At 40.4% G+C, this 72,089-nt stretch overlaps 1 protein-coding gene across 1 annotated transcript; it reads right to left on the bottom strand.

Annotated features, from left to right (window-relative positions):
- Positions 1-22,815: 22,815 nt before the first annotated feature.
- LOC148012607 (GTP binding Elongation factor Tu family protein) lies at positions 22,816-60,880 on the bottom strand. Its single transcript, XM_087669093.1, has 12 exons — positions 60,562-60,880; positions 26,892-26,967; positions 26,409-26,501; positions 26,220-26,294; positions 25,970-26,074; positions 25,699-25,789; positions 25,254-25,459; positions 24,678-24,761; positions 24,529-24,591; positions 23,801-23,863; positions 23,402-23,642; positions 22,816-23,304 (listed from the first exon to the last, which is right to left on the bottom strand). The coding sequence occupies exons 1-12, from the start codon at positions 60,759-60,761 to the stop codon at positions 23,234-23,236; spliced, it is 1,368 nt and encodes a 455-aa protein (XP_087525219.1). The 5' UTR covers positions 60,762-60,880; the 3' UTR covers positions 22,816-23,233.
- Positions 60,881-72,089: the final 11,209 nt, after the last annotated feature.

Here is a 72,089-nt window from a genome sequence, read left to right as displayed (position 1 = left end):
GGGTACAATTGTCTCTCTTCTTGGAGAGTCCAACTCTTCAGCTAATTTCCCTCTGTTTAGCCCCTCATTTGATTGCATTGGTAGTTGCTCCTTGTCGGGCATTTGCTCTAGACTCTTGTCCTTACCCATTGAAACATGCCTCCATTGCTTCTCTTATCAAAGCAGTTGTTGTGGTTAGAGTCATTTTTATCTTGCTCTGGAGATTCGAGTGACTAGTATAGAACCAAGAGACGGTTTAGGGTTTTTATCATGTAGACTTGAACAAAACCAGCTGAAGAAGTCATGGTTGTATTGATGGAAAGCATAGAGTTCTAGGATTGCAGGGTCTTGAGTGAGGCAGAAGACATATGCACTAACATCAAGTACCATGCTCCCTATTCCTAGCTTGCTAATCTGCTAGCCACATATAGATCTTCTTCTAGAAGCAGTTTATCGTACAAGGGATGTTTTTGGACAGTGGTAGAAAGCTGGACCTCATGGACCATTGCCAACACTCTTAATGAGGTCGGGGCAATGTACATGGGATCATGTATTGATGTCCAAAGGGCTTTCCTTTCCTTAGTGAGTGTCATTAGTCAATGGCCAATTTTGGCTACCAAACTTTGGTTGGAGTACCATTTTTGCACAAAGTTACCTTATCCTTTCCCTTTTCATTTGATTGCTCCAAGCTTTTCCTTGTTTTTCTCACAGCAAGTAGTATAGAGTGAGAATATCAAGCGTAATTCTCTAGTTGTGGCTTTTGGGATGTCCTTTATGACTTCTTCAATGACAGTTTCATAGCGGGAGCAAACATGTTGTTGCTCATCCCAAGTCAAGGGTTTGGCTATGAGCTTTGTGTACTCTGGTGTTAGCCTTCCAATGTCCACATGGACGTACGCATGTGTGATGGTGGCTGTCAACTTGTAATCAAGCTTCATCATGCACTTTATCTTTGGTTCATTGGTCAGATACGCTATCTCTTTGGCCAAATCTTTGAGAGGTTTCTCCTCAAGCCTAGGCTTTAGGTGCTTTGGAAGTGCTGGAGGTGTTAGGGATGTTGGTTGTTGCGGCATCTCTTTCGCAGGTGAATTGCTAAAGGACACGTTCCGCAAGGGGCATCATCACGGTCAAAGGCTCTGACTGCTATGATTTTTTATTGGAAGTAATAGTGGATAGTTCAGTGGAATGGCTAATGTTGGTAGACTACAGTGTCAAGTCCTTAGGCAGATCAGAAGTGGATTTGTCTTTTGTTTCTCTTTTCGCATTCACTTGTGTAAATCCATCGATTACCTATGTAATACCCTTGAGCATGTAGCAACACTTTGGATATCCATCGTGGCGTTATGATGGCTCTCCATCAATACCTTTATCTATAAGGCTTGGGCTTCTTTTGTGGTCTTCTACGATATTTGTAAGTCCAAATCCTATCCTTGGCATTGTCTTATGACCTTCTTATTTCAAGCATGGCCTCGCTCTCACTGGTTCTCTCTGTTCGATATGCGCTTGTATCAACTCTTTCAACAAGTCCTTGCTCTCGTTACTAGCCTTGCCTAGTATGTTAGAATATTCCTTGTCTCTTTCCCTCGAGGTCAGATGAAGTCACTCTTACTAAAGGTTGTGATTATCCTCACACTCGGTAGTGTCAAGTGTATCCTTTGTGCTACATAATTGGCCTCACACTTCGTCACCCTTTTGAAGGGTCTTCCTAGGAGGGTTTTCTTTCCACAATTAGCACTATGTAGAGGAACATGGAATAGGATATGCAAGCTTTTAGTTTCAATAGTTACGAGGATTTTACACACACTCTATAAGTGCTTGCGAGTGTCTCTCGTAAGGATTAAGAGTTGCATTAGTTGGTATGAGCTATGGTTGGCATAGTCGAGTCTATGCTTCATAGGTCAAGATATTAAAACTTACTCCTTCATTGATGAGAGCATCAACACTATGCTCTATTTTTTCGGTGAGTTTGACCCTAAGATAAGCATGCGGTACTGTGTCTTCATCTTCCGGGTCTTGGCTTATAAATTCAAGCCTTCTAATGCATGCCTTTGAGTCCCCAATTACATAACCAGATGTTGATTCTCTACTGATATCTTGGGTTGTGTAGTGTCATTCAAGGTGCATCTATTGTCAGGACTATCAGTCTAGTCATCCTCACAGTTATAGCTTGATGTTGTTGCATTCCACCTTGACTAGATGCAGTCCGAATGCAACATATACGCGTTTTTGTGGTGTGGCCTTTTTGCCCTTGTTGGCTAGATTGGCCCATTGAGGTTCTAGGGTCTCTGTTTGTCTTTGTTCAGGTATGGGCTTTTGGTTGTTATTTTGCAAGTGAGAATCTATGCTTATGTAGAGCCATTACTACACTAGATCTAATTTGAAGGACTTGTCTCACGGTGCACGTTTTCTCTCCAGCCTACTTGGGGGAGGTGTGGAGAGGTGCGGGGGTCTACAGGGGAAGTCCCCTCCGGTCTGTAGGGCCGTTACACTAAATACCATGCGTGATTTGAAGGATTGTTTGTAACCAAGTTTTAAACTACTTGCTCTAGATTTCAGCCCAATGATGGATATATGATGTGCTTTCGACTCTATACGGTCTCTGGGTCGATTTCAAGAGTTACATGTGTCAAATTTGTATTATGTTTACCTATCTGATTTTCACAGTTTTCTGTCCGATTCTCAGAGGTTCGATCTCAGAAGTCTGATTATCGAAATTGGACATCCGATGTTGGGTTGATCCGATCACCTGATCGGGCGATCAGAGTCTGAATGGTTCGTGGTCTGATTTAAGTGGTTCGAGTATGTTGATTGCAAAAAGGAAATATACTAGCAAATTGTTTGCTTTTGATGTAAGTCTACTTGAAATGGATGTTGCCATGTTTACACAAGGTTCAGGTATTGTGGTTGATATTGAAATTTGGCATAAGAGAATTGGTCATGTGAATGTGCAGCACGCTGAAAGACATGCAATCAAGATAGATTGTGGATGGTTGCCTAAGTTTAGAGTTTATGGGATGCAAAAAGTATGTGAAGCATGTCAACTTGGAAAGTAAGCAAGGCACGCATATCCACATGAAAATCGTGTATGCAAGAATCCATTTGAATTGATATATTCTAATGTGTGGGGTCCTACAAAGGCTGCAACTTTGAGTGGTTGCAAATATTATATTTCTTTCATTGATGATCGTATTTGCTTAGGTTTACTTTATGCGTGAGAAAAGTAAGGTGTTCACTCACTTTAAAAGCTTTAAGGCTTTGGTTGAGAAGGAGAAAAGTTATACAGAGACAGTACACATGTAGAAGTTATAGTCTATAGCAAAATGAAGTTGTTAAGCAAGAAAACAAATATATTGCAGAGATGGCTTGTATATTAATGTCAAAAAGAAACTTGCCTCATGACTATTAGACTGAAGCACTTGTGATTGTTATATACATTATAAAGAGGATGCCCTATGTTGTGTTATACATGGTATGAAACCTAAATAGAAGTTTATAGATGGAAAGCCAACTCTGTCCCATTTGAAAGTATTTGGATGTATTGCTTGTCTACATATTCCTAATGAGTCGCACAATAAATTGGATCCCAAAGAAAAAAATGCATATTTATTGGATATTCTCTTAAGCAAAAGAAATATAGATATTATAACCATGTTACGTTAGCAGGGATGTTTTTTATGAAATGAGTAGCTAGTATAGTATTGTGCAAAATGTAGTTGGGATCAATGAGCATGAGAGTGTGGCTATGCAGAAAACATGTCAACAGTCACAAACATTGAGTGGACCATAAGAGTCTTCTAGTCATGGTTCTATTGATAAACCTTGGAGTGACAGATTGAGATCATAGGTTACTCCACCAAGTGCATCACACATGTCAAGAAAAGGTAAAGAGAAAGTTAGGGACTTACCTATTTTGATAGATGTATCATTAGGTTTCTCTCATATTGATGTTGATCCAAATGGCTCTGAGCAAAGCTTGCATGAGGAGTTTGGGATTATATCTATTAAAACTCGTGCTATGGTGAAGTCACAAGAGGATGCTCAAGCACATGGTAGTGATCCAAGTCCACGTAGGTGAAGTAAAGTGAGAAAGCCAATGCAACAATTGATATATGGTAGCTATGTAGCCCATTATTATGCATACATGGCTAAGGTTGTGTAGGATGTGGAACCCACCTGTTTTGAGGATGCATTAGGTAATGAGTATTGGGATCGTGCTATGGATGAAGAAATGGCTACACTTATAGATAATAACACATAGGAGTTGGTATCCTTACCTAAAGGTAAGAAAGTGATTAGCTGCAAATGGGTTTACAAGGTTAAGCATAAGTCGTCAAATGGATCTATTAAGTGTTATAAGGCACTGATGGTTGCCAAAGGATATGCGCAAACTCATGGTATTGATTATGAGGAGACCTTTGCTCCAATGGCTAAAACGGCCACTATAAGGGTTGTCATAGCAGTGTTGCATCAAAAGGTTAAATCATACATCAAATGAATGTTAAGAATGCCTTCTTATAGGGGGAGTTGCAAGAGGAAGTTTATATGGAGCAACCACCTAATTATGTGAATGAGAATCATCCAGATTATATACACATGCTGCATAAGGCCTTGTATGGGTTGAAGCGAGCATCTAGGGCATGGCATGATAGGATTGCAAAATACGTTGTCAGCATTGGATTTCGTAGAGCACATGCTGATCATTCACTCTATGTATATGCGAGTGATGCAGGTATTGTGATCATTACTACTATATATGTGGATGATTTTATCATTGTACGTGATACTAAGATAGAGATTGACAATGTCAAGGGTCTTTTCAAGGCTAAATTTGAGATGAAGGATCTAGAAGAGTTACATTATTTTCTCAACATAGAGATAATCAAGACTCTAAAGGGCATTTTTTATCACAAAGACAATATGCACTGGATATGTTAAAGAAGTATGGTATGGTTGATTGCAAGCCTATTCCTACATCTTTGAATGTTAATGCTAAGCTTAGTGTACATGACAGTGACTTGATTGAGAATGTCACTATGTATTGGAAGATTGTGGGAAGCCTTACCTATTTGATTATCACTAGGCCAAACCTAAACTATATAGTTGGTTTGGAGAGTCAATTATATAGCTTCCACATAAGCTACATTTGGATGCAGTGTAGTGTATGCACTATGTATTGAACTATATATTATTCTATAGAGCATGTGTACAATTGGATTTGCATGGTTACATATGTTGAGATGACAAGCTCAACACATGCAGACATTGATGATGGACCGCCTGGTTAGATGGGTCCACACGTCTACACCTAGCACGTCGGTGGTCATTATGCATCTCACATGGCCACTGACTCATTACTTATTATATTCAGGTCGTTACACCTATTTACAGCTGGCATAGTTATAGCGCCAGTCGACTAGTGTAGTCGGTTATGCATTGTTTGACTTAGTAGGCCACTTTCCTTTTATGTTGTATCTTATCTATACTTTGTGTACATTGAAAAGAGTGTGTAAGAAGAAGAAGAAATTAGTAAGAAAACGTTTTGGCCTCCATCTCTCTTCGTGTCTCTTGAGTGAGCTTCTCCTTGTGCATTCTGTGTGTGTTCGGTGCAACATCTTGAGCAACCCCCTCCACCACGTGATTCTTGACATGGTATCAGAGCCGCACCACTGAGAGAGGCTGATTTCGAAGGTTGAAGCAAAGGAGAAGAAGCAAGGTTCGAGCAAGCAAGCCACGGGTAAGAAGCTCTCCCATCCTTCCACTCTTTCTCTTGGATAGTGCCTGTGGAGGCACCGGAAGCAGAGCAGAGCAAAAATCTCAGATTGCAGTGAGATTTGGTGTGCGCGAAGAGCGCTGTATATTCTGCAGGTTAGCCCTTTAGGACTTTCTCGCAGTTATTTTGGGCATTTGAGACCGTTTCAGGGCCCGTTTTAGAGCCGCAAGGTTGCGGACAGCAGTTTCAGGGTACGCTGTGACTTCGGCTATATCGACCGAAAGTGGGTGCGCAGGTTACAGATTTCAGATCTGTAAGATCAAAGGTGTTTACCAGTGAGTAAACACAAGGTTTATCTGCAAACTGGTTGCAGATTGCATATATTGTTGAGCAGACAGTGAAAAAGGTTGTCTGGTGTATTGCTGTGCACTACAGGTCGAGGGTTGCAGAAGATTTGCTTGCTGTTTGGTATTATTCTTGTGATAATGGCAGAGAATAGTGGAAGCCCCATCATTGAGAAGCTCGACAAGAACAACTACCCTTCATGGAAGTTCCGTGTCACGAACTTTCTTATTGGAAAAGGCCTCTACGAGTTCGTTTCAGGTGAAGAAAAGGAGCCGAAGGTGAGTAATCCTCCAACTGCAAAAGAGACAAAGGCACGAAAGGAATGGAATGCAAAAGACAAGAAGGTCATGTATTGGTTGTCTGCAGTAATTGACAATAATATGTTGGGACACATTAGAAATGCAGAGAATGCATATGCAGCTTGGACCATACTTGAAAGTATGTTTTCTGTAAATACAAAGGCACGAAAGATTCAACTCAAGCAAGAGTTGAATACATTGAAGAAAGGGAAGATGTCTATCAATGAGTATGCATTGAAGGTAAGGAGCATTGCAGATGCCTTGGCAGCAATTGGATGTCATCTTTGATGAAATGAGCAGTTGGTATGCATCTAGTGGTGATGCATTGGATGTTGATGATGATCATGATACTCATGTGCAGGCTGAAAAGCAAGAATCATAGACTCTTAGTGGACCAGAGACATCATCTAGTAGACCAAGGTCTAGGAGACTAAGGAGTACCTCTACATCTTCAGGTGCATCTAGTAGCACTACAGGTAAAGACAAAGGAAAGAATAAAGTGTCACAAGGCATTGATGTAGTTCTTGATGGAGACTCTAGTGGCTCAGAGAGCTTAGATGATGAGCTTGGCATTCCTTCAGTGAGGACTCCAGGTGTGCAGAGAGCACGCGTTAATGCAAAGACTCCATTGAGTGATCCAGTGGTACGTAGGTCTAGCAGGGTGAGATACCATGTTAAAAGATTTGGTTTTGAAGGTTATGCAGCTCACCATTATGCTTATATGGTGAAACTAGTTGAGGATGTTGAGCCCACATGTTTTGAGGAGGCTATTGGTCATGCTCATTGGGATGCAGCAATGGATGAGGAGATGGCTGCATTAGAGGCCAATAAGACTTGGGATCTAGTATCATTGCTGAAGGGAAAGAAAGCTATTGGATGTAAGTGGGTTTATAAGATTAAGCACAATGCAGATGGTTCTATTAGCAGGTACAAAGCTAGGCTGGTTGCAAAAGGCTATGCCCAGACATATGGCATAGATTATGATGAAACCTTCAGTCCAGTTGCTAGGATGGCAACTGTCAGATGTGTGATTGCTTTGGCAGCAGCCAAAGGTTGGAGGTTGCAGCAAATGGATGTAAAGAATGCCTTCTTGCATGGTGATTTGCAGGAAGAAGTGTATATGGATCAGCCAGCAGGTTATGAAGATTTAGAGCATCCCACGTATGTGTGCAGGTTGAAGAAGGCACTCTATGGGCTCAAGCAAGCACCTAGAGCATGGTCTGACAAGATCAGAGAGTATCTTGTCAATATTGGCTTTTATGTTTCTGATGCTGATCACTCACTTTATGTGAGAAAGGGAGAAGCAGGTTTGGTCATCATAGTCATCTATGTGGATGACTTGATTATTACAGGTGATAGTGATAGTGGGATTGCTGAAGTCAAGGGCTATTTGAAGATGAAGTTTGAGATGAAGGATTTAGGTGAGCTAAGGTACTTCCTTGGCATTGAGGTGATCAGATGTGATGATGGTATATGGCTGTCCCAAAGACAGTATGGCTTGGATATGTTGTCCAAGTATGGTATGACTGCATGCAAACCACTTTCAGTCCCGTTGGAGCAGAATGTAAAGTTGAGTGCTGATGTTGGGGATGAGATAGAAGACCCTACTATGTTCAGGAGGATAGTGGGGAGTTTGATCTACATGACCATTACAAGGCCAGACTTGAGCTACGCTGTTGGTCTTGTGAGTCAGTTTATGCAAGTACCTAGAAAGCCACATTTGGATGCAGTCAGACGCATATTGAGATATGTGAAGTCCACATTACATTACGGACTTTTCTATGAGGCAGGTATAGATGTACAGGTGTTTGGATACACAGATGCAGATTGGGCTGGTAGTATGTCTGATAGAAGATCTTCCAGCGGATACATGTTCTCTCTTGGTAGTGCAGCAGTTGCATGGAGCAGCAAAAAGCAATCTACAGTTGCTTTGTCGAGTACAGAGGCTGAGTATAGAGGTGCTGCTGTTGCAGCATGTGAGGTAGTATGGCTGCAAAAGCTATTGGCTGATTTGGATGTGCAGGTGGAAGGTCCAGTTGTCATTTATTGTGACAACATGAGCAGTATACAGTTGGCTAGAAACCCTGTGTTCCATGCCAGGACAAAACATATTGAGGTACACTACCATTTTGTGAGAGAGAAGGTACTAGCAGGTGAGATTGACTTGGTGTATGTCAGTACACAGGATCAGATAGCTGCCATCTTCACGAAGGCATTGGGTACAGAGAAGCTTCAAAAGTTTCGAAGCTTACTTGGAGTTGCAGAGATGCAGTTGAGCTTGAGGGGGAGTGTTGAGATGACAAGCTCAACACATGCGGACATTGATGATGGACCGCCTGGTTAGATGGGTCCACACGTCTACACCTAGCACGTCGGTGGTCATTATGCATCTCACATGGCCACTGACTCATTACTTATTATATTCAGGTCGTTACACCTATTTACAGCTGGCATAGTTATAGCGCCAGTCGACTAGTGTAGTCGGTTATGCATTGTTTGACTTAGTAGGCCACTTTCCTTTTATGTTGTATCTTATCTATACTTTGTGTACATTGAAAAGAGTGTGTAAGAAGAAGAAGAAATTAGTAAGAAAACGTTTTGGCCTCCATCTCTCTTCTTGTCTCTTGAGTGAGCTTCTCCTTGTGTATTCTGTGTGTGTTCGGTGCAACATCTTGAGCAACCCCCTCCACCACGCGATTCTTGACAACATAGATGCAAATTATGCCAGTATTATTTCAGACAGGAGATCTACCAATGGTCTTATGTTTTCCTTTGGGAGTATTGTTATTACTTAGAGTAGTAAGAAACAGCTGATAGTTGCCTTATCTAGTACAGAGGTAGAGTACAAAGGTGATACAATTGCAACATGTGAGGTAGCTTGGTTACACAAGCTACTTGGTGACTTTGAGATGCAAGTGGATAAGAAGGTTATCATCTACTAAGGTTATTACAGTAGATGATAAGATGCTATGAACCTTACTACTAAGGTTATATATTGTGACATAAGATGCTAGGAACCTTAGTAGGTGGTATTGACTTGGTTTATGTCAGAATAGAGGATCAAGCTGTTGATATTTTTACCAAGGCTCTAGGAGCTGAGAAGCTTCAATGGCTCAACACTATGCTTAGAGTTCAAAAGTTCATGCTAATCTCAAGGGGAAGTATTGAGATATTGAGCTCTACAAGAGCTAGCATCTACTATGTGCCTTAGTTATGTGGCATGATATTATTCATTGTCATGTTAGGTGATTGACATGAGGATATGCCAATGATTCTATAGCTATACTACATACACGTAATCCATCCTTGATTATGGCACATTTATTATGTCACCTTTTCTTTTTTAGCGGATTTAAACTTAGTGACCACATATACATACATTATGCTAATTTCATATTAGTCTTTTATCATGTTATAGACTTAGTTTCCTTTTTGGGTGAAGAAGAATAAGAAAGAAGGAGAAAAAGATTTCAACCCTACCTCTGTGTTCTCAAGTCTCCATTGTGTGTGTGTGTGTGTTCTTGAGTGCTTCACCTCTCTCCCCTCTTGTATATTTTCAAGGTAGATTATAATAATCGTGGTAGAGACTCACAGCCCAACATAGGCAAGTCTAAGTCTCATGGCCAATTATGCACTAAGTCCCTTGGTGTCCTAAGTCTCGTAGCCAATTATGCAGTAAGTTCCCTGGTCCTAAGTCCTCTCTTATTTGACAATATTGTGGGCAGCAAGATCACATAAGGCCACAATGTCATAAGATGTGTAATGATAGGTGTGAAAAAGGTAAAGAAAAAGTGCAAGATAATGCCAAATCTTTTTATGATCATAGTATTATTCCTAAGTCAAGTGTTAAGATACAAAAAATAAATGCCTTAGAATACAACTCAAATGATTACATGCTTGTTATTTCATCATCTAATGCTACTCTATTAACTAATGATCCATCCCCTTACTCTCAATGTTTCCTTCTTAATTCGAGGGCTTCATTTCATGTTACCATGCATCGTCATTAGCTTTATACCTACCATGTTGTTACATGTTCAATTAGATTGGGAGATAACACTAGATTGGATATTATTGGCATAGATAATATGAGATTGTAGTTTGCTATTGATGCTCTATTTGTGCTTCATATGTACATCATCATCCACTTTTGACTAAAAGCCTTATCTCCACTAAAAAGTTGGATTATTATAGGTGCCATCTCTCTTTTGGTATTTCTGTAGGAAAGATTACTCGTGGTATTCTTGTTTTTTCTAGATGTGCTAAAGTTGGTAGCATATATCCATTACTTATATTTGGATATACTGATCATGTTTTGGTCGTGACTAATCTTCCCCATGTATCTCTTTGGCATCGCTATCTTGGGCATATATTCTTAAAGGCATGAAAGAAGTCACTCATTTATAGTATTTGCTGTCTTTTGACTACCCATATTTTGACTCTTGTGTACATTGTTTATATGGCAAATTTACTCATGACTCAAATAAAAATTTTGATTCTATGCACACAATTGAGCCATTGGCTCTTGTGCATTTAGATATTTGTGGTCCCATGCCCTCCCAGTCATTAGATTGTGCAAAGTATTTTGTCGCATTTATTGATGATTATTCACATAAGGTTTGGTCCTATCCTATTAAGCAAACATCAAAGGTATTAGCTACATTTCAATGCTTTCTTATTATGGTTGAAAACCAATCTAGTCATAGGCTGAAATGCCTACAATCTAACAATAAAAGTGAATATGTCTCTAAGGTATTGGAGCAAGTTTGTGATGAGAGGGATATGAAGTGTCAATTGGCCATCTCATATACACCACCCTACAATGGTATTACAAAGCACATGAATAGGACTATTTGGGTAAAAGTCTGCAATATGCTTAGTCAAGCAGGCTTATCATAATACTTTTGGTCTAAGGTAGTTACTACTACAATTCATCTAATTGATAGATCCCCATGCACTACTCTTGATGGTAGAATTGCACTGAAGTTATGGTCTGGTAGACCTCCCTCATATGGATGCAAGACTTTCTACCATATTCCCAAAGACAAATGCAATAAGCCAGATCCAAAGTCCATCAAATGCATCTTTCTTAGATAGTGATGTAGGTGAAAGAGGCTATCAACTTTGGGATCCACATGCTCAGAAGGTTATCTACAGCCATGAAATCATATTCTATGAGAAAAAGATACATATGAGACCAAAGCAAGTAGTTCAGATATAGCAAGGTGATATTTGAGGAGGAGCCTCTTGTTATAATATAGCCAATCCCATTTAGACAGCCTATTGCAGCAACTAATGATGTAGTGGCCTAGCATCCACGTGTTGTGCACGATCATGATGTTGAAAAAACAAGACATGTCATACAGGGCCCACAATCAATCTTGAGATACTCCACTAGAGGCTCACATCCTCCTAATCATTTTCAGTCATCTATGCATTATGTCATGGTGAAAAATTTTGGTGAGCCCTTTACTTATAAGGAGGCTATATACAAAGATAATAATCACTCTTGGGAGAGGGCCATGCAGTTTGAGTGTGATTCATTGCAAAACAACCATACATGGGATTTGGTTCCTTTGCCCAATGGGAAATATACATTGCCATGCAAGTGGACAAATTAAAGAGAGTACCCTCAGTTTCCCTAAGCCAAGATATAAGATCAAATTGGTTGCTAAGGGTTTTAAGCAAGATAAGAGAGTTGATTTTGACGAGATATTCTCTCTTATGGTCAATATGAATATCTTACACTTGGTATTGGCGTTGGTTGCATACATGGATTTGGACTTGTACTAGATGGATATTTTGATATGTGTGAGAACATTTATGTCCAATAGCCTAAGGGATTTGAGAAAAAGGATAGGGTACACTTAGTGTGCAAGTTCAAGAAGTGTATATATGAACTTCAGCGGGCACCTAGGAAATAGTATCACAAGCTTGATGCCTTTATACATTTAGATGGTTATTTGTACAATGATATGGATCCATCGCTAGCAAAATTTCATGAATATTGGAAATAGAGGGGCAAACATAGCCGACCATGTAGCATCCTGGCATAAGAAAGACAATGCAAACTTTGTTGTCTTTATATAAAAAAGGTCGATGATGGCAGCCTTATCATTCTGTTGTTATATGTTAATGATATATTGATTGCTAGGAGTGCTCATGATGACTTGGATACTTTGAAAACTCATATCAAGAAAAGCTTTGAGAGTAAGGATATGGGGCATGCCTCTCACATACTTAGTATGCACATTACATGAAATCTCTCTAAGGACACCCTCTACCTATCCCAGAAGAAATACACCCATAAAATTATTAAGAAATTTCATATTCAGGGTGGTAAGCCTATTGGCTATGGTGGGCAACATGATATATGCCATGACAACCACTACACTTGACATAACATTTGCAATGGGAGTTGTGACTCGTTATATGGTGACGCCTAGCAAGCAACATTGGGATACCATGAAGGGTATCATGAGATACCTTAATAGCATTCCAAATATATGTATTTGTTATGGGAGCCAAGATACTAAAGTTGTGGGCTACACTGACTCTGATTATGTAGGTTATCCAGATAGTAGGAAGTCCACTGTTGGTTATGTCATCACTTTTGCTAGATGTGTTGTTTTATTGACATTGAAGGTGCAAAAGTACACAGCCTTGTCTACTATTGTGGCTAAGTACATTGCAGCCCCATTGAGACTTGCAAGAAGGCCCTATGGTTAGGCCAACTAGCGGTAGAAAACTTGGTATGACTGTAACTCCTACATTGCATTTGGGCCCTATGAATGCCATTCAATTGGCACATAATTTGGTCTTTCATGTGAAGACCAAGCACATTAAGGTCCATTATCACTTCATCATAGAGATGATTGAGGTAGAGCTTGTTAATATCTTAATTGATAAGAATCATGCAAATCTACTTACTAAAATCCCCCAATGGAATATGATAGCCATAGTATGAGATGGCGTTTATTTCTCATCCTATTGTATTTATATATACACATTGTACTTTGTTACATTTTTTCTTGTTTTCTCCACACTCAAGCACATTTTCCTTTAAGTGAGAGGTTTTTGGGGGTTAAAGGCCACTTGTGCTTTAGCTGTCTACATTTACTTATACTTACTACCCACACACTTGTGTACTACAAGTGGCTATCGCCCACCATCACTATCACTTTATTATTTATTCTTTACATGATTATAGAATAAGGAAAGGTAGGTCACACATTGTGATTATTGGAGTTTCCATATACTATCTTAATCTCTCTTGCTTGAACCTCCATAAGTCTTGATTATCTCTTACTTGTACTTCCACTCATGCTCCACCTTTCATCCTCTTGAGATGGCTTGATGCAGTACATTTGAAGCATGGGAAGAAAAAGTAGTAGTATGGCTCCCATAGTTTCTAGGATAGTAGTGTGATTGAAACTACCTACTACGTCTAGTAGTTGTGATGGAACTCTTCTAATTCCAAGGAGAATACTACCATTCTTAGAGACCATCAAGTTTTGGGCTACCAACTCCATGTAGTGTGAAAAAACTAGGAAACTTTAATTACTTTACATGCCTCACTAGAAAGCCATTTGAAAAATAGAAGCATTGATCCCCTCCATGATTTTGCTACAATAGCTTATTCAACATTATTCATGATGTACCATAAAGAATGATCAAACCACACTATGTTATTTTTACATTCGTTAAGATGCCCATGGAGATTGCAATTGCATTTTAAGAAAGGTCTAAGATAGTTAAAGGTGCCATCTAGAAATTTTGAAATGTGTGTGTGTGTGTGTGTGTGTGTGTGTGTGTGTGTGTGTGTGTGTGTGTGTGTGTGTGTGTGTGTGTGTGTGTGTGTGTGTGTGTGTGATAGGACATTCAAATTGAGGAGTATTATAACTCAATACAGAAGAAAGACAGAGAAAAGAGGAGACAAATAAACCGTGTTAATATTTTTACAATGAAAGAGAAAGAGAGGAGAGGTTTTTTTCATAAAAATATTTTTGGATGAGAGAGAGAGAGAGGAGATAAAAAGCAATGTTTGATGAGAGAGAAGAGAGAAAGGTACCTATTTCACAAAATTATTGGTGAGAGAGAAGAGATGGACATATGAAAATATTAACCTACTAAGTATATGGTGTTTTATGTTCTTAAATATGTATGTGGAGACCTTAATAAAGATAGAAAAGTTTTATGTGATTTTAATAATCAAAAAGTGGATTTTTAATTCAATTGTATTTATTTTTCTAAAATTGTTTTATAGATGAATGTTAATGAAGAGTGTTAAAATGATAGATGTTATAAAGTAGATAAGTTGCCAAAAGATTATAAATGCATATAATAGACTTGTGATGTTTTTGTTTCAATTTGGACCAAATTTTTAAGCTTCTTTTTTTCAAATCACTACTAACTTTGTGTGTGTGTGCATGTGTGTGTGTGTGTGTGTGTGTGTGTGTATGTGTGCATGTGTACGCGCATGCGCACGCACATTATCATATCGCTACACGAACAAAGTGTGAAAAAACATGGAGTGCATCTTCATCCAACTTTCTTATTAATCTAGAGATTCAATGCCATATTAGTCATTAGTGTCAATATCCATAGTGTGGTTAGTTCCAAAATATGGGATTTTTGAACAAGTTTAGTCTATTTTTTATATTTTGGATATTATTTATTGTAAATATCTTAAAAAGCAATAGAAAACTTCTAGAATAGGGGGACATGAAAAAAGCTAGTTGCTTTTTAGCCAGTTTTGGAAAAGCTCATAAAAAAGGAAGGGCTTGCGAAATCGCACGGCGCACGATTATCATTTACAAGCAGCAAACAGCACTCCGAACAGGGAGAAGAAGAATGAGTGATCTGGAAGAATTCTAAGAAGATAAGCTAGAGGGCAACTTGAGGAAAAGCAGGGGGTATGCTTGTCTCTATCATCAAAGTGTTGAGAGTGGAAAAAGACTGAATTTTTGACTAATTTTTGTTGTTTTTGAGGACTGAATGATTGATTTTTGATGGATTTAGAGTGATGTATGATTGTTAAAGGAAGTATTTGAGAGTATTTTCGATTATATTGATTATGTTTTGGAAGTTCATGATGATTCTTAATAGAGATATGAAGCTCTATGATGTTCTAATAGGTTCTGATTGGTCGTGTATACCTTCTGTATAGCTTCTGTTTTGTTCTGATTGTCTTCTGTATGAAGCATGGATTGGTGATTGATGAAGATTGAGATCTTTTGGAAACCTATTGAATAGTTTTTGATAGTTTGGAATAATTTGAGTATGAGTTATGAGGTTTTGATGACCTTCTCTAACCTTCTATAACCCTCTGTAGAGCCTCTGTCTCTGCCATGTCTCCGTACTATAACTGTACTGTAGCTGCTCTGGTACTGTACTATAACTGTTCTGTAGACCTTCTATAAGTGTTCTGTAGAATGTATGTGTGACTTTGAGAAAGTTTTCTAACCTTTGGAAAGGATGAATCTAAGTTCAAAAGAGCTAAAACAAGTGGAAGAAGCAGCTGACTGCTGAAGACTGAAGAGAAGACTAAGTGACAATGATAGTAGTGAGCTGTGAAAAGACACTGTAGTGGCTCTGGTGACTCTTTATATCAGACATACCTCTTGGGAGGTGCATCCACGACCTAAGAAGGATTATTGAGAGTTATTATGAGAGTATTGTAGTGAGGAGATAATGTACTATCGATGGAGAGAGAGAGAGAGAGAGAGAGAGAGAGAGCCAGAGATAGTAAATTCTATCAAAACAGTGTAACTGTATATGAGAGATTGAGAGAGAGAACTATGGAGACATTGAAGATGAATATTATGTGATTGATTTCCATTCAAAGATAGTGTATTCTTTTGTGTTCTTTGTTCTATTGAAGAATTCTATGAAGATGTTGAAGATTATGGTTGATTCTATCAAATCCGTGGGAGATATCTACTATGATGCTACGTGAAGAATTGATGTTTCTCTGTTTTGGTTATCAAAAGAATGAAATAAAAGCTTGTTGATGTTACAAGATAGATTTTCTTGCAAGAGAATTCCCTTTTCCTTGGTGTTCCTCTTGGGGCTCCACAAAGATAGAGAAGGGAAGAAAAAGATAATAGAGAAATATCATTGCTGACATTGAAGCTCAAAATGAAGTCACCTACTAAGTGGAACTCATCATCTTCAGAATGAGTCATCATGCTTAGGAGAATACAAGAATCAAGAAGAGCAAAGACACAATGAAGGTCAATATTAAGCCTATCAAAGAAATTCATAAGAAATCCAAAAGATGAAAAGTGGAGCATCTTATTATTTTCTTGCTCAACCATGTTTTGCAACATCTTCCACTTATGAACTCTATTTACCTATGTATAGTAGAATATAGCCAAGCTAAAATAGATTGTGCATGGCCTAATAGATTATGTGAATTCGCTAATAAGCTTAGACTTGGCCTTTTGTAAGTAAACATATATGCCGAGCCCAAAAAGCAAGGGTCTATGCAATGACTCTTTACATGGTAAGGCCTTTCTTTACTACATTTATTAATCCATTGCCAATGAAGAAGATGCTACACGACAACCATGGGGTTGTTGCATGCACATGGGTTCCAACAACATGATTTCAATTCAATGCACCTCCCAAGCCAACACCATAGGACAAGAACCAAGGATCTCCCTATAGTAGCACTCCACCCAAGCTAATCTAGCAACATTTCAAGCTCTCAACCAACTCAAGAGACTCTTGAATTAAACACATGAGCTAAACCTATCCCATTTCCTATTTAGAGACTTCATTTTGGCAAACCAATTCCTTTACTTAGCTTTTCATACTCATTATTTATGTGCTTTTTTTAAATATTTTAAAGTAGCCTTTTAGTGGTTTTAAACTCTTGTCTGTCTATACTTTGTCCTTCTTAGATCAATGTAGCCTCTCTAGATTGAAGATCCTAGGTGGATGAGTTGTGATATAGTGGGACCCTAAATTGCAATCGACATGGTGGGACCCTAAATTGGTAGTCCACATGGGGGGACCGTACATTGGCTACCAACTTGTAGCTTTTCAAATTAGCACTATCACACACCAATAGGTATATGAGCAGGTCATAGGCCCCATGAGGCCATGCATGCATACATGCATGGAAGCATGCATTGTCAAATTACCTAGAACAATGAGAAGGTCAAAATAGTGCCTCATGAGATATGGGTCCCTTACCACATATGTTCTCCACTAGAACCCATACAAGGAACTATCCTAACCCATGGAACACATTGATCTTGAAGCTCTTTGACCACTTCCTTTGTCTACAACCCAATATGAACTCCTTTTAAATGCATTGATGGCTACATTTGTTGATCATAATATATCATACAATGCAATCTTGTAGTGGATGTCATTTGTGTCATGGAAACCCTCTCCAAGCTAGCACTATTCATACACTACATTCCATGTGGCACAAGTTCACATGTAGGTTTTGGAGACCCTCAAAAACAAAAAGAAAAGCAATATCACTCCACATTGAACTCCAAGAAGCACAATCCAACATCCAATACACACCCCCGACACACACATTACCCTATTGACAAGTAAGAAAGAAAGAACGAGACTAAAAGGTAAAGAGAGAGACAGAGAGACAGAGAGAGAGCATTCATCACCACCCATCTCTCTCTTCATCCACCCACATCAATCTCAACTTCCAACTTTCCTTGAACTAGCCCCTCCATTGGATCTAAGAAAATCATCCCTACCCATTAGTTATTTCCTCTTTTACCCTCTAGTCTTTAATTTTCAAGATTGTTATTGCTCCCTCTTCATCACCATATTCGAATCCCATTTTTCTTCCCTTTTTGATGCAATCACATTGATTTAGTTGCATGCATAGGTCAAAAGAATAGTCTATATACGTAGTTACTCATAGACGCCAAAACACATTGTCACAATTTTTCAAGAGAATGCCAAAGCCCTAAACAAATGTAGTACATAGAAAAGTAGGGAATAAAAAATGCTTTATTAGTAGCATAGGGTCTATCTAGCTAAATAAAACATTAATATAATGGGTCTACTAGTTTTATTTTTGTTTGAGACCCTTTGTGTGTCTTATCTCACTCAAAGTTTCTCAATTTGGGTAGTTCTTTTGTTGGGTAATCAAGAGTATGAGAACAAAGAACATGAATATTATGCAAACTAGGTAAACTCATAACCCTAGCCTTGTACATCATGGTTTCAGATTGCACAATAACACTTGTACGTTGTTTTTGAACATTGCACACATGGACTTCATCTCCTAGATTTAAACTATGTCTATTGCATGGGCAGCATGACAAAATTGTACCTTCATTGAGCACTAGCATGCCAAGAGGCCACTACAAGTATAAGCAATACATGCACCCGCAATAATTTAGGGAGCACCATCAATGAGCACATATGCCTTATTACTTGCATAATTGGGATGCCTTGTTACTCAAACTAGCAACCCAAGGTTAAAAAAGTAAGGAAAACAATGAGTTGAGGGCCATGAAGGGTTGCTTTAGTCATGAGCTAAGGGCTCCCAATCAAAGTCACGACCATATGCAAGAGAGCTAGTAAGCAGGGTGCACAAAAGGGGCCTTTCCTTCCCAATGGGTGGACCATCAATGGAATAATTTTGATTAAGGTTGGTGCACAATGCATATGTACATTTAATCTAGACTAGACATGAATTTATCAATGCATGGATTACCTTTTTGTGTAGAGCATGAAATGACCAGTTACATGCATATTCTCCAAAAAAGTATGTATCATAGCATTGTGTTTTAAGCTCCAAGTACATTTCCAAATTATGCTCTTTTGTAGGGCACTAATGGAATGATACAAAGATAAGGCTGACAATTTTCAAAACCTTCCCCACCAAGGAGGTGTTGAGGTGGTTGTTGTGGTGTGATGACTAGGGCGTGCCTCTCCGAGAGGACTTCACATGTAGTGGGGCAACCTCATTGCCTACTATAGGATACACTTGTTTTCACAGCATGCTATGATATGAAAGCATGGTGCATGAGTGCTCATCCTTTCTATCGAGTCATTATCTTACCCTCAATAGAACATGGTGCTACTTGAGTTTCTCTTCATCTTATTGAGGTACATGGAGCTTCACTATCATGGGTTTACCCCTCCTACACGCGAGAGAGAGAGAGAGAGAGAGAGAGAGAGAGAGAGAGAGAGAGAGATGTACTTTGAGTTGGGCTTATTTATTAAGGGCATGAACACAAAAGAGGGGGGGGCAATCCATGGGAATAATGCACATTGGTCTTCTTTCCTTCTTTTTCCTCCATCGTGTTCCCCCACAAGGATTGCATTTTAACTTGAAGTAACATTGCAATAGTCCTGCATATATGGAAGCACATGAGGCTATGTAACACTACATCATACATAGAAGTATGTGTCATGGGATATTTACTTCTTCGATGCTCATAGGCAATTGGAAACATTTTAGTAGACTTAGGAGATTGCCTAAGTCAAGAGATCACCACTGTGTGGACTATATAAAAGACATGTAGAATCTCTACAACACCTATTTTAGGAGTGCCAAGAAGTAAGAAGCTTGTCACAAAAACTCTATGAGATGCATTGAAGAAGTTGGCTTATATAGCAAATCAACTATAAAACGCTTTTGGGGGATTATGGTGATTTGAACGACTATGTAGAGTTGAACGGTGGAATGTAATTAGAGTGGTCTCAATCTGCCACATTCTAGAGATTTAGGAACTCTAGGCTATTTGCTAAGAAGGGGCTCTATACCATTGACTTTGTAAGGAGTTGGGGAAGAAGAGAGCTAGCTTTTCAAGAAATTTTTTAAAGCTTCAAATTGATCTTCAATTGTCTTGTCGACAGTGTGGCTGAAGTATTTCTTTTATCAATATTAATCAAACACCACTTTTTAAACATATGTCAAAGCCATGTGGTGTTGTACATGTTACAAATGCAAGGTGAGGACACATCCACATTTCCCCAACTAGTGGACAAGATTGAACCACAATGAAAAGACATGGTAGCAAAAGAACATGTCGATCTATGAACACATGAAACCCTCAAGATGAAATTAATCATGTATGGTACTTCATCCTAAAGAGAGAAAAGGGCAAGCAAGAGTGTGCTCAAGTAGTATCCACAAAGATGCACCTGCTTAGAGGAATTCAAGTACTCTATCCACAAGTGCACCTCAACCACTACCATTGCGTGTCCCTCAAAATTGATTGAAGTAACATTGAAGATAGTAAATTCATAAATACGATAGAAAAACCCTCAAACTAAAATCATAGGGTTCTAACCAAGCATCAGCATCCCTCAACCCACCTATTCTACATGGGGTGGCAGCTCAAGTTAGTTAACGTTATTCACAATATAATCCATAAAGAGCTGTTGTTGAGTCCCATAGTGTAGGTACAATAATGAACACACTACCATCAAATCAAGCAAATAGATAACCAAAGTGTACATTTAAACATCACCCCGATCATGTGAAAATAATCCAACATCTTGAATTAACAAAAAAAATTACCATTTCATGAAGCAATTTATACCAAATTCCTCAAAGCATAAAGGCATGTTCACCCCGCCCTCAAGAAAACCAAATGTGACATTCTCAAGACTTTGCACATGGCCATTTCATCTCCCCTATGTTGCTCAGCAAATCAATTCATAAATCACCACCTATATTCCCAGATTTGAGTATGCACTTGACCAACTACCACTGCCTTCATCTCAAATACAACTTCCTATATTGAAAAGCATACCAAGGGCCATGAGCAACTAAACTAGCAAGCAAGCCAAAGCTGCATTTACCAAAAGAATAAGTCAATCTCACAATCATGGAGACATCAACTTATTCCACGAAACTTAGCAAAGCCATGATGGCCATCACAAAGAGATTGTGTGGATACAATAGCACATCAACAAGGCAATGTTACCCTTTTAACCTATCTAGACATATTCCTCAAGGGATATGAGAGAGAAGACGATTGCACAACTCAATCAATTATAATGTTGACATTGATTTTTGCCCCTATGCCGTGGGCTAGGCACTACAAGACTGTTCAAATTTAGAGAAACCAATCATGTAGAGCACAATACAAAGCAAGGCACTAGTGTCTCACCTTAAGTCTAAGCTCATGCACAATCACCACTAAGGCTCAGGTTTGTATATTTAGACACTCCCACAACATCTTACACCAATCTATAATACCCTACCCTACCTTCACCTGCCCTTCACAAAGAATCAGCAAACTATCAACAAACAAGGCATTGCTACCCTTTTAACCTATCTTGACATATTCCTCAAGGGATTGAGTGATAAGACCATTTCACAACTCCATCACTAATAATGTTGATGTTGAGTTTTGCCCCTGTGCCATGGGCTAGGGTAAAACCTAAGCTACAAGACTGTTCAAATTTAGAAAAACCAATCATGTAGAGTACATTAGCAAGGCACTAGTGTCTCACCTTAAAACTCAGCTCATGCATAAGTACCATTAGGGCTCAAGCCCATGTATTTAGACACTCCCACAGCATCTCACACCAATCTACAATACCCTACCTTTACCTGCACCTACCCTTCACAAAGAATCAGTAAACTGTCGACAAGCATGTGAAATTTTCTGTGATAAGTACATTCAGCATAGCCTAAAGATTTCAGTACTGTCTTCTACCTCAATAAACTATCAATAATCACAAACGAATTAACAGGCTTATAAAAGTCTCAGATAGAGCTCACCACGATCTGTGTCAAAGTCTTTATAGCCAATCTAATCAGGCAGTGTGTTACATTCACAACAACAACATGAGTCAAAATCAAACCAATCCAAAAGTCTGGTGCGAGAAGACTACCATGAAAAGCTTTTATTTGTATCCTGATGCCCATGTGTTGGAAGGCTCGCCACCCTTTCTTTTGTAAAAGCTTCTCCTTTGCCAAAATGTTTATGTAGAAGCTTCTCCTTTGCCAAAATGTCTGAACTCCCCTCTAGTCAACACAGTAGTAGCAATGCACATGCACCCTTCAACAGAAAGAACAGCTAAGGGTGCAGAATTTGGAGCATTCAACTATACAATTTCAGTACTGGTTCACGAAATGGATGATTTGAAAATCTAATCCTTCAGAGCTGGTTACACAATGATAACCGCCAACACGTGGAAGCAAGCACTTCAAAAGGCAGAGAACAAAGAAAACGTTTGCCACTGGTGGGGACGTGCCTTAGTTGGCCACTGGTGGTGGTTGACGTAAATATTCACTACTAATATACTTCGTTTTTTTTTTTAAGAAAACGTTTGCAAAGCTTTGTCCAATCAAAGTTTGCAGTGCATAAACCATTTTGATGATGAAGTGCATCTGCTTTAAATATTTTAGCGCATTTCCCCTTCATAGAAACATATTTTTTAGGGTACATGGTGTCAACCTTCAAAGAATGTATGATGTGAAGCATGCAACCAAGGACATGCTTCAATCAAAGTGAATCAACCAAAAAATAAGTGAAGGAGCTCAAATTTCACCTGTAAAGTACTAACACATTAGCAGAAGGGTACAAACCATAGATTGGTGTAACCCCTGCCAGTCTAACTTCCTCACTTTACACCTCCACTAGCTCTATATTTAGAAGGGGAAAATTGTTGCCTGGTATGTGCATTATCTGAAAGATAGCTGGCCAGAATGATCAGATTATCCCACAAAAAGATTGAATTCCCTGGCGATGATAATCACCATCTTTCGGGCTGCTTCACTAATGCAACATGCTCCCTCAGCCTCCTAAAAAATTGGACCTTTTTGGCCAATTACAGTTTGGCTTTGACCAACAAAGTACACCTACGCTATGCGAGACAATTTTCCCACTCTGCTGACCTTATTTCCCAAGCGCTCACTTTGACTCGAAAAAATGTATTCTTACATTCACGCAATCAACTTTGACACAACACCTGCACCAACCGTTCGGCCTCCTTCCCTAAGTGCAAAGCGTTGCCCTGAAATAGTAAAGACACAAGAGAACAATAGATCGACAACCTTTAATGTGCAAAGCATGATATTTTGTCACCATTCTGAAAAAGTGCAGTGTGTTACCTGCATCAATTGGGACAGGCATGATTAACTCAAACGTAGCTGTGACATTGTCACCTGGCATGACCATTTTTACATTTTCTGGTAAATCCACTTTGCCAGTGATATCAGCAGTTCTCATGTAAAACTGTGGCCGATAATTAGAGAAGAATGCAGTATGACGTCCACCCTCTTCCTTTGTAAGCACATATATTTCTGCTTCAAATTTCTTATATGTCTTCACAGTGCCTGGTTTGCTAACAACCTTCCAAAGCCATTGCACATAATCAGAAAAGGGCAGCTGATAACTTTTGTCTTTAAGAAAATGCCAGCATCAAAAGAGAGCAAACACAAATAGAAAAAGTTGGAGAGACAAATCACCAATGGCTAAGACATGATGCTGAGTCAGAATCAAGCCCTTACCTGACCTCTCTCCACATCATCACGCTTCAAGCCACGCATAAGTAACCCAACATTGTCTCCAGCCTGTCCTTGCCAAACCATTAAGACATTTGTCAATGAGCCATATGATCAAGAAGACTTGAGAAAATTCTACAACACACCCTCATAACTAATAAATGCAGTAGAAGGGAGCTGTGAGCATATGAAGAGCCCAAAAAATCATCCATCAAAAGGACACCTGACCTCGATATAGAGCAATTCCAGTACAAAATAGAACACAGTTGCTCAAGACTCAAAAACAATTTGTAAACAATTGAAGTACATGACACTTCAGTCCTGATCTAACAAAATACATAGAAGTGGATCCAAGCTCTAGGACCTAAACAACATCCTTCACAGTTTATAAATATTAATCAAGCAATACAAGTAAACAGTAGGGTCATTTCATCACTTAGTTCCTCGCAGTGTTTTGCAGAACTAAGGCAATAAATAATTCAATCCACTGGCCATCATAAGATTGTTTTAATACTCTCCCTTGTGCAATCAAGCACCTAAACATGGTGTGGTTATGAAAGGAAGCTTAAATGTCACTATAAATAACCCTTATATAAGCTGTTTAATAGTCCTTTAAAACCGCAAAGATGGCATGGAAACCTCTAAATACACAATATATCAAGCGGCAACGTCACATTATATGCTTGAATACTGTCATCTTTTCTGGTATCAGAGATCTTGATGAAGAAATTTACCTGACCCTGATCTAAACTCTTCTTGAACATCTCCACACCAGTTACAGTTGACTTCAAGTTAGCCTGTAGTGTGGTTAAACCAATGTGTCAAGCACGCATATAGTACACACAAACCATCCACAGGAGGGAACCAGAGGACAAGGTGTTACCGGTTTCAATCCAACTATTTCCACTTCATCACCAACTTTTATGACACCTTGCTCAATACGGCCTGTAACAACAGTCCCACGACCCTGACAAATGAAAAATTTGTTAAGTGCTTGGGATTTCAGAGCTAGTGTGTGCCACATAAAAAGCTGTATTCTAGTGCTTTCAACAGTTGGTCTTTCAGTTAATTGAGAAGCCACAAAATCAAAATTCCTTCCCTCACGAACCTTCTTTCATACACAGCAACTAGTCAGAATATGCCTTCAAAATTCAAACAGGTCAACGTCATCTTCACTAGGCGAGAACTCTAAACACAGGTCATTGTTGTTGCACTTCCACAGAACAAGGCCCAACATAGACATTGAGTATAGCAGACCACATGTAGACAATTAGACCGCTCCAAAGCACACTGACCGAATTCCATAGCACATTGTTCATCTTTCTGGTCACTTGTGTTGATGGCAAAACTTGTCACTCAAAAACAACACTAAGAATGTGCTTTCATAAAGATTGAAGAAGCGTTCAAGGCACTGAAGGTTGAGAAGTCTCTTAAGTTCCTTTAAGTGTAAAAGACACACCTGAATGGAAAATATGTCTTCAATCGGCATGAGAAATGTTTTGTCAAGGGCTCGCTTTGGTTCAGGAATGTAGTCATCAACAGCTTGCATCAACTTAAGTATTGCTTTCTTTCCTATTTCATCATTGGTGCCTTGCAAGGCTGACAGAGCAGAACCTCTAACAATAGGAATCTCATCGCCAGGAAACTTGTAGAAAGAAAGCAGCTCTGTAAATAAGAGAAGTACAAGTAATCATTTAAAATACTGCCCAGCCTCTTAAGAAAGAGAATACCCAGGTCAACTATACAAGCCAAAAACTATCTCAAAATTAGCCTACCACCATATGTTCAAGTATTATAACCCAAATAGGAAAAAGAACCAGAAAAAATTGGAAGATTTTGATAGCTTTCCCTACATCTCAAAGTTTGGCATCAGAAACTGGCTAACCAGAGACAGTCAAGCTAACCTCTCAACTCCATTTCCACAATCTCCAGGATTTCTTCATCTTCAACTTGATCAACTTTGTTCAGAAAGCACACAAGTGATGGCACACCAACCTGAAGGCATGCCATCCAGGAATTGGAGGAATGTAAGATCAAATTACCAAATATGTAACAGAAATACTGTCAGCCCACTTAGGACACATAGTTGGAGTGTGAGATAAGCAGCCATGCCATACAATAGTTGCAGATTATATAATTTAGGTGCATTCAGGATGAACTAGAAAAATGAGCTACCTGTCGGGCAAGAAGTATGTGTTCCTTTGTCTGAGGCATGGGCCCATCTGGAGCAGAAACAACTAGAATACCACCATCCATTTGAGCTGCACCTGTTATCATATTCTTTTGAACACATAAACCAGGATCATCTGTAGTAAGAAAGATGATGGAATCATGCCATTAAGAACTAGAGCAACTCAACATTCAATATCAATTAAGCCAGCCATTCAGCTTCGTGATACAACCATTTTACGTTAGGAAAGCTTACTTTGACATAATCTGCATGTCCAGGACAATCCACATGCGCATAGTGCCTCTTTTCAGTTTCATACTCCACATGAGCCTGTCTAACATGACATTTGCCACATTAGCGACACAGGATCTCTGGACTAAAAGTGTTGTATTAAGAAAGTAACGCAACAAGAAAAGCAACTCTTAGTATTGGAAGATCAGTAACTGTAGCTATTGTGATGCCTCGAGCCTTTTCCTCTGGAGCTTTGTCTATCTCATCAAATGCCACAGCTTTCGCTTTGCCTTCATCAGCAAGTACCTAAGAAAAGCTTAAAAGACAGCTACGTTAAGCACAAATAGGATACTCACATAGATGGATTTTTTCTGTATGCTGTGAATGTTTCTGTCTTTTTTTCTCTTTTTTTTTTTTTTTTTGGGGGGGGGGAGGGGGCGGGCGGGGGCGCGGGTGTGGTTTGGGCAGGGAAAACAATGCAAAGCTGCAATCAGACAGCTATAGAGGATATGTTGCATAAAATCATCAAAGTATCGGTTTGCAATCAACAAGAATGCAGGCAAAGATCCTCCAAGGCAACTAGCAGCGATAAGAACACATACACAAGAAAGAATTCCTAACCATAAAAAAGTTAATAGCATTATCCTGAAAAAGCTTTAACATACATGGATGCATGATAATAAAAAAGTTTTCTACCTTTGTAATTGCTGCTGTCAAAGTTGTTTTTCCATGGTCCACATGTCCAATGGTGCCTATGTTCATGTGTGGCTTTCTGTAAGTAATCAAGTAGCAGCTGACTTAGAATTTTAACTCCTTCCATCCCTGTCTCACTTCCTCCCACCTTAAGACATGACCCTGCTTTTGGATAGTGCAGCTTGGCACACCCTTGGAGTATGAATACACTAATCTTTTGGTTAAGTAAACAAACCAGGCTGAGGAAAATCCAACTTGAAGAATAATCAGATTGCAAAAATGCTGATTCTTTTTGAAAAAATAAAATGAAAAGACCATGCTGAGGAAGATTCACTTGATGGTTGGGAGCTAATCTTAAAGGCAGTGTGCTGAGAGAGCATGCTTATGTTTAATGCATTATGATATCTTCTCTCAATCCCCCTTGCATATGTTTATGTATTCATGCATTATACAATCTTCTCTTAATTTCCCTTGCATAGTTCAAAGAGATAATGAAACAGAACCAGAAACCAAAACAGAAGACCTGGAAATGGACAATTCTGAGGGAGGGACTTTCCAGATGCCCCTTCATCAAGAAAGGAGAGACAGAGGGAAGGTCGTTTTAACTGGCAACAGTTGGTAGAAACTTGATCTTTCAAAGCCTTTCACCAATCAATGACATTTTACAAACGGTAACAAAGCCAAGCTGACGCATAGACTTCAAGCAAGATATACAAGTAACAAAACCAGATTGTTTACTAAGTATAGTAGATGCAACAAATAAATATAAGAGAGAGAGAGAGAGAGAGAGAGAGAGAGATTCTCTTTTTAAAAAACTAATGAAAACTGCACATAAGACAAAGAGAACTTGGATGCATACAAGCAGTAATCTAAGGGCTCGGACATCAATCAAATCATAAACTTTTTTGTTGAATTGTTGCTAATACTATAAGACATGCCATATTGTGAAACCCTACAATTCATTACGCGACATCTTTATATGCCAACAAAAGGCCAATCAATCAAAGACCTCTCTCCCATCAAACATCCTTTGGCAGCTCCCTGAAACAGCAATCTAAGATCCAACACACCAAACCCGACATGCTACATCCACGAATATGAAGGGACAAGGCATCAGCCTCATCTCCAAGCCATAGAGCTAGACAGGCTCACCCACCCCCCCCCCCCCCCCAAAAAAAAAACAAGAATTGGAAGTAGCAGCACTCCAGGTCACAACCACATCCGAAGGACTAGTGTCGCATACCACTAGTCCACACCATCCCTATGTACGGACATGTCCACCTGTGGGCCAAGAGTCCAAGAGTGGTGATCACACAATGATGTGCACAATAGGGCCTTGAGTCCTATGAATGGGACTTGGCTGCCCTAGCCCCAAAGTGCCCTTAGTGCATTCGCACTAAGTCACTTCATGACCTTAGTGCATTCGCTACTAGTGCACATCCGGATGTCCAAGGATGTAACACTTCTCCCCTTATGAATGATTTCTGTTTTCAACAATATCCTCACGAACAAAGTGGGAAAAGCGACTCTCAAATGAATGTACCAACCCCCAAGTAACCTCTACCTCTAGTCGACTCTTCCAGTTGACTAGATACTCAAGATAAACAGTCCAATGGGACCATTCAATCCTATGGTCAAGAACGTATTTGGGCTCGAGTGAAATATATCAAGTAGTGCCCTTGAGTCACAAGACTTCCTCAATCAAAACTATCAATTCACCTTTTAAACAACTCACGTTTTACGTGGTTATGTGTGTACTAGGGATGACACGCAATATGACATTCAGCACACATGAATTGTTCTGTTGTTGATGCTTGATGGCAAGAAAAAGAGCATACATGATGTACTACATGTACCTACAATAACCAAGAATCTTTTGTCAATTGGACAGATGGCAAAACAGAATCTATAGGTGAGATTTAATAGAGATGGATGCTTTGTTGAAGAATATGGTAATGGCTACAAATTGATTGCTAGAGGCCGAAGAGATGGCAGAATTTTTACTCTTGATGCGTCAATTCCAAAATTGAAAGTAGCCATGTTTGCACATGAGGATGGTGCTATACGGGATGTTGAGATATGGCATAAGCAGATTGGCCATGTGAATGTACAAAAGCTGAAATCTATGCAGCAGAAGGAGATTGTGCTTGGACTGGAACACAAGATAAACTAGGATTTCCAAAGGTAAACCAAGCTCGTAGGAGACTCTACTTATCTTATTAGTAATCTAGAAAGAGCCACAAGAAGGATAACTTATAACACTTGCCAATAGTCATTGAATTACAATCCTAGGACTTTAAGATAAACCCACATGCCCTCCTAGAGCTCTCAAGGAGTGCGATGTTGGTTAACATAAACGTGGCACAATCTTGGGCTGTCTTAATGTGTTCCCTCACAATCATTACGATCTTCTCCATTTCGAGTAAAAATTCAACCACACATTGCATTTTCACCCCCTTGAGCTATGATAAATATAAAACATCCACCTAGGATCCACTTGCACACAAGACAACACACAAGTTATATCCACATATCTGGAGGAATAAGACATCAAACTCACCTCCCAACCATAGAGTCAAAATGGGCACACCCCAAGCTTAGAAGCTAGTAGTGCTTCAAGTCAAGACCACGTCCCAATGACCGACATCCCATACCATCGGTCCACACCATCTCACTGTACAAACATGTCAACCTACCAGCCAATAGTCCAAGAGTGGTGATCACACAATGATGTGTACAATAGAGCCTTAAGTGCTATAAACAAAACTTGGCTGCCCTAACCCCAACGTGCCCTCAATACATTCACACTAAGCCACTTCATGACCACTATGACCAATGCTACTAGTGCTCATCCGGATGTCCAAGGAGGTGGCATACCCTATTCAACAATAGTAAATCAATCAACCCCGGTCCTAGAGAGTAGAATGAACAGCACATTCAAAGCTATCCCTCCACTAGCTAATTTCATGAAAATCTCAATTGTTCATACTATAATGATAAACAACCCCAAATATTTAGAGTGAAAGCTAGAGAGAGAGAAAACTCAAAATTCTGTCACCAAAACTGCTTGAAATTGATTGCTGCCCTACTTTGAATGCTAATATCAACCCTCACAGGCACCCTGTTAGAATTTGCCAATTCTATGGGCAATGCCCAATGTTTTAGTCTTTAGTTCTTTTCTAGTTCTCAGTGTGAACACAACTCAAGTTATAAGTTATGTCACCGAGTTAGAGTTAAGAGTCAGTTAACTCTAGTTGACTTAGAGCTAGGTCTATCTTAGACCCATCTTGTACCTTTCATTCTCATTCTTTCAGTTCAACAAGTACACTCTACTCTTTTGCTTCAACATACTTATTGTCTCTCTTTTCTCTCCTCCATAGCTGGCGATCATTTTCTGACATTTGGTATCAAAGCAAGTTCTACGTGCAAATTCAGTTCACCCACCGTCAACCAATGCTGCCCCACCTAAGGTCCTGTTGCTGTCAACCAGCTCTCTACCTAAGGAAAAGAAGGACAAGTTGCTACTATTTAGCCCTACGTGCAGCCCGAGGAGCTAATGTTATGGAGTTGCTGCTATTTTCAAATAAACCCCTTATTTTCTCACCTCTGCCCACCATATTCTCAACCCTGCCTACGATTTTCTACAAACCCTACAAGTGCAAAAACTCTAATTTTCAGATTTAGGGTTTTTTCAAAAGTTTTGCAATTTCCTGTCCATTTTGGCCATCTCTTTCTGAATCTCAACTTGTGCCATCCAAAATTAGAGGCTTATGTCAATTTTTGCTCCTAAAGTTCAAATTGACAACCAATTTGAGGAAATTTCACAATTTCTTTGACATTCCCAACAAATATTCCAAGGCTTTTGCCCGATTTGCAGTCCCACGTGCAAATCTTCATTGGAAACACCGAGATTGCACAATTTCATCGACATTTGTGTAAGGAATTTGGGATTTTTTATCCTAGAGGCTCCAACATACATCACGAGGCAGATTCCAACAACTATTTGCTGTTGGCATGCACCCCAAGGTGACATTACTACAAAAATTCAAGTTGTAAGGTACAAATTTCTTTCATTTCTTTAAAATTTTAGGAAGAAATTTGGGGCATTTGCCCAACATGCATTTTAAGGCAACAAACAAGTGGTACAACAACATTTAATTGTTATTAAAATCAAATTCAGCAAAAAATTTTGAAAAAATGCAATAATTTTGGAAAGAATCAACATGAAGTTGCTATAATTTATACTTTTGAGGGCACGCATTACAAGGCAAGTGTATTACAATAGTGCATTACTGTTATTTCTTGGCTGAGTGTTGATTTGGATCAAATTGGGCACACTTTGGCATTTGTGTGACAATTTGGTACTTGTTGCATAATCCCAACGAGATTTTTGGTACTCTGAGGAGTACAATCTATACTTCAACAGAGAAGTACTTGGTCGCAAATTCTTGTCCATTACTAACAGCATGGCATGTCAAGGGACCAATGATCAAAGCAACATCATTGGTGTCGTCACAAGACCATGACAACTATTACCTTTTTCTTGATTTCTTTATTACATATTTTATTTGGTTTTTCTTTTTGGAAGAATCCCTCTTGAAATCTTAACGCCCGAGTTACATGGCCAGTATGTGAAACCGACAGGAATGTCTAGTAAGTCAAGACTGGACAGTTAAGGTCCAGTACAAGTCTGGAAGAGACTGATGGCACTGTAGTTTGACAAGTCTGGAAGAGACTTGTGAAAGTGTATATGGACAACTGTGTTGAAGAACTAGCCTGGAAGAGACTAGTTCAAAGTGAAGATGGACAAATCTTCAAGAGATTAGTCCATGTGGGATCATCAGTGGAAATTCACTTTCAGTTGAACTACATTGCAAATCTGAATGTAGCCATAGTCTGCACAGATGGTCAGAAGACTAGTGGGGATGCAATGAAAGCAACTCCTAAAATTTAGGGAGTTACTATTTTTGGACCCCAGAATTTGTTCGCGTCATTATCTTCGTTTTTGTACGAGGATCAATTCTCTGGTCTGTACCGAGGTCAAATTCTGCACCGAGCATGGAGAATTTTAGACCGAAAGGTTTAAACAGGAAAATTGTTACATGTATGCCATGTGTCACAATTTGGGCACAAATTCCCAAAAGAGAGAGAGAGGCAGCACAAAAACGAGTTTCAATGCATGGGGGGCTCATTTGGTGAAAGGGAGATGGATTGCAGCAGATGGAGAGCTCTTGAGAGCTGGTCTACCTTGTCTATGATGCACAGAGGGCTGAGCTTGCTTCCTACTCTCTCTCTCTTTCTCTCCCTGACAGTATGGTTATGCTGCAGAATCAAGGGCCTTTCTTCTGATTCAGGTACAGCTGTGTGGAATATGCTGTTTTTGCATAAGGCAAGAGCCTCTTTTCTCCAAGAACAGTAGTTGTTTGCTGTCCCAGCAGGGACATGTGAGGGTGGTAACCTCACCAAGCAGGTATCTGAAACAGCACTAAACCAGAACTAATTCTGGACTGTTCAGAGGGTATTTCAGAGCCCAATTGATGTCAGAATCAAGGGGCACTTGGCCCATATGATGCAGGACAATGCAAGGAACAATATGAGCTGAGAACAGGTGTCAGAACAGGTCTGAACCAGTAATTACAGTGGGCTGAATAGTACAGGGAACAGTATGAGTTGTAAACAGGTTTCAGAACAGGTCTGAACCAGTAATTACAGCAGGCTGAAATGGTCAATTCTGCACTCCAACTAGAAGATTCAGACTTGGGCAGAGTTTCCCCTCTTGGTCGGCTTGTTTTGGGTCAGTAATTGTACTGTTATGCTGCCAAATTTCACCCAGAATAGGTGAAAGACAGCCCATTGTACTCCCTCTCTTTTTAAAAATAAAGAAATACCGCAAGGGGCGCCTAACTTAGGGCCAACAAGGTGTCTGTGTGGCAACAAGAGCATTTTAGCTTCCTGTTTTTCTTCTTGATTCTGTGTCTTTAAGTTCAGGTAAAGTGGGCAACTGTTAATTGGGTGAAAGCATTTATATATTTTGGTTGTACACTACCGCCCTTCCCAGTGAACAGGCCAGTTACATGTTTCCACTGCCGGGATCGAATCACTTTTTCCTTAAAGAGTGAGCCAGGGTTTGTTTGGGTGTAAGACACAGAATTGTGCATTATGGCTGATAGAAAGGAAGACACCAGAGAGGAAGCGTATTCATCACAGGAGATCCCTGTTGTTCATGAGGTAGGAGAGTCTTCTAGACCTCCACAGTTTGTTACTCCTCCTGTTATGGTTGAGCCACAAGTTCTTACGGCTTCTTCTATGGATGAAGACATTTTCAAGACTCAGTTAGTTGCTGCTGTGAGTATGTTTACTCAAGTGATGCAGAATCCAAGGTTTTTGGCATTTATGCAGCCCTCTCTTTCTTTACAGCAAGTTGGGCAATCTACAAAGATTTTGGATCCAGTAGAGGTCCAGGATAAGGGTAAGCATGCTGCAAATTCAGTGGAAATACCAAGGCAGCTTGTGGAGTCAATGGAGACTCCAAGATTGGTTCCGACTGTCCAGGAACAGGTGGCGGAAACGCTAGTTACACAGGCATTGCCAATTCAGTTTGCCACTTTACAGCAGCCAAATGTTGGTTTAAATGGACAAGGAAACAGTTTTTAGGCTTTACCACAGGTTTTCCCACCGACCTTTGTACATCCTGGGTATTTTGGAGGTGGATCTGTATTTCAGAGTATGGCTGGTTATGCACCTAGAAACCAGATGTATGTACCAGGAACAGTGTTTGGGGGTACGCAAGGTTTTATGCCAAACCCCATGTATGGCAATATAGGCATGCAGCCTGGCTTTCAGGGAGTTCAGGGCAGTTTTGGCATGCCACAGGGCACTTTTGGTATGGCTGGTTTATCAAAATCAGCAAGCAAGTATTGTGTCTACAAGCCCTGTAGTCAGTGGTCCGGCAACTTCCATGCCACCTGTTAGTGTTCCTATGTTACAGGCATATCCTACGGACCCTTTTATGGTTCACGAGAAGCCAATGCCATACAAGGAAGATGGTGCAACCGTGCAGTTAGACATTTTTCGAGGATTTGAAGATAGAACTAAGGCTCTCTCTTTCTTATAGCAGTTTGATGACGCATTTGCAGGAGGGAACGTTACAGAGCCTTCTAAGGTTCGGAAAGCTGCTACCTTTCTTAAGGAAAATGCTAGTCAGTGGTGGAGTACACTGTTGATGCAAGGACAAGCTCCTGCCACTTGGACTTACTTCAAGCAAGTATTTGCTTCTGCTTGGTTGACCAATGAATTTGAGATTGATGTTATGTCAGCTTGGCACAATTTGGATGCATCTAAATGCAAGGATCTGGAAGACTATAACAAGAAGTTTTGGGAGGCTTTGCTTCCACTCACCTCTTACAGGGTTGTGCCATTGACGGAGCAGATAGAGAAATATTGCTGCGGGCTGCCCAAGGAACTCCGGAATTACTGTACAAAGACAAAGGTCACCACTTTGACTTGGTTAATTGAGAATGCTACCACAAGAAATGCATTATTGTTGGGACAGTCAAGTGGTTTTTGGGGCAGCATTAAACAAGAGAAATCTGAAATTTTTTCAGCAAAGAAGGCATTTGGTAAACAAGTTTCTCAGATTTCTCAAAGCACAAGTAAATCTTGGCAGTTCAAGAAGAAGCCAGCCAAGTTCTTTGGACAGCAGCCAAAGGACCAGAAGAAACCTTTTGTGCACAAGTCTCTTGAAGAGAGAAAGGCTTTAATGGCTGAGAGGAATGCTTTATCTATGAGCAGACTGGTCATATTGCGTCTAACTGTCCGAACAAGAATAAGAGATCAGTTGATGATGATAAAGAGGACAGGAAAGGAAAGAAGCCCAAACCTTCAGCAGGTTTAGTGCCAAATATGCTGGGAGACAAGCCACACTCAGATGCTAATGAGCTCTGCAGAGCCTGGGGTAAAGTTAGGGATCAACATGTACTCATTTTCTTTGATCTTGGAGCTAAGGCAAACTTTATCTCACCAGAGTTGGCTTCTACTTTGGGCATCAGCTGATGATGATATTGCGTCTAACTGTCCGAACTTTATCTCACCAGAGTTGGCTTCTACTTTGGGCATCAGCTGATGATGATATTGCGTCTAACTGTCCGAACTTTATCTGTGAGCAGACTAGTCATATTGCGTCTAACTGTCCGAACAAGAATAAGAGATCAACTGATGATGATAAAGAGGACAGGAAAGGAAAGAAGCCCAAGCCTTTAGCAGGTTTAGTGCCAGATATGCTGGGAGACAAGCCACACTCGGATGCTAATGAGCTCTGCAGAGCTTGGGATAAAGTTCGGGATCAACATGTACTCATTTTCTTTGATCCTGGAGCTAAGGCAAACTTTATCTCACCAAAGTTGGTTTCTACTTTGGGCATCAGAGCAGATGAGATGGACTACACATCAGAGGCAGGGTTAGCATGTCCTGGCCACTCAGAGTCTATGATACCCATTCTTGGAAAGCTGCGTCTTCATATACAGTCTTATGTTGATGCAGAAGAATTTTATATCATGCCACTTGAAGGTTGTGATGTCTTGTTGGGAATGCCATGGATGTTCAGAAAGCATGGTGTGTTGGATGCCTTTAACAAGACACTGACTTTGAAACATAGAGGAAAGACTCATGTGCTTGATGTGAAGCTTAAAGGAGAGTCTATACCTATTGTATCGGCTTCTGCCATTACATCTGTAATAAAGAATCATCTTTTTGCGTACTTGATTGTTGCACGTGATGTCAAGGATAATGATGAGTCACATTTATCTATGTTAGATAGAGACAGGTCTGCTTTCTTGTCTCAGTTCAGTGATTGCTTTTCTAACTCATTACCATCACAGTTGCCACCAGAGAGGTCTGAGGATCATGCAATAGATTTGGTGCCAGGCAGTAGCCCACCAAATAGACCTCCGTATAGGGTTAGTGCAGCCCAACAGAAAGAGATATTGAGCCAAGTGAATGAGCTGCTAGGAAAAGGGCTGATTCAGCCAAGTTCATCTCCTTTTTGCTCACCAGTGCTCTTAGTGCAAAAGAAGGATGGCTCTTGGCGCATGTGCATAGATTATCGTGCGTTGAACAAGAGTACCATCAAGAATAGGTTCCCCATTCCAAGAATTGACGACATCCTTGACCGTTTGGAAGGAGCGTCAATTTTCAGCACGATAGATTTGAAAAGTGGATACCATCAGATCAGGATTAAGCAAGAGGATGTGCATAAGACTGCATTTAGGACCACGTTTGGTCTCTATGAGTTCTCGATAATGCCATTTGGACTTACTAATGCTCTTGCTACGTTTAATCGAATGATGGACAGGATTCTTCGTCCATACAGGCAGTCTGTTGGTACATTCTTTGATGACATGATTGTCTTTTCAAAGAATGAACAGGAACATAGAGAACACTTGAAAGTAGTCTTTGATGAGCTTTGCAGTAATAGGTTGCTTATCAATGGTAAGAAGAGTGAGTTCTTCTTGGAAGAAGTCCAGTTTCTGGGGCACATAGTGTCAAAGGATGGTGTCCGAATGGATCCTGCTAAGGTTGAAGCAATTAGAACATGGCCAGATTTGAAGACTGTCCATGATGTTAGAAGCTTCCTGGGTTTGTGTTCTTACTACAGGAGGTTCATTCGCAATTTTGCAGAGATAGCTTCACCTTTACATGCTTTACAGAAGAAAGAAGTCTCTTTCCAATGGACACAGAAAGAGATTTCAGCTTTTAATCTTCTTAAAGAAAATATGACTTCTAGTCCAATGATCATCCTGCCAGATCTTAGGAAGTCATTTGTTGTCCAATGTGATGCCTGTGGCAATAGCATTGGTGCAATGCTAATGCAAGATGGCCGGGTAGTGGCTTTTGAAAGCAGAATCTTGCGAGGGCCAGAAAAGACTATGCAGGTCTATGAGAAAGAATTAATGGCTGTGATTCATGCGCTTTCTAGTTGGAAACACTACCTACTTGGGGCAGATTTTGTTGTCCAAACAAATCATCAAACATTGCGTTATTTCTTAACTCAGACTAAGCTATCAAAAAAGCATATGCGTTGGGCAAACTTTTTGTCAATGTTCCATTTTTAGATTGTGCATGTGGAAGGCAAAAATAATGTTGTGGCTGATGCTTTGTCAAGGAAGCCACAAATTTCAGCTGTGTCAATTCCTTATCATCATGAGCTTGATGATATGAAGGAACAGTATGCTGATGATGAAGATTTTGCAAGGATCTTTGATCAGCTTGTCAATGGACAACATCATGAGTATTATCTTCTCAAGGATGATTTCATGTTGATGCATGGTAAACTATGTGTGACTATGCCACTGAGACGGAAAGTTATCACAGAGAGTCATTCTCCACCATATGCAAGGCATCGTGGTATTGATGCAACAGTCAAAGCAGTAGAGACATTCTTTTATTGGCCTACTTTGAGAAGAGACGTGGATGCTTTTGTGCGGCAGTGCTTGATTTGCCAAAAGGTCAAGTTTGACAGGCAAAAAGCACCAGGGCTTTTACAGCCATTGCCTATTCTAGATAAACCATGGGAAAGCATAGCTATGGATTTTATCTTTGATCTTCCAAGGACACAGACAGAAAATGATGGGATATGGACTATTATTTGCAAGTTTAGCAAACAGGCTCATTTCATTCCTATCAGGAAGAAGATAAAACCAGATCAGATGGCACGTTTGTTTATGTGCAATGTCTTCAAGTATCATGGTATGTCACAGTCTATTGTCAGTGACAGTGATCCACGGATGACAAGTCTATTCTAGAGAGGCATATTTGAGAACATGGGCACAACGCTTAAGTTCTCATCGTCATTTCATCCATAGACTAATGGACGGTCAGAAGAGGCAAATTCTACTGTCTTGGATCTGCTTAAGTGCTATGTGGCAGAGCACAAGTCAAAGTGGGAGCAGTATTTGCCTTTGGCCAAGTATGCATACAATAATATTGTGTATTCGTCAACAGGCAAAGCCCCTTTTGAAATTGTTGAAGATGGTAAAAAGGTTCCTCCCATTTTACATACAAAGGATAAGATCTTTCAGGCAAATCAGTATGTGCAGAGTATGGGTGAAATGTATCAGAAAGTTAAGCATGCCCTTGAAAGGATTCAGGCAAAGCAAAAGAAAGCTATTGATCATCACCGTCGTGAATTGATATTTTCACTTGAAGATTGGGTATTGTTGCGGTTTAAAAAGGCACGCTTAAAGAAGCGGAAAGGCAAGGAAAGTCTTTTCACTAAGCTTAGTATGCGATACTATGGGCCTTTTCAAGTAACAGAGAAGATTAGTGATGTCTGCTATAGGCTGAAATTGCCTAACAATTGGAAGATTCATAATGCTTTCCATGTAAGTCTTCTTAGACCTTATGTGGGTGATGTGCTAGAAGATATGCCACTTGAGGAACAGCCCGAAGTTGAGGAACTCGATGCAATTCTTGTTCTAGAACAGGTACTGGCACACAAGGAAAGGAAAGTGAAAGGCAAAGTTGTTAGAAGGTATTTGGTTAAGTTCAAGAACTATCCAGCTATAGATGCTAAGTGGATGGACGAAGGTGAACTTGCAGAGTCACCTAATGTGTTGGAACTTTATCTTGAAGCATTTCGCTTGCAATCTACCTTGACCCCTTGTATCTCTAAGCTGAAATAGATTGTCAAAGTGACAATTGCTTAAGAAAGAAAATATGTACAGAAACAAATTTTGTACAGGTTAACACTTATTGTGTTCATATGGTTTTCTCAGTGCTAAAGAAGTAAGTATTGCTTGCAAGAATACAGGTTTTACTTCTATTGAATTGAATACATGTTGTAACACTGGTTACTCGATCGAGTATGTATTTTGTGAATTGACTCAGTGGGATATCATTTTGATGTACCGGCCACTAGATCTCTAGTCAGGGTGATGTGGAGTCATCAAATGAGAAACTACCACTATGGGGATATCATTGTGGTATACCGGCCACTATATCTGGATTCACATGATGATAGTCTGCCATGTTTCTGTGAGAGTGCGCAGCGAAAGAAGAACACGAACACAGAGGAGAGGAGAGAGGAAGCAGAGAATGAAGGAAGAAAGTCTGCACTGACTGAGATGAATGCTGAATACACTGGAATGGACAGAACAGTCCCTGCACGCAGCCCGGAGCGTCAGTGAGGGAACCAGGACAGACTGGAGGCAGAGGCAGCACCAATGCCGGAGACGGAGACGGAGACGGAGGGAGCAGTGCTGTACCTGCAGAGAGTGAATACTGGACTGACTGGGGGGGCTGCTATAAATAGCCCCCAGCCAGAAAACTGGCCGACCTGGCCAGATCTGGCCGACTATGGCCAGATCTGGTCCGACTGCCCAAAATAATGGGCAGTCAGCCCAGAAACAGCCCAGATTGGACTGTAAAATGCCCAAGGCTGAATGCTGACTAAAGCAGCCTAAAAACACACTGACAGAGCTCCTCTGTCTCCTGTCAGACTCTGACAGGAGCTCACAACCAGGAGATGACAGACTGAGACTGAATAAGAGCAGGCTAACACCCCCTCTCAACGCCTGGGAGAGTCTGAAGACCCAAGAACCGCATGTGATGAAGCAAAGAAGCCTGAGGCAACGGCTTCGTAAAGAGATCAGCTGAATTGGCCGCAGTAGGACAATAGACCACCACCAGCTCCGAATCCACGATCCGCTCTCGAACATAGTGATACTGAACCTCAATGTGCTTCGTACGAGCATGAAACACCGGGTTCTTGGCCAGAGCAAGAGCACTCTGGTTATCCACGCGCAGCTCTGTAGGTCCGGTCTGGGAAAAGCCAATCTCCGCGAGTAAGCGACGGAGCCAAACTGCCTCCATAGCGGTCGAACATAGGGCCCGATACTCAGCCTCTGTAGAAGAAAGTGCCACAGTAGGCTGCTTCTTGCTGCTCCAAGAGACAGCACCAAATCCAAGGGTGAAAGCATAACCTGTAGTGGAGCGTCGCGAATCCACATCACCTGCCCAATCAGAATCACTCCATCCAGAAAGGGTAATCCCATCTCCATACATGATCCTAAAGGATCGAGTCCCCTGCAAATAGCGAAGAACCCGCAAGGCCGCCTGCCAGTGATCCTGGGTAGGAGTCTGCATAAAGGAAGACAATAAAGCCACCACAAAAGAGATATCCGGCCGAGTGTGAAGTAGCCAGATAAGAGAGCCGACAAGGCACCTGTAACGGGTGGGATCGGTAAGAGGAACTCCAGCTGTCAAAAGCTTGGACTCAGGGTCCATAGGGCATGAGATAGGCCGACACTCAGCCATATCAAACTCCGAAAGAAGCTCAGAGATGTACCTGTGCTGCGAGATAAAAATGCCCTGTGCCATCTGATAGATCTCCAGACCAAGAAAGAAGTGAAGGATCCCTAGATCCGTCATGTCATGCTTGTCCAAGGAGCCATCTGCAAGATATTTGGTCTTAAAGACCCATTTCACACCAATCACCTTCCGTTTCGCGGGACGCGATACAAGCTCCCACGTATGGTTTCGCTCGATGGAGTCGAGCTCGGCCTGCATAGCCTGTCTCCAAATATCCTGTGCAAGAGCCTCCTCCACAGTGGAAGGCTCAGAATCCTGAAGAATCTGTGACATAAGAGCATAGTTCACACATAGTGAACTGTCCCGCTGGGCCTGTAAACGTGCTGAGCGACGAGGACCTGTAGAAGAAGCAGGAAAGTGAGTAACACCTGAATCCTGCATGAGCCGGCGATACCACAAAGGAATCCGGAGAGACTCCGTCGGCTGTGAGGGAGACCGGGGGGTCTCCGGAACCTGTAAAGCACCCAAATCGGAGAGGGACTCCCCCTCACCGAGTGAAGGTAGATCCTCCGCATCTGAAGAAGGCTCTATATCCTGTGAAGATCCCGAAGTGGCGGAAGAAGAGCTCGTAGAAGACGAAGGCACACCCACCAAGGGGGAAAGAGAAGCCGAGGTAGGAGGAACTGGGGGGGTGCTAAGAGGCATCCTGGAAGGAAGTGAAGGGAGAGAGGGTGGGGGGGGGTCCGTCGATGATGAAGAAACATCTGTAATAGAACCATCAATCGGATCCTCAGAGGCCGAAGCCTCATCAAAGATCACATCCCGGCTCACCTCAACCTGCCGAGTCGTCGGGTCGTAGAGCCGATATCCCTTCGTGGTCGTGCTATAACCAACGAAGATAAGCTTTCGCGACTTAGAGTCGAACTTCGTCTTCCTCTTCTTCTTGTCCACATGGACAAAAGCATCGCACCCAAAGATGCGAAAATGGGACACGGAAGGCTTCTTGCCAAAGAAAGCCTCATACGGAGTCAGGTCCTGTAATGCCGAAGTCGGAGAGCGGTTGCGGATATGCCTTGCTGTAGCCACCGCCTCACCCCAAAGGAAATGAGGAAGACTCCTATGCTCCAGCATAGATCGGGCCATCTCAAGCATGGTCCGATTCACACGCTCCACCACACCATTCTCTGATGGTGTGTTCGGATGGGAATACTCCACCCGAATACCATGATCCCTGCAAAACTGAGAGAAAAGATGAGAAGTGAACTCTCCACCGTGATCAGCTCGAACACCACGGACCTTGGAAGTTGTTTGGGTCTCCACAAACACCTGCCACTCACAGAAACGGGAGTACGCCTCGCTCTTGTACTCCAAGAAATAAGGCCACACATAACGACTAAAGTCGTCCATAATCAGCATCAAATACTTGGCCTTCCCAAGGGAGGCCGTGCCCATGGGTCCGCAAAGGTCGGTATGAACCAACTCAAGCAAAGAAGTAGCCCGCCTAGAAGCAACCTGCGGGTGAGGCTGCCGGTGCTGCTTGCCTCTCAAGCAGCTAGGGCACAAAGTGTGAAGAGGAGGGAAATCAGGAAGTCCCTCCACCATCTTCCTCCTAGAAGCCCGGCGTAGAGAATCGAGGTTCAGATGACCATACCGAGCATGCCAGAGCAGCCCAAGCTCATGGGAAGTCCGCGCAGCCAAGGCTGTGAGCGTATAAAGCCCACCCTCCTGTGTACCTGTCCAAAGAGCATCACCTGTAGAAGCATCCTCCACTGTGACTGCATCCTGAGTAAAAATGACTCGGGTACCTAACTGAGTAAGACCATGCACAGATAATAGGTTAAAACCCAGATCAGGGACATAGAGAACTTTGGCGGAGGAAGACCGCCTGTCAGAAAACATAGGTAAAGTCCCCACTCCGCGAACAGGAACTGTAGAATTGTCACCAATGGTGACTATACCCCCTCTGGAACGAAGATCCCGAAGCCAATCCTGTCGGAAGGTCATATGTGAAGATGCTCCACTGTCGACAAGCCCAGGCTTCTCCTGTGTGGTAGAAGCTAGGGCAGTGTCTTCCTCAACAAAGAGATGCACAAACGCAGATTCTGTTGTGGCTGGGGCCGCCTTCGAGTCCTTCTCCTTAGGCTTCAAATGGGGATACTTCTGCCAACACTTCTCCTCGGGATGAGTGCCCTTCCCACAATGGGGACACTTGGGCTTCTTCTCCTTCGCATCCTTCTTGTCTTCCTCCTCCTTGTCCTTGGCCTTCTCCTTCTTTTGTTTCTTCTTCTTGCCACCACCTGTGCCAGCCGTAAATGCCTTGGTGGAGCCATTGGCTCCTACCTCTTTGAGTCGCTCGTCATGCTCCAAGACAAGCGGGGAAAGCTCCTCCCATAGGAGAGTCTCACGGGTCCTCGAAGTGATGAGGCTGGTGTAGAAGACATCATAACGGGGTGATGGCAGCTGAGTCAACAGAATCATCGCCATATCCTCAGACGATATCAGACGACCAAGAGAGGCTAGCTCGCCTCGCATATCCTCCATCTTCGTGATGTGCCCCTTCATGGAAGAAGAACCATCAAGACTGAGCATCCGCAACTTCTTCTCCAAGGAAATCTTGTGGGCAAATGTCTTGTGCTGATACAAAGACGCAAGCTTTGTCCATACTTCCGCCGCGGTCTTTAACCTGTGAACATGTACAAGAACAAAATCATGGAGACTCATAAAAAGAAAAGAACGGGCTCGTGAGTTGAGCCTATCCCATAAGGCTGCACGGTCCATAGAGGTGCCATCGAACGAATCCATGGGGGGTCGGTCGATAGGCGAAGAAACAAGATCCCAAAGGTCAAAGGTATCAAGGATGCAAGCCACCTTGCAGGACCATAGGAAGTAGTTGGAACCATCCAACTTGTCGTCCTTCGGAAAGGAAGGGAGAATCGGCACCTGGATAGAGGGAATCAAGGAAGGCATCCGCACATCTGATGCAGTCTTCACGGAAGAAACCTTCGCAGTAGAGGGAACCCTCTGAGATGCATGGACTGAAGAAGGACGAGTGCGAGGAGGGTCGTCCCGATGTCGAACTTCACGATAGTCCCGCCTCCGCTCAAAGGAATGATGAGAAAGAAGCTCATCCTCTGAGTCTTCAAAGCCTGAAAACTGGTAAGACATCTTCCAATCTGCAAAATACCAAAGAAAGTTGTGCCGCTGACGAAATAGGACCAACAATGTGGTCACCAACCACCAAGACGCAGGCAGAGAGTGCCTACGAACACCTGGATCTGCAAAACGCAAATAGATCTGATGTCGAACACCAGAATCGAGACCACCAGCGCCGGGAACAAGCCCAGACAGATGTCCCCTGCAGGAAAGGAGCAGCCGGGGGTAGAAGCGACCTGCAAAACAGCAAAACGCAGGCTGTAGGAAGGTCGCCCTGCAGCAGAGGAGGTCGCCTGGCAGCAAACGCAGGGTTCCTGCGTCACTGGATGACGTGGCAGCCCCTGTGTACAGCAAACGCAGGCTGTACAGCCTCCAGATGCAATCGCCTGGCTGGGATGGACCTGTTGGCAGCCGCCTGAAGCAGTCGCCTGGCTGTTGTGGAACTGTGGGCAGCAGCAGAAAGGTATTTCTCTCGTCCTCCGTGCTCTCAATCAAGCGATGATACCATGTGAGAGTGCGCAGCGAAAGAACACGAACACAGAGGAGAGGAGAGAGGAAGCAGAGAATGAAGGAAGAAAGTCTGCACTGACTGAGATGAATGCTGAATACACTGGAATGGACAGAACAGTCCCTGCACGCAGCCCGGAGCGTCAGTGAGGGAACCAGGACAGACTGGAGGCAGAGGCAGCACCAATGCTGGAGACGGAGACGGAGGGAGCAGTGCTGTACCTGCAGAGAGTGAATACTGGACTGACTGGGGGGGCTGCTATAAATAGCCCCCAGCCAGAAAACTGGCCGACCAGCTAAACTGGCCGACCTGGCCAGATCTGGCCGACTATGGCCAGGTCTGGTCCGACTGACCAGAACTGGTCTGACTGCCCAAAATAATGGGCAGTCAGCCCAGAAACAGCCCAGATTGGGCTGTAAAATGCCCAAGGCTGAATGCTGACTAAAGCAGCCTAAAAACACACTGACAGAGCTCCTCTGTCTCCTGTCAGACTCTCACAGGAGCTCACAACCAGGAGATGACAAACTCAGACTGAATAAGAGCAGGCTAACAGTTTCACAGTTAGAACATACATGTGTTAACAGTGTGTTCAGTTCACAATGTTGACAGATAGCATGTATGTGTTGTGCATGTGCTGCCAAGTGTAAGTTCACTGGGTTAGCTGGAAGCATGGATGATATTCATGCAAACGAGGACATTTACGATTTCGAGAGGGAGGTATGTCACAAGACCGTGACAACTATTACCTTTTTGTTGATTTCTTTATTACATATTTATTTGGTTTTTCTTTTTGGAAGAATCCCTCTTGAAATCTTAACGCCCAAGTTACATGGCCAGTATGTGAAACCGACAGGAATGTCTAGTGAGTCAAGACTGGACAGTTAAGGTCCAGTACAAGTCTGGAAGAGACTGATGGCACTATAGTTTGACAGGTCTAGAAGAGACTTGTGAAAGTGTATATGGACAACTGTGTTGAAGAACTAGCCTGGAAGAGACTAGTTCAAAGTGAAGATGGACAAATCTTCAAGAGATTAGTCCATGGGGGGTCATCAGTGGAAATTCACTTTCAGTTGAGCTACATTGCAAATCTGGATGTAGCCATAGTCTGCACAGATGGTCAAAAGACTAGTGGGGATGCAATGGAAGCAACTCCTAAAATTTAGGGAGTTACTATTTTTGGACCCCAGAATCTGTTCACGTCATTATCTTCGTTTTTGTACGAGGATCAATTCTCTGGTCTGTACCGAGGTCAAATTCTGCACCGAGCATGGAGAATTTTAGACCGAAAGGTTTAAACAGGAAAATTGTTACATGTATGCCATGTGTCACAATTTGGGCACAGATTCCCAAAAGAGAGAGAGGGCAGCACAAAAACGAGTTTCAATGCATGGGGGGCTCATTTGGTGAAAGGGAGATGGATTGCAGCAGATGGAGAGCTCTTGAGAGCTGGTCTACCTTGTCTATGATGCACAGAGGGCTGAGCTTGCTTCCTACTCTCTCTCTCTTTCTCTCCCTGACAGTATGGTTATGCTGCAGAATCAAGGGCCTTTCTTCTGATTCAGGTACAGCTGTGTGGAATATGTTGTTTTTGCATAAGGCAAGAGCCTCTTTTCTCCAGGAACAGGAGTAGTTGTTTGCTGTCCCAGCAGGGACATGTGAGGGTGGTAACCTCACCAAGCAGGTATCTGAAACAGCACTAAACCAGAACTAATTCTGGACTGTTCAGAGGGTATTTCAGAGCCCAATTGATGTCAGAATCAAGGGGCACTTGGCCCATATGATGCAGGACAGTGCAAGGAACAATATGAGCTGAGAATAGGTGTCAGAACAGGTCTGAACCAGTAATTACAGTGGGCTGAATAGTACAGGGAACAGTATGAGTTGTAAACAGGTTTCAGAACAGGTCTGAACCAGTAATTACAGCAGGCTGAAATGGTCAATTCTGCACTCCAACCAGAAGATTCAAACTTGGGCAGAGTTTCTCTTCCTGGTCGGCCTGTTTTGGGTCAGTAATTGTATTGTTATGCTGCCAAATTTCACCCAGAATAGGTGAAAGACAGCCCATTGTACTCCCTCTCTTTTTAAAAATAAAGAAATACCGCAAGGGGCGCCTAACTTAGGGGCCAACAGGGTGTCTGTGTGGCAACAGGAGCATTTTAGCTTCCTGTTTTTCTTCTTGATTCTGTCTTTTAAGTTCAGGTAAAGTGGGCAATTGTTAATTGGGTGAAAGCATTTATATATTTTGGTTGTACACTACCGCCCTTCCCAGTGAACAGGCCGGTTACAGGTGTCCTCACTCAAGAGGACAAACTTGATGGATCAAACTATCCATTTTGGAGTTTTATGGTCCACAACCTTCTTGTAGTGAAGAACTTGTGGAACTATGTTGCAGGTGATTTGCAGCGACCAAGAGGTCTTGCACCTCAAACACCTTGGCGTAATGCTAGAGGACAAGTTGTTGGTGCTACTACCCCTCCTCCCCCTTCTGCCAAGGATCAAAGGAGATGGAACTCAAAAGATGCACAGGTACTTTCTTTGATTGGCTTTGTCCGTAAAAATATCAATCATTCCACACATCCGGTCTTGTAAAACCTCAAAATAGCATGGGATGTACTTGAGTGTATATTTGCAGCACATAACAAGACCAGAATATCTTCTCTCTGTAGAGAGTTGGCAAATGTGAACATGGATGAGGGTGATAGCATGACAAATCACCTTACTCACACAGAGGATTTGCATAAGCAACTGCTCAATGTGGATGAAATCATTCAAGATATTGAATTGGTAAACATCACATTGAACTCTCTTCCAAAGTCGTATCCTGGTTTCCACGATGTTATCTTTGAGGAGGAGACAACAGCCCCTTACATTTGTTAGAGTTGGAAGGCCTCTTGTTGCAAGAGAAACAAACTCGAAAGAATGTTGCATTATGTTTGAGAGATATGGCTATGCTTTCCAAGTTCAAAGACAAAGGAAAAGTCAAGCAAAATGCAAAAAATTAACTAAAGGGTGACATTGCACGACCATCAAATAAGGCTGTCCAAGATAGAGAAAAGTCTAAAAAGAAGGGAAAATGTCATTATTGCAAGAACCCAAATCACTATATTGATGAATGTTGTAAGAGATTAGCAAAAGAGAGGGAAAATGACTCCGGTTTAGCTATCCAAGAGACATTAGCCAACAAATCTACTGATAGTGATACTTCAACCAACTTTGTGGGGAACTATGCATTTCTGACTTGCAGTTATGATTCATCAATGGTTGATTCAGCATTTAATGCTACTGAAACTCAGTAAACATGATATTTTGACAGTGGAGCTTGAACACCCATCACTTCTAGAAAGTGTTTGTTTTTCTCTTTGCATTCAGCCCCTACTGGGAAGCGTGTTACATGTGTAAACAGCAGCAATTATGATGTTTGTGGCACTGGGACAATCACTATTACTACTACAAATCTTGTTTGTGCCTGGCATTACAAAAAAACTTGTTGTCTATTTCTACTTTTAACAAGCATGGCTTTCAGGTCATCTTTGAGGATGACAAATGCATTGTCAAAGATAGCGAGATGGAGTATGCACTCAAGCTATCTGGGACCCTGTATAAGGGTTTGTTTTTGTTGGATACCTATGATGCACAATCTCATGATGCTCTGCAATCACTACTCTATCACCCACTATGCAGATTGCAGAGCTATAGCATGCCCACTATAGACATATGAGTTTTGGGAGTTTGATGACCCTTCAAAGGTGTCATATGGTAGATGCATTGCCTCCAGTGGAGACTCCACCTCCTCATGCATGCGAGGAATGTATTTTGAGCAAGATGCACAAATTTTCCTTCAAAAAAGAATGGTGCGATGCGTGCTATCCGAAAATTACAGCGTATTCACTCTAATGTTTGTGATCCCATGAGGACACATACACTTGGAGGTCATCTTTACTTTGTTACATTCATGTATAACAACCCTCAATATACATGGGTGTATGGGCTGAAAGCAAAATCTGATGTGTTTATGCATTTTAAACATCTTGTTGCAAAGCTTGAGGCTAAAACTGACAGAAAAGTGCAAACACTTCACATGAATAGAGGAGGGGAGTACACGTCTTATGCTTTTGAGACATATTCGCTTGATCATGGCATTACGCATCAAGCCACTATTAGATGACTCCTCAACAAAATGGTATTGCTGAAAGGAAGAATCACACTCTTATAAACATGACACATTGTATGCTCAAAGGTAAGGGGCTGCCTCATTAATTTTGGTTAGAAGGCCTTCAGTGTGCAAATCATGTGTTGAATCGTACATCCACTAAGGCACTAAAGACGAACACCCCATTTGAAGCTTGGCATGGCAAGAAACCCAAGGTTGACTACTTTCGGTTAGGTTGCATAGCCTATGCACATGTTCCAAAAGAGCTTCGTAGGAAGCTTGATGACAAGGCTGTAAAATGCATATTTACTGGCTACGATTCGAAAGGGCTATCACTTGTATAACCCACACACAAAGAAAGTTTTTGTCAAAAGGGGTGTCATGTTTGCTGAAAATGCTGCACTTTCATATGATCAGTTTCAAATGCCAACCACCCATGACATTGGTGATGTCTTTGAGGGTCTCTTGCCACTTTCTTTGGAGTCCGTGCCTACTCTAAATGGCCGGACAGACATAATACAGCAAGTTGTTGCTGCGGCGCTAGATATGCAACACATGATGCAAGGGGAGCCTATTTGGCTGATTTTACAAAAGTAGATTGTAATGAGCATGTATTTCTAAGCTCACTATTGGATAATGATGAGCCGACTTTCTTGGACAAAGCTCAGCAAGATGTACATTGGATGCAGACCATGTAAAATGAGCTAGACTTTATTGCCACTAACTCTACATGAGATCTTGTGGACTTACCACTTGGCAAGAAGACCATTGGCACAAAATGGGTTTTTAAACTCAAACGCAAGGCTTATGGTACCATTGACAAGTACAAAGCACGGTTGGTAGAAAAAGGCTATGCACAAAAGAAGGGCATAGATTATGAAGATACTTTTGCTCCTACATCCCATATGAGTACAGTGAGATGGGTAATTGCTATGGCTGCAAATTATGGTTGGAAGGTACATCAATTGGACATTAAGACAACATTCTTGAATGGGGATTTACATGAGGATGTGTGTGTCACAACCTCCAAGGTTTGTGGTGAAAGGGAAAGAGCACATGGTACGCAAGCTAAACAAAGCTCTTTATGGTCTCAAACAACCTCCTCATGCATGGTACTCTAAAATTGATGCATATTTGGCCAACAAAGGGTTCAAAAACAGTCCAACATCCCACTCCCATACATTAAGAAGAAGGGAGGAACTTGTTGAATATCAGCTTTTATGTAGATGATGGCATGCTACTCGCTAGACCTTGAAAAGCAAAATTTGCAAATTTCAAGGTTGAATTAAAACATGCAATTGCTACATCAAATATGGGCTGCCTACATTATTATTTGGAAATTCAGTTCACCCAAAATCAGCATGGTATCATCATGTCACAATCACAGTATGTGGATAAGCTGTTACATAGGTTTAATATGCAAGATTGCAAACTCTATGTGCACTCCTATGGAGCCAAGCTTAAAGTTGTCTATACATGATGGTAAAGAGATGTTTGATGTTGCAATTTACAGCCAGGCTATTGGTTGTCTTGTTTATCTTTACAACACACGCCTTGACATTCAATATGCAATATCTCAGGTGAACACATACATGCATAGCCCACGAATTATACATTGGCAAGCTGTTAAGCAAATCTTCAAATACTTGCAAGGTACTCTACTCAATCACATGCATTACTATTTCCCAAGGGGAGAGACTTGCAATTACAAGCTTATAGTGATTCAAATTGGGCCAGTGATGCAAACACTAAGCAATCTACTAGTGGACATTGTTTCTTTTTGGGCCATTCATGCATTTCATGGCTAAGCAAGAAACAGCCTCCAGTGGCTACCTCGTCCTTTGAGGCTCAATACAGGGCAGCCTTCACAACAACAGTGGAATGTATATGGTTGCGCACATTGTTGACTGATCTACATTTACCATTGGAGGGACTTGCACCCATTCTTTCAAAGAATTGGAGTGCTATTGCAGTGGCACCAAATCCTATGTTTCATGCTCGCACGAAACATATTGAGGTGCATTACCATTATGTCAAAGAGAGATGCTATGCAAGAGAGATCAACTTGATATATGTTCCTACACACGAAAATGTTGCAAACATTTTCACCAAGACACTACCTCATGAGAAGGTTGAGACTTTTCGCAAGTCCTTAAACTTGCTACCCTTTGGTGATTGATCATTCCTCTACTTTACCACATTGGTACTGCAAGGGGTATTAGAATATGCCAATTCTATGGGTAGTGCCCAATGTTTTAGTTTGTAGTTCTTTTTCAATTCTTAGTGTGAATACAACTAAAGTTATAAGTTGTGTCACCACTCTTAGAGTTAGTTAGAATCAATTAACTCTAGTTGAGTTAGAGCTACGTCCATCTTAGACCTATCTTGCACCTTCATTCTCATTCTTTCAATTCAACAAGTACACTCTACTCTTTTGCTTCAACACACTCTCATTCTCTCTATTTTCTCTCATCCATAGCTGGCTGTCATTTTCCAACACGCCCAACATGGAATTGCTAGCCCTTGGAAGGATCAAGTCTACTATTGCTTGCCCCTAGGACCCCTTCATCAGCAATCAATTGCATTCAATGCACTCTCTAAAGGCTAGAACTCCTCCAAAAACAAGCGCTTGTGTAGTTGTAATTTAATTCTCAGTATATTTGTGGCTATGTGATCCCTTCCAATATGATCTAGCTTCCATATCCTTCCCTCACTTGCATGGGAAGGTTTTGCCAAGTGGCAACCTTCCAAATGGATTTTCCAACCATTTATTTGATTCTTAAAATTTATAATTCTGAAAATTAATATCAAACCTTTGTCCCTACCCACAAAATTCAAATGCCCATCCACAATTAAATCAACTGGCCATTTTGACTCTCAAGTGGCCCTATGCATTAATTGGTCCTTCAACTAGCTTAATTAATTAATTAATGCCTAGTTCCTAACGTCACCATTGACATTTATTGACCAATTAAATGCCCTAGACCAAAACTAACACCAAGTACCTACTAATACCTAGCTAGTATAACTTATTAAAATTTTCGTCTTTTGACACTCATTGACATCTCAAGGTTCTAGGCTCATAATTATGACTTAATCGACTTACACATCACATGTGGACACATTTAATCAATATCTAGGCCAAATGCCAAGCAAAGCATCAAAAATGCATGTCCCCATGACAAAACTCCATGACTCTATCCGGTTAGCAAGAATTACTACTGGTTTTAATCTAGATAGCATTAAAACATATTAATATAGCACAACAATTTGAGATCCTCTATTTTTCTCTAAGATCTCTAGCCCTGTGCACTTTCTGGTCACAAAGAAATCAACCTTCTCACAATCTCATCACTAGAAATCCCTCTAATTTGTAAGAGGAACCATATGGGATTATATAAAGACTATGCAAAATAGTTCTCAAAGCAAAATGTTCCAAAAAATTGGATACAAATGTTGGTTGTTGATTGTACGGTTTGGCATGCTAAAGTATTCAACTACATTTTTTGAACACTTTAAAGTTGATTGCAGGCCAAAATTGAATGTGATAAGTTCATTAAGCACTTGTGGATCAATTGTGTTGCTTGAAATTGTTGAAAATACAACCATTTGTAACTAGTTTGGAGCATATTGAAGCAAGATTGCAGCTCTTCCATCATGGAAACGCATGGAAAACTAAGGAGATACAAGCTAAAACCTAATGGAATGCACAAAGCAAGGATCAACAATTACTCTTTGGTTTTGGACATAAATTAAATGTTAGTATGCTTTGGCAGCAATGCAAGTCTAAATTTACTCGATTATCAATGAATTGGGTGTGCAAAGGTCATGACAAAGTATTATAATTAATGCATTAAAGGATAGGGCTTTGTACATCAAATCAATTCAATTTGAAATTGAGATTTGCATGTATGACATATTCTTTTATATCCATAACAATTTGAAACCAAGTTTTCTCTCAAATGTCACTTTGGCAAGTCAATTAGACTGAGGACAAAATGTATGCATATGCATTGCACTTGTTAGACAGTGAATGGATAAATTTTCCACACATTTGGATCAAAGTTGGTGAGAGGAAATTCATATGTGTTGGAGCAACGTCTAGGATAATGAATCATTGGCATTGAGAGAGCACATGTTTGTGACAACAAGTCACTTGTGATTCTATAAAGCTTTGAATAATGATTAAAAAATACCATAAGTGACACCAACCCTTGGGACCTATCGCGTGTTGTCTACTATAAAGAGTATTCTAGCTCTCCTCTTCAATAATTCTTTTGTTTATTTTCTAATTTATTTCAAGTTTGCAAGTTAGTTTGTGATTACTACTCTTTAGTGGATAATTTCCAAATGCCTTTATGATTACTACTCTTTGGTGGATAATTTCCAAATGCCAATTTTAGGCTTTGAACAAATACTTAGTACTTCCTTTGACGAGGATCCCACGATCAAAAGCATTTTTATATTTTGATAGTGATGGAGCATCTTAGACATGAGCTTTTGCACGAGAACTTATGTAAATATATACATAAACTATTCCTCACATACACGTGAATATCTTGCTTCATTCGTGACTTATAAAAATGTTGAAAAGTTGACCCTCACTATACACCATGCAATAGGTGTATCATGCATCTCCCATTGAATAATAGCCATGTAGGATCTTATAGCACTTAGACAAAGCATGTAACAACACCACCTCTATGCAAGTATTTAGCAAAAATTCTAAAAGGCCCATGCTAACACGTCTACATTTCCAAACCAATATCCAGATCAAAATCATATAACTCTCTCACACAAGTGAATAAATTTGACCCCACCAAAAAAAAAAAAAAAAACCCTAGCCCTATGGTAACTAGCTCAATGAATCAATTACTTCATTCTTCTTCCATTGCATATACTCAATCTTGAAACTGAATAGAGAAAAACTACTACTACTGCAACTAACAAGAAGGCGTATATTATTGTGATTGTTGCATGTGAAGATAAGCAAAACTTACTAATAGGGCTTACTAATGCAAAAAACTTCCATGAATAATAATGTACGTCTCTTTTCAAGGTGTGAGTGTGAAATAAGGCCAAAAGCTCCTTGTCGTAGGTGGAATAATTCAACTAGCAACTTTGAGTTTCAAAAGCTGAGCATTCTTATAAGTGCAACATCGGATCCTCATTTACCAACCCATCAAATACTAGGAGATTATGTTGAGATTGTCGTAAGACAATGAGCCTTTCGTGGTGATTTGTGCTAGCAATTATGATACAAGAGCAAAGATACAAGCACAACCATATGCATAGAGTGCTCTAGCCTCCATGAATCCCAAATAGAATACTACAAACGTGGCAACCCTTCCACACTCCTTGCTTTGCTTAGAGGTGAGAAATAATGACCACTAGCTAAGCTTAAAAGTTAAGCCACCTAGGTGGCATATATCAATCACCCAATGAGAAATGACCTTAATGATCTAATTAAAATAAACTCTAATTTTGGTGCTCCTAGCTCTTCAAATGGTGATCATTGCACCAATACCAAAGCATTTTGGACAAGTGTACAAACTATGTGGTACAAGAGCAAGTCAAAGAAAACAAGTACACCATGAAACTTTCAATAAATTATGAGTGTGCATCTTAGATTAAGTTACATTAAAAGTTTCTCACACAATATAAACAAGTAGTGTCCTTGTCATTGATGCAGCTTGAGACATTCGCAAGATACTAATGCCCTTAGCACGGCATATATCGTGATATTCAGCTCCTCTTTCTCTTCCTAGCAACCCCAACCCTCATTCTTGGCTGTTGGGATTAGTTCTCTCTCTCTTATGGCTATGAACAATGCAAGTACTCTCAAGATAATATGGAGCTATGGAAACAAAAAGATAGAGTTATTGTGAATATGAAGAACTGAATAGAAGAATCGAGAATACATGAACTCAAAAGGCGACACACGTGGATTGGCATGTGTCATGCATTTGACATATATATATTATGATACCTCCATCTCATGATGAATGTGTGTATGATCGAAAGGTGCTTGTGTTGAATAGGCACTCAATGGTGAATTCAAGAAGTGAGTATCCTTTGTTAAGTATATCACAATCAGCTTGGCATTATATTATAAACTTGGCATGGATGTGTCATTTTAATTATGATGCCCTCACTTTCCCCTAGAAATGGATGGACACTTCATCGTGAATTTGGCTAGATAGTGTTGTGATGGGCTACATATGAATAAATAACTAATGAGCAATAATGAACTATGGAAAAGGAATCTATATACCAAACCACAAGAATGTGTACAAAGACACGGGTCATGGGCCAAAAAAAGTGCTTCCAATCTCCTTGAAACTAGCCTTCCTTCTTTGAAAGGGTGGTAATGACCTGATTAACACTTAATTACAATAATAAGTAAATTTATATAAAATGAAATACACACTTTACCACTTAATCTTAAACAACCAACACTCAATTGGCCCCAAAACTTGGCATCCCTTGCAGTATTAACTTATATTACAAATGAATGGAGTACAACTAAGATTTTTCAACCTCTTTTACTAATCCAAGTGCCTCTTGCTACCATGAATGACCAATAAGCCTTCAAATCAATTTGCCCCTTAATTTGCCAGGGGCCTTCACCCATGCTCCTTGGGAAGTAAATTAGCCTCAAATACAATGCTGGTTGGCTGGCCTCTTGAATCCTTTTGAAATACACTAATTTCAGCTATGAAAATTTAAGTCCAAAGCCTTTAAATCTAGGCATGCTTCTAAAGGTGGCTATAGTTTCTACAGTAAATTAGGGCTTATGGTAAATATTCACCAAAATCTCCACCTCCAATGGCTACATTGCTATAAAACTTGGAGCAAAGCTAGGAAATAACTAAAGAAATAGAAAGAATGCTCTAGAGAGAGAAAATTCAGAGATTTGTCGCGAGAATTTGGTGAAATCAAGGTGTTGACACAATTTTCCAATCCAAATGGTAAAATCTCAAGCCTTGTGCACTTTTTTGAATAACTAATTTACGAAGAAATTGACCTTTACAATTTCATCATAACAAATCCTGATGTGGGATTGCATGGGGAGTGTGCAAGGCAATTGTCAAAGCAAATGCTCCAAAAAATAAGGGGCTCAATTGCTAGCTATCATTTTTAATGTTTACTAGGCTGAATTGTTCATTTGCTAAACACTTTAAAGTTGGTTGGAGACCAAGAACAAAAGTGACCCCTTCGACATCTATAAATAGACAGGCTATCCACCATTCAACCTTATCCCTTTTGTACAGGTTCTCACTCCTCTTGTCAAAATTTTAACCAATAATCTTCATTCACGTGGTGGTCCTACCCTTGCATCAGCTACCACACCTTTCTCAACTCCCTCAATGCTTGGTGTCTTCATCCACCGCTACCACCTACTATCCAATGCCCTCTCTACTATTGTATTTTACTGCTGCGTTTTATTGTGACATTCTATTGCAGCATTTTACTATGTTCTACTGCTACGTTTTATAGCCTTGCCCACATCATCAAATATCATCTTCTACAGTCGCCTTAGTCTCCTCACACTCTGGTGATCAATGTTTGGTGTTTCTCCCACTCCATCACTCTGATTGGTGGTCACAACACTTGAGATCCATCTCTGATAGACATCGCTCTCCAACACTCCATCGCTCTATCCTTAGGCACTCTATACACTCTTACATTCATTTATAGCATTCGTTCACTTCAATGTTTCTTCTCTCTATGTTTGTCTCTGTGTTTGAGTTTTGAGTATTCCCTTTGAATTTTCCGTTTAGGGTTTGTGTTTTGCTTGTCAATCTCAGTCTTTGCATTTCAATCATGGTTGTACATGCTGTGTTTCCTTAGTGCATACCTACCATATCTTCATAGGGACTGTATCCAATGCTAATAATGACAACAAACTAATGCCTCTACATCATGCATTAGAAGGCTAACAATTGGTCTAAAATAGTCAAAGAACTAGATGAAGAGCCACAAGATTATCTAATCTAACTCACCAAATGTAGACACCCCTAAATACAATTGGCTAATTGAGGAGTGTCACTTGTTAATATAAAAAGCCACCATCCAAACCTAGATAACCAAAGCTAAATGACTAAAGCTACAAACTCATGTGGACAACAATAAGGCTCAGAGCAAAGACCGACGTGTTACCCCCATCTAATATGCAAGGTTGAAAGAGACTAACAAACATGATTAGTCTAGAGCTCCTAAATTCCTTGCTTACTAACTCAGAAGTAAGGCTCATAACCAAGCAATGGATACAAATAGAGACATGGAATGATACGTATCATGATTACAAACAAGGTGGCTCAAATTATCTTGTTTTAAGGATAGGAAAGAACAAAAGAACTTGACATATGAGGAGTAAGCGAGCAATCCTACTTAGCACATTTCATAACATAAATACTTGATGGATGAAAATTCTTTTGGGTGGCCATTCTTCCTTTTTGAGTGGTGGCCTAGAGAGCCTACAACATTGACCTCCTTATATGCTGAATTAAGGACTGCATATTCCTCCACTCAATCCAACATTCAATCCACTCACCTCCCATAGCAAAAACCTACCTACAAAGGAGGAGACCATCAACCAACAAGAACTTCAAAGCTCTTACCCAAGCACCACCACCTACATGTGCATCACCTCCACCATCTCTTCATACAAAGCCTTCATGGTAGCAAAATCCTTGAGCAGCTGCTATGAAGAAGAAATACGAATTTTTACAATCCCTTAACTCTAATCACTTTTTCTTTGCCCAATGACCAAGACTTAATCTATATGCCAACTTTTAGACACTAAATCTTAAATGAATGACTACAAAAATATGAGAAAATCCAAAAGTCAAAAGAGACCCTAAAATTGTATATTATGGCAATTACATCAATCGCAAAAGGCAATCAAATCCCTAGCCCAAATAGGATAAACCACTCTTCACTTCAAATCCGCAAAGACAGCACATTGTCATGTCCAAGATAGGTCTTTACATGCTGCACAACTTGCCTTGATCACACAATCAAGCCACAAATATCTCAAGTTACCTTAATCATGAACTCTCACCTTTTGCTTGGTAAAATTGTGCTACTTCGCTTCAAAGTCACGATCTTTAATGTAATCAATATTATTGATAAGCACATTCCACAACAATGATAGTAAGCACAACCTCGACTTTTAAACAAACAACACAGCTTTTTCCAAGTCACAATTAATGTCCTGATGTATTACCAAAAATGCAATTAAAATACTTGACTATAAGCATCTACTCACATAGCTGCACCTGTACATGCCATGCCATCATCCATCCTATGGCACTCAAACCACATTACCCTCGCATCTTCCACTTGGCATATGGGCACTTACACGTCGACATTGCCCAAATACATTACCTAGAAACTACAAGTTTGTGACCTCATATAGGTAAGAACCTATGTTACACGTACACACTCAATGGGGCACTATGGATAAATTAGCTAGAACCTAAAATTAAATCCTAAACCTAAAACCATCTTCCTGATCTTGAAACAACAAAATGGAAAGCTTATCTACACTTGAATATGCACTTTGCCGTCAACATGGCAATCTACCAGGATTAAGATTCTCCTTGCATGGAACGATCTATAGGTAGACAACTCCATATTGGAATTGTAACTCAAGCACATAGTATACAGTCTGTGCGATCCAAATTCCATTGAGGTTGTTCATGCATAGCAACTTCATTCATGGTTCCTAACAGGTTGAAAAGTGGCTTCTCAAAATTGAAAGCTATTGAAAAGTTTAGAAACATAATTCTAACAAAAATAAAAACATGTGGAGATAAGCATATCCAACCACATGTTAGAAAGTGTGGACACTTGAAAGCTCATGTGACACACAATTATTGATCTTCAAGATCTCTCCCTTGAGAGAAGTAAGCTATGAAATCAAATTTAGAAATAATGTTATCATGCAAAAACCACTTTCTTTAAATGGTGTCTAAATCTTAGGAGTTTTCTATTCTTCTATCCTTTTTAGAGCAATCCAAAATCCATTTCTTAACAAGCCCCTCGGCCCTAGCAAGGTTTATAAATAGGTCAATGTCCTAGTGGAAAGCTTTGTAACTCTAAAAACCACCCATTCTGGAAAAGTCAATATAACAAAAGGCAACAAGCTGAATGGTAGCACAAGCACAACCCAAATAAGCTCATCGAGACTAAATAGTGAACTCACAATTGGTAGTTCAAAATGTTGTCGAACAAGCAAATGCATTCATGAGTTGATGACTTATAGATATGTGGCCATGAGTGGTTCATGAATCAAAGCTATCAACAAAGGAAATATAAGGGCCTATTTATAGCCCAAGGTTACTTTATAAGATCTTTGGCATATTCAAGGCCATATAGCTAAACCATTTTGATGAAAATGTATGTTTTCATTATGTAAAGGCAATTCAAAGAAGCAATTTCCTGAATTTGAACTACTTTTCATAACTATTATAAACATATACCCATCCTAATGTTGCACCTATATATTGAAATACATACTATTGCCAAGATTCGACACACACAAGATGAGTACACAACTCAAGCTCGTCGATACAACATATGCATATTATTGTGAAACCAATTTATCTTTTATATATACCAAAACTATTGAAATGACTAGTAAGATCATCAAATTCTTTTCTAAATGAGTGTATATTTAGAGGACACGAGGTCTAGGTGAAAATCGCAAGATACTACTCCACTCAACCTTTAAAGACTTGTAACAATACCTTTAGCCTTTTCAAAAGCCATGTACTACACAAACAAAGTTTGAGATGACAATGCTACAACAAAACGCAGCTCCATGAACCATCCAAGGTATCACATTTATTGGGTCCTCATAGACGACAATAAAGGGCAACTAAAGATATTGTACAATTATAAAATACTAGGGCAACTCAAAGACACCACCATGAAGAGACCAAAGCTAGCCAAATTCCATCCACTATCTACCACAAGTCAACAAATTGCAAACTAGGCCATCTAGGAGCCTTAAGCAATACCATACAACCCAAACAGCAGGAACATAACACCTAGCAGCTGCAAACCACAACTGACCACATAAGCACCTACAATACATGTTGGCTAGTAAAGAGATACATAAGGAAGCTAGGATATAACAACGCCAAATTCCAATACAATACAATATCCCAGCTCCAAAAACATGCCAATTTTGAAGAAACCCTACAATTCTCTCAACCGAAACTATAGTTGCAATTTAGCCAGCAAACAAAGTGGCTCCATCGAAAGTTCCTTCTAATATGGGGAACAGCTGCAAATTGCATCAAGCAAACACAGGATTTCATACCCTTGATATTATAAGGCCAAAACCTCATGGAAGGTCTTAACCAATTTCCTACAAGGTCTTAAATGCTAGCACACTATCCAGGGCTACATTGTTGCTACTTAGACACTTGATATGGGACAAGGTCTCAAACTGGTAGATAAATCAATAAAAAGCTAGTTCAATACACACCTTAGCCAATAACATGCTTTCATGTCCACGTGAGTATCAGCCAAACTCCATAGTTTTCAACCAACTACGGAGAGCAGTGACATACAATCGCTATCGAACAATTGCCTTCTGAATGTATACACGAAAGGTTGGCCTTTTATTCGCCACTTTAAGGATGATGTGATAATAATTCCGCATCTCCAGTTCCATGAAAGGCAGTAAAGCGAAACCTCTCTCTCTCTCTCTCTCTCTCTCTCTCTCTCTCTCTCTCTCTCTCCATAAAAGGTAATTGTATTAATTACGAAAAAAATACAAGATTACTTGATTACAAGATACATGACGATAATCTAAGCCATCATGTGAAGAGGTTCTAAGTACTACAAGTTACAAGGTCAAGGCAAAGACGCGGAGGAAATTGCCATATGCCAGGGACGTAAGTCCTCCCTAGAGAGCAAATCAGAATGCTGGAGAAGATCTAACTGCCAATACAAAAGGCCCTTAAGCCTCGCAATATGCCGCTGAACATTATAGGCGGAGTCAAAAAGAAAAGCATTCCGAATGGTCCAGTTATGCCAACAGCCCCAATATCGAAGAAAGTGATACATGAGCTTCATATGTGGCTGTGCCGGAGTGGGGTATTTGGGCTGCCCAAAAACCCAATCAAAGGGGCGCAAGGTGAAACCAACCACTCCTTGCCAAACAACCGACAAAAATAACCAGACTTTCTTAGTGATGGGGCAAGAAATAAATCGGTGGCGGGCAGATTCCACAGCTGTGGTCTCTCTCTCTCTCTCTCTCTCTCTCTCTCTCTCTCTCTCTCTCTCTCTCTCTCTCTCTCTCTCTCTCTCCAGTGAAGCACTTCCTGTCGTTACGTGGATGTATGATTAATCCCTTTAAATGACTGAGACGCAGTGACGCGGTCTCCTCTTTCCAGGCAATCAATAAAGAGAAATGCAAGTCATTTATCGCGCATGTTCCTGCACGTTGTGTTTTGACCTAGAGAAAGCTCTCTAGCTGTTCAAGTAAATGCTTCTTTCGCAGAAATAGTAAAAGGGAATCAGGTCAGGGCACATACGTTCGAACAAATGTAGCCATGGATCGAGACAAAGAAGGCTCCAGCAAGGGGACCTTGTCGAGGAAGCCATCAATGTCGAGCGCAGGTGCCAAGGCGCGTCGACAAACAACGAAGGATCCGGCGGGGTGGCACTTCCAGAGCAGAGAGCGAGCCCGTGAGGCCCTTGATGAGGCAGACGCAGCAACAGCAGCCATCGCCATCGACAACAGCAGCAGCGACAGCGGCGTAGAGAGAGAAACCCTTTCAACCCGCAAATGCACCAAAAACCCTCTCGCAGAGGCCTCTAGAGTACCAAAAACCCCTAATCACCCATGGTTACATGCTGTAATAGTAATGCCTTTGGAAAGACAGTCCTTATTAACTAATTTTATTTAAGATGATTCTCCTGGGCTCAATTTTCTTGACGATTCTCTTGTCCACCCATGTCCTGGTACACACAGTCAAAACTACTTGTCTTTTAGTATAATTGTGATGTAATTCAGCAGTTTGAGTTTGAGACAAGACTTCACATATACCTTACACAAAACCAGTTGCCTCGATATCAACTAAAAAACAAGAAATCTAGACAACAAAGTCAAAAGCAAGTCAATGTCAAAGTTCCAAATTTATTTTCTACAAGATTATCATTGTCAGAGCTTCAGTGTATTATTTTTGGAGCTTTGGTGTATTACTTTTGGAGCTTCAGTGTATTATACTTGGGCACTTGTATTAATTCATGGACCCATCATTATTCTAATTGTATTATTTTGTGAGAGCACTCACACCCATGTACATTGTACTATTTCTCGCAATCATATTTGGCACACCCGCAACTTTTGTGTGGATTGTGCACATGGAAATGTGATAGCAATAGTGTACGCTAGATCCAATTAGGTTAAGGTAGAAGCATGCATCAAGGAAGGACCAACCAAGAGCCTACAAAGTAGATAGGACACCCAAGAAAGGGTACAAACCTAATTTAGAATTGTAGAAACCATAAATGCAAAATTAGCACAAACCGTAAATCACGGAGGGGGCCTAACCCTAATCCTAACCTTGATTTTGATCTATGTAAGGGTGAGAGGTCTAAGTTGTATTCATTCATGTAATGAGTCCATGCTTTGAAAGCTTTACTAGAGAATTCATTTGATATGTCCATGCTACAAAAGCTCTATCTATGTAACTAGTAAGCAACCGTTCACTTCTTCTACTCTATCATCTTGTCTCCATTATTGAGAGTGAGGGAGTGAGAGTTATGTTTGAGCGAGAACCTTGGGATAGTGAAGCTCTTCATCATTCTCTTGCTTTTCTTTTTCTTCTTCCCATTCATGCTAAGAGGGTCAAGTTTGAAGTCATATGTGACATTGTAAGATTATAAGAGAGCAAAGAATCATGTGTGGAGAAGCTCTGCTCCATCTTCCATCTTCCTTCTTCTTCTTCTTCTTCTCTTTGCATGGGCATACATGGTGATGGATGTGAAGGAGCAACGATGTTTAATTGTGTTGCTTGGATCATGAAACCATCTTCAAGCCTTCAAGCTTTTGGACATCAATACAAAAATGTAAGTTGATGAGTTCACTACACCTTGAAGCTAGTCTTCCGTTATTACTTTCTAAGGCCTAATAGAGAGATCCATAGTCAGTTAGAGCACAATTGTCGAGACAAGGTGAGAGATTATCATCAAAGTGAGTTGTAGCTTCTAAGAGAGTAGAAGTCTGTTCAATGTCCCGACTATTGTGTATTTAGCCTAATCTTTTAGTTTCATTGTTGGAACTAAGGGCAACCACTGCAGTCCTCACTCTTCTACCATATGACAAACTGAGAGGCTTGATGTTGGTGGAAAATAAATCGGATTGAGGATTGGCCATCTACACTCACATGCTCCAAAATGTGCCTAGCTAAGCTAAGACAAGGATTGGTTTATGAAGAGAGAAGAAAAAGAATTTGTTGGAGATACAAGAAAGAAAACAATAAACACAACAGGATTAGGAAACCCTTGAAAACTCAAAAGAAATACACAAAAACACCCAAAAAAACATAAAATAAGAAATTAAAACTCAACCCTTCTTGATTGGACTATTTGCATGGCAATATTGAGAGTTGAATGTTAGTCTCACTTGTCATTGTCATTGGTTGGGTGTGTGAATTATCAAAAGAAAGTGCATACCACAAAAGCAAAACTCAAAAGTAGGAAAGAAAAACATGAAATATAAAATCTTTGCAAAAACACAACCCTTTTGCTTTCTACCTTGGTATAAAAGTGCACAAATTTGCCCACAACACTTTAGAGAGAATGTACCACCCCGATTACTATTTATGTAAAGTACACAATTATAATCATTCTCGAATAAGAAAATCATCAAAATTGAGATGTTAGCATACTTAGAGCCATTATTTCTAACCATAAAAAAACAAGTTAAGATAGAAAATTATGAATTCATATTGAGATAGTGTGGCATCGAGTCGAGGCCATATAACTCAAACATGTATGTTAGGTTGGGCAAAAATTCCCATTGCTAAGGGGATCCATCCTTCCACAACAATAGCTTAATGGAGGGATCATATCTAAGAGTTTGAATCTCCTTTGGTGGCATTTAAGTTTAGTGGTTAATTATAGGGCTAATGGTTAAGAGTTTGAATCCCTTTTGGTGGCCACGATCACATCATGAAAACAATAGGAAATGGGTGGATACTCTTCCTTTCAAAATCTTTGATTCATTCGAGACAATAGGACCAAAACCAAATGATTAGCCTACGATTGACAAACTAAAAACCAAACCAACTATATTCTCCAGGTCAATTCCAAACTTGTGATATCCTCTAGTCAAAGTGAGGTGAGACCTTCATAATCAATATAAACATTATCCTTGGTTACTCCAACCAAGCACCATTGGAATGACTAGCATATTACACTTTTTTAAAAATTTAGAAAATAGCTTTGTGGATCACACATGGATTTAGAAAAGGGTTCCTTTTACATGATTAAGTTTAATGAGGGTAAACCAAAACTAGGAGTTGAAATATGGAACCCTTCATCTTTGTATTGGCTACCGTTGGCTAAACCAAGACACAATGAAGAATAAGCATCCAATTCCTTGGATCAACCAACTTCTTCATAGGATTGAAGGAGCAAATATATTTTCCAATATCAATTTAAGATCACGATACTATTAGGTCAAAACCAAAGAGGAAGACATTCCCAATCATTGTCGTTATGAATTCATTATAATGTATTTTGGGACTAGTGCTCTTGCCACATTCAATTGAGTAGTATAGAACATATTATAGCCCTAGCTTGATGATTTGATCCTTGTCTCCTTTGGTGGCATTTTAACTTATTAAAAAGAAAAACAAGATCACGAGGAACATCATTGGGTTGTTCTAGGAACACTAAGGACACACGAGCTCTATGCCAAAAAAAGTAACTACGTATTTTCAAAAAGCAAATTTATTATAGCAACTTCACAAAGTCAAAAAGGGAAGTGTGATGGACCTGTCAAAGTCAAGTATGTGCACAATTGGTTGCATCCAAAGATGGTCAAGGAAATGCACAATTTTCTTGGGTTGACTGGATGGTACCATGTTTTCATAAAAAAACTATGCCTTGATCACTACACCTCCCACTGACCTATTCAATAAAAAATAGACCTATATAGTATAGACCACTATCGGACAATCTAATTTTGATCAACTTAAGGAGTGCCTTTTTACTACTCCAATCCATAAGCTTTTGAGCTTAAGTAAAGAATTTGAGGTGATAAAAGATGCAAGCTCACTTGCATTGGGATGTGTCCTTATGCAAGAAGGCATCTAGTGGCCTATTCCTCGAGGAAAGTGAAAACACATAAAAGAAAAATTGCCACCCATGACTTGAAGTTACTAGCAATGATTTCAAGAAAATTTGCCACCCATGACTTGAAGTTACTAGCAATGATTTCAAGAAAATTTGCCACCCATGACTTCAAGGCATTATTTACTTGGGAAGAAGTTCATCCTAGTGACAAATCACACCAGCCTTAAGTGGATCTTCACTTAACCTAACCTAAATATGGGGCAACAAAGATGGATTGAAAACTTATAGGAGTATAACTTTGAAATTAAATACAAGTTGGGCAAGAAGAATGTGATAGTAGATGCGTTAAGTTGCAAAGCTTTTCTCAACGCTCTCATCTTGGAAGAATCTTTGAGAGCCGATTCATTAGCTACTATGGTGTCTAGTAATCCTGTAAGAAAAGAAGCCAAAAGTTCACCCTAGTGAGGGATCACAATAGCCTCCATTGGATCTTTGCTCAACATGACCTAAATACGAGGCAATAAAGATGGATCGAGATCCTATGTGAGTATGACTTTGAAGTTAAATATAGAAGTAAGTATGACTTGGCCTAAATATCAAGCAACAAAGATGGATCAAAATCCTATAGGAGTATGACTTTGAAATTAAATACAATCTAGGCAAGGGAATGTGGTAGCATATGCGTTAAGTTGCAAAGCTTTTCTCAATGCTCTCATCCTTGAAGGACCTTTGAGAGCAAATTCATTAGCTTCACATTGTCAATGCCTAATAATCCTATCATTCAAATAGTGAGGAAAGAAGCCAAGAAAGATCCAAAGCATAAAAAAATGAGACAAGTTTAACTCAAGGAACAAATCCCTAAGCCATAGCCTAAGTACCAACAAATCTCTTTTGATGGGGATCTTATGTATTTCAAGAATAGAGTATGTATTCCCGATTGTTAGGAGCCAAAGAAGAAGATACTTTGGGAAGCCTATTATTCCCCATTCTTTAGGCATCCTAGCTTTGCCAAGGCCCTTAATACAATTTAAAAAAAGCTATTTGTGGGAGAAACAAAGAAATGATGTGCTTAAGTACATGTCTCAATGCTTGAACCACCAAAGGATGAAGGCAAAACTTCAATATAACTTATCATCCTCAAATACATAAACAGATTATCACACTATAAGAGTCAACTAGGTGATACATACGCATGATGTATTGCAGTAGGGAACCTAGGCATGGATTCAATATTTACCTTTGGTGGAGTTTTCTTGCAACATCTTTTACTAGTTGAGCATCAAAATGACTCCGTTTCAGGCTTTGTATGTACAAGCTTGCTTAACTCCACTCATTTTCTTTGATCCAACCTTAAAGGGTTGAAACAACCAAAAAGATGTTGTATGAGATGGATGACCAAGTCAAAGCAATAAGGTAAGATATTCAAGCTATTGAAGATTGATAGAATGCATACATTGATCTAGGGAGATAAGAACAAGTCGTCAAAGAAGGGGACATGGTAATTCTTTGTGTCTAACCCAAGAAGAGTTCATTATACTTGGGAAAATTCAAGAAGCTAACCCTACGATATTGCTAACCCTAAAATATTATCAAGTGTTTAGGGAGAAATGCCTATAAACTACAACTTCTTAAGCATGTGAAATTTCATAATGTCTTCGCTTTTTTTAAGCTTATGTACCTAATCCCAAGAATGTACTCATTGATGAGTAACAATTTGTAACGTCAAGCCAAGAAACTCTAGAGTTTCAGCTTGAAAAGATACTTAATATAAGAAAGAAGACCATTAGAAATAGAATACTTAGAGAATACCTTGTTTAGTTGATGAGGAAACTCTATGTAGACAACACCCCAAGTTCTTTTCAAGATGAGAACATCTTGATTCCTCTAGGGGGGAGAGGATGTAATACAAAGTGCATAATTACTAATTGTCTATACAAAGTGCATAATTACTATCGCCATTTTATAAAAAGTGCATAGTTATAATCATCCTCAAAAATTAAAGTCGTCAATATTAACATGTTAATCATTATTTCCAACCATCGAAAAACAAGTTAAGACAAAAACTACAAAATCATATTGAGATACTATTTAGCACCAGGTCAAGGCCATGTAACATCTTATAGGTATGTTAGGTTCGGTAGAATGATGAGATTGAGAATGTAACTAACTTGGTGCCAAAGCCTATGTGAACAAAAGCTTGAGGAAAGAAATTAAAAGTTGGAAAATATGAAGAACGCAAAACAATAAAGGAAAATCAATGAGTTACTTGCATTAGCATAGCAATCACAACAAGGAAATGTCATCCTCTCATCTTCTCAAGCTCATCACCGCTCCACCACAAATAGATCAACCTCATCATAACCGCTAAGATAAAAAAATGGACCAAATCTGTTTGTATCTCAAAAATTCATTGTTTGGACTTGCCAAAAAATAACGAGGAGACTAGCTCCAAATTGGGGATGACTTGGAGCTCAGCAGTCATGCATCCACCAAAAATAGTCAACTTCCACCTACATGAGTAGGTGCCCTAATATGAATGGGAAGTTTAATGCATGAAGGCTACATACATCCATGAAGGGGAGAGAATTTATGATACCTTACTATCGCTTTCACTTGAGATGAAAAAGAAGGAAGATAGAGAAGAATAGAGAAGGATAGAGAAGGGGAGAGAGAGAGAGAGAGAGAGAGAGAGAGAGAGAGAGAGAGAGAGAGAGAGAGAGAGAGAGAGAGAGAGAGAGAGAGAGAGAGAGAGAGAGAGAGAGAGAGAGAGAGAGAGAGAGAGAGAGAGAGAGAGAGAGAGAGAGCTTAAAATAAACCATGAATTGAAGGGTGTCCCCTCTCAATTTAAAACTTCCAGGATGTCTCATTGTTGTTCATTCTAGCCCTCTCAATCAAGTAACATCAATCTCCCTAATCACATCTCATGTATAATTTTCCTTAATCTCCAACCACCTTATTCTCCCCCTATTTCCCCCTTGGTGGATCATGCTAAGGCCTTCATCAAGCCTATTCTTCTCTAGCCTCATAACACTTCCCACTATTTCAATATAGTTACTCTTATTTAGCCTAACATATACTAAATCCACCCCCGCCTCTTGAGTTCTAGGCCTCTCCATTCTTATAAGCTATATATTTATTTACTTCCTTGCCTCGAATCCAAACATTGTTTAACTATGAGTTATCTTAAGCTAGTCAGTCAACTTGGAGACAAACAAATAGCTAAGAGATTGAGGGGTTCAAGGAGATGAGGTTGTACAAACAAGGATACAAGATGGCACCTAAGTGGAGCAACATTGGAGTAGGATGAGAAGTCAGTAAAACTAATGAGACTCCCTCATTATTCATCAATACCTAGGTGCCTCTAAATTCTAACTTTGTATATACATAAATTTTAATAAAAATTACTATGTACATTAGGACCCCCTATGGGTAATGTTGATGTACGTAAGCTACGACAAGATAAGTTAACCTAGGGGAGGGGTTTCAATAAGGAGCACTTCTCTTCAAAGGAAAACTCCGATTAATTGATAGGATATGAAACAAGAGTGAAAGTATGGATTATAAAATTCAACTTTCATTATCCATAAGATTGACAAAAGCAAAATTAGAATGGAATACACAAGGGAAAGCAGTTATGTTGTCGGAGGGGTTTTAGTCAAAAGGTTGAGTCCATTGGGAATCAGAGATAGAAGGACATAGAGAATATGAGATAGAAGAGAAGAAGAATAATAGGCAAGAGGTACACAACATAAAGACAAAGCTCAATGAATCAAAGCACCATGTATTGATAAAACTTGAGAAGATAAACAAAATCCTTACGGGGGACTACTTGGAAGCAATCTCCAAGCATTAAATTTCCTAGAGCTCCTTGGTGTAGACCAAAAATGTGCACCAAACATTCACTTCTTCTTTGATGCTCAAACTGCAAATCTGATGGTTCCATTAGCTCCAAAAGGGGGGTAAAATTATGGAACACCTGCTCAGAATTCTCCCATATCACTCATTCTTCTTCTCCTGGTTCAAAGTGTTGTTTGTTGCCCCTGAAAATTGCGATCATGCCCTATGTGAATTTGGAAGCCCTTCTTTTTTTATGAGATCACCCAAACTAGTTGAAAAAGTAACTTGCTTTTTGCATGTCACCCTATTCTAGAAGTTTTCTACATTTTTTTTGGATATTTACATAAAAAATATAAAAAATATGCTAAAATTATCCAAAATATTGTATTTTTGAAGCATCCATACTATGGACACTAGCACTAATGACTAATATGGCATTCACTCTCTAGATTAATAAGAAAGCCTGATGATGATGCACTCTAGGTTTTTTCACACTGTGTTCGCGTAACAACATGCCATCCACCCCCTCTGAACCTATATATCCTTCAGTACGTTCCATTGATGCACCACTTGGGTCAAACGCCCATAGCGTCAACTTGTTGCTCATCATGCACATAAGAAGGCATCACCCTGGATCATAGATCAAAATACTCAATATCTATAGGCTATCAATGCACCCATCAACAAATACATATTGACATGCATGCTCTTTCAAAGTCCAATGCATGGAAATTTTGCTTATACTGACAATTGTATACTACATCAAACATAAATTGAGCCTCACTTGCATCGAACACATGCTGACCATTACCAAAAATAGTGAAGAAATCCATAACTTGAAGCATCTTTGAATTGCCTACCAAGGCCTTTGACAAAGTATTCGAAACATTCTTCATTTGTGGAGTATCACATGTAACATCCTCTAAAGGCATATCCTCAAGCTCATGAATTGTCTTAGAACCAAGAACTGTATCATGAAAATCATGTGCATCCAACACTCCATCAATCTCCCTCTAAGTCCTTGCATCAAGTAAAACATGAGTTTTGTAAACCTCTTGAGATGCATTAAGAAAATCTACAGATGCAATGGATGACTCTTCCACTACAAGTTCTTGCATGGTATCCGTGGTGGTTGTCTCAATATCAGACTGTAACCAGTTGTTTGTCCTGCGTTTTGCCCTCTTGTTTGTTGTCATGTTTCTGCTCCTGCCCAAACCCTTCTATAACATGCTCGGGAGGTGTCTGATTTGTAGCTTTAGGAGGATCCACACTTCTTCTTGTCACTATCTTAGATATCCCTACATTATCTTCATCTCTCTTTTGTTTCTCTTTCACAAGTACATTTGTACTTTGCCCTTTTGCTAAATATGTATCTACCGTGGATTCTCAACTAGTTATGTCATGAATGTCTTGCCCTGAGACATTTCACTATCAGTAACTTTTCTCTTTTCAGCTGCATTCAAAGCATGTGTCCATATTGCAACCTTTAGACCACCAACCATCACCTGGCCATGCATTTTATCCAACTGTACACAAAAAATAGAAGCATGTGCAGCCGCATAAGCATTTTGAATAGCCAAGTCTTCCAACAACTTTTGCATACCTCCCAATCCCGTTTCTTGTGCATGGATCTTGCCATCTTTCCAAAAGATGAGTTGTCATGCCAAGGCCTCCTAATAAGCAGCACAATCCTTCCTTTCATGTTGCAAACTATCACACTGCATACATCTTTCCCTAGTTTAGGGGTTGGTGCCCATCCCCTTTCTCTTGTCCTTTCTCATCCAATTTTGTGACCTTCAAACAGAAGATCCTGCATGCCTTTGACCAATTCATCTAATACATCTTCCCTAGCAGTGGGAACAATAGGTGGAGCAATAGGGTTAGCCATAGAACTGGGTAGCTTACTGGATACATCAACTATTTTACCCATAACAGTGGGCAAGCTAGATACATGTAATCTTTCTCTTTTTCTATGCTTTTTCACCAGTGCAGTAACAACTTCCTTAACATCCCTCCACTTTGTTTTAAGCCATGTCTCTGCAGCCCGATCCTCGAACAAATCATCAAGCTTCTCTTAAAGCTCAAGATTTGTTGCTTACAGCAACAATTCAATTTTGTGATTTGCAAGAGCTTGATGTTCTACAAGATCTAACTGCACAAACTAACATTCAAATTCTCTTAATAACTCTATAGTAGCCATAAGACCTATTGGGTTATAGAACCCACTCCTAGAAAGTCTTGCAGGTAATCAAAGTGGTGTCTTTCATGTAAAATTCTTCCTTGAGTGTCTTCTTGAAAGCTACCTAGTGAGCATCCTACATGTACAATTTAATAACTCGTGTTTTCAATTCATGTACAGTGACTTGTACAAAATACTAGCTCCATGCAAGTTGGGCCACCCGAAAGAACCCTAGTGTTGTCATAATTTCATCCTCAAAGAATGGCTGGATGAAAGCAGAGTTCATTTCGGGAGTGATTACTATACGAACCAACCCCAACATGCTATCAAAATCAGTGTGTAGCGAGGCATTGATCTCTTCCTAGTACAATTTTTGAAAGTAGGTGCGGCAAGTGCTGCCCACCAAGGAATGGCCAGTGATCCATTGATCATCCTCATCCATAATGCCGACAAGGCTTTTACGTAATCTCCTTCTGTTGAGGCTTCTAATGAATTGGGGAGAAATGCAGTCAGGGTCAAGGACAAGTCTTTTGTTGAAGGTGAGGTCAAGCTTCTCCACTTCTTTCATGAGTCAAGGCCGCCTTCCTAATTGACTGAGCCATCATGAGAGCTTCAATCTCCTACGTTGAGAGAGGGAGGGTGGGGGAGATGGTTGAGAGAGTGGAAATAATTTCCTCGGCCCAATTGGTCTCATCCCTCTCCTCGACACACAATAATGAGCCTTGGATATTGATGGCATGCTGGATGGTGTTGACAAAGTCAACCCATGGGTTAGCGTGGCCAGGAATGATATCCTGCTCCAGCTTAGTAGAAGCACCAGAGAGCAAGTAGTGGAATATGGTTTGTTGATAATGACACGGGTTGGTAACCAAACGTTTGTGGCGGCCCAGGTGCAGCACAAGCAGCACAAGCTCCATATGCTTAAGCTCTAGGATGACAAGCAAGTGGTCTGATAACAAACAGCCCTTGTCGATACCCTAGAGAACAAGATGGGGAAGCCATTCCCCGGCTAAGGAGCTGTACCACCTTTCAAGCCTAGACAAGTAGCCAATGTTGGAGAGAGAGGCATACGTGTGAGGAGAGCTGGAAAGGCCGATATAATCTAAAATGTCCACCAGATCGCCAGCAAGAGCAGCAAGTGCCCATGAGTCCATAGCCAGCACCACCAAAGAGGAGGAGGCATCTTGAGGGTGTAGGACCATGTTGAAGTCCACCCCCAACAAAGCAGGGCCCATCCACCATGGTGGTGAGAGCACACCATTGCACCGCCCGGGAGCCTCTGGTCTAGCCACCATATACATTGGTAAGATTGATACTTTCTCTGTTCCAATCTATAGAAACCAAAAGGAGACTCCCTCAAGAGATTGAGAATGAAGCTTCAGCTTGAACTTAGCTTTGACCAAGGTGAGACAACCTGCATACAAGCCAACATCCCCATTAATGAAACAACAATGATCTTTGTAGAAAAAATGAGAGCCCCCCCATCTGTGGAGCTTGTGCTCTTGAACAAGTACAACATCCAAATTCAGCTTGTAGACCCAACTCCAGAAAAGATGCCTTTTAGTCCTCCCCCCCCCCTCGTTCAGTCCCTTGGCATCGATGGGGGCTAGCTTAAGGTATGTCTTAGCTGTGTCCATTGGATTAGTCATTAGGAAGTGGGACATTGACCTGATTGCCGCCCAAAGGATCCATGTTCGAGTGAGTGCCTACCTTGCCCTCTTGCCTAAAATCCACCCCCTG

The sequence above is a fragment of the Lygodium microphyllum genome, chromosome 27 (assembly GCF_053477565.2).
Source record: "Lygodium microphyllum isolate KBCC chromosome 27, Lygodium_microphyllum_v1.1.10, whole genome shotgun sequence".
Taxonomy (NCBI): domain Eukaryota; kingdom Viridiplantae; phylum Streptophyta; class Polypodiopsida; order Schizaeales; family Lygodiaceae; genus Lygodium; species Lygodium microphyllum.
This window is presented reverse-complemented; position numbering and strand designations above follow the sequence as displayed.

Coding starts and splice junctions, on each gene's coding strand:
- LOC148012607 (XM_087669093.1), bottom strand. CDS start 60,761: ATGGCGATGGCTGCTGTTGCTGCGTCTGCCTCATCAAGGGCCTCACGG. Junction 25,460..25,698: donor TGTGGAAATGGAGTTGAGAG/GTTAGCTTGACT, acceptor TCTTATTTACAG/AGCTGCTTTCTTTCTACAAG. Junction 23,305..23,401: donor GCCTGTCCCAATTGATGCAG/GTAACACACTGC, acceptor TTACTATTTCAG/GGCAACGCTTTGCACTTAGG.